The sequence below is a fragment of the Dromiciops gliroides genome, chromosome 2, assembly GCF_019393635.1.
Source record: "Dromiciops gliroides isolate mDroGli1 chromosome 2, mDroGli1.pri, whole genome shotgun sequence".
Classification (NCBI taxonomy): Eukaryota; Metazoa; Chordata; class Mammalia; order Microbiotheria; family Microbiotheriidae; genus Dromiciops; species Dromiciops gliroides.
Window position 1 is genome coordinate 611,297,425 of NC_057862.1, and position 72,089 is coordinate 611,369,513.

General features: G+C 41.5%; 1 protein-coding gene and 3 pseudogenes across 1 annotated transcript; 2 read left to right on the plus strand and 2 right to left on the minus strand.

Moving 5' to 3' along the window:
• The first annotated feature begins 16,442 nt into the window (after positions 1–16,442).
• Positions 16,443–28,717, plus strand: LOC122743910 (annotated as a pseudogene).
• A 1,436-nt stretch (positions 28,718–30,153) lies between these two features.
• Positions 30,154–38,581, minus strand: LOC122739370 (annotated as a pseudogene).
• Positions 38,582–55,044: 16,463 nt separating this feature from the next.
• LOC122740475 lies at positions 55,045–55,990 on the minus strand. The gene is made up of 2 exons (XM_043982727.1): positions 55,567–55,990; positions 55,045–55,535 (listed from the first exon to the last, which is right to left on the minus strand). The coding sequence occupies exons 1-2, from the start codon at positions 55,988–55,990 to the stop codon at positions 55,045–55,047; spliced, it is 915 nt and encodes a 304-aa protein (XP_043838662.1).
• An 11,671-nt stretch (positions 55,991–67,661) lies between these two features.
• Positions 67,662–68,311, plus strand: LOC122743396 (annotated as a pseudogene).
• The last annotated feature ends 3,778 nt before the right edge of the window (positions 68,312–72,089 follow it).

Here is a 72,089-nt window from a genome sequence, read left to right on the forward strand (position 1 = left end):
GTGGCCTCAGGGGCTGGTGGGGTAGAGGGTGTTTCACTCCTCCTATTCTAAATGACCCCTGACCAACTGCCACTTCTTTTTTCTGTCCCTGTGCCTGTCCTTAGAGCCTTCATATTCTTCTTTCCCTTCTAATTTGAGACTTCTAATATTATCATTCTTAAATATCTACTAATTAATGGAGAGTAATTAATTGGAAATTAATTGAATAAATAGGATTTAATGTCTAATATTCATGGGGATAGTCACTTTCCCTCCCTAGGTCTCCCTGGTGGCCTAGATGGTGTCCAAGACCCTGTCCAGTGCGAACCTTCTATCCTGTCTAATCTCTCATGGTGGTAGATTCTGAGGAAGCAGCAGCTGTGCATCAAAGAGGGTTCACAGCTGTCCAGAGTGATTGATTCCCCCTTGGTTTTAAAAGAGCACCAGGGGATAATGCTGGTAATTGGTGGAGTAGTTCTGTTAGGAAGCTGACCTCTGGGTGTTTATGCTGAAATGCAGAAAAGTTTTGAGACTTGGGGTGGATTTGAGTTATGAGTTTAGAACTGGAAGAGACCTTAAAGGTCAGCTCATCCAGCCCCCTTATTTTATAGAAGAGGAGACCGAGGCCTGGAGAGGCCATTTGTCTAAGGGCATGTGGGTGAGTAGGTGACAGAGTTGGGATTTGAACCAGGCTCTGCTGGCTCCAAGCATGGGGTTCATTTTCATTAAACCATGATCATTCGTATTGGGAGAGAATGGTTAATTGAGGTGACCGTGGGGAAGTTGGAGGAGTGTGACGTTCAAATTTGGGCATTTGCCACTGGAGCCCCCTTTAGGACCCTGGGAGACAGTTCTAGGTTCTGTGTGAGTCTTGAGTTGCTGGCGTAGGGGGCTTGTGGCCCCGAGGGTGAGGCTGAGGCATGTTTCCCTTGGGCTCTAGCATTGATTCTCACAGAGTGTTATCAGTATTTAGAGAGCAGTGATGACAAAGCCCAGGCAGACGCTATATCTGATTAGCTTAGTTCTAAGCCCTTAGAAGTGGCCACATGGGAAAAAGAGACTAACAGGGTTAGGAGAACAAACAGACCCCAAGCACTTGGGGTGCTTGAGAGCAATTAGACAGTTAGTGGGTCCATGCAATGCAGGCTGAGAAGCCAGATAGTGAAACTTATTAGAATCACAGTTTTTACCTCTCTGTTACATTTATGGTATCCTCATTTGTTCATGTAGGAGATCTGTCTGGTAGTCTAATAGACTGTAACCTCTATGAGGGCAAGGGCTTTGCTGAAAGGTGGCAGTAAATAAAAAACACTGGGTCCAGGGTCATGAAGACCTGAGTTTGAATTCAGTAAGTGACCATGGGCAAAACCCTTAATCTTTGCCTGCTTCAGTTTCCTCAACTATAAAATGGGGATAATAATAGTATCTAATTCCCAGGGTTGCTTATGAAGATCAAATGAGGTGATATTGGTAAAGTGCTTAGCAGAGTGCCTGACACTAAGTAGGTGTTTTTAAAATGCTTGTTTCCTTCTTTAAACTTTGTATCTTTCTCAGATATTTTAGGAGAAGGTATGGACTCCAAATACCTACTCTTCAATTAAGGAAAAAAAAATCTCCTAGGTGCTTTTTCAGCCCCATAATAAGAATCTGTCAATCCCCAGAGCATTGGCCAAAATAGATATTTGCTCTCTGAAAGGAGATTCCTCACCCCTCAGAGCCAAGGTCTTAGAACACAGAGCAGCCAGCTAAATAGGGCCTGTAGGCTCCAAATACTATTTTAAACATCTATTTCCTGCTCACTGAGGTTAATTTTCCTTAATAATCTTGTTGTTCAGTTGTTTTAGTTTGTGTCTGACTCCCACTTTTTTTTTTTTTTTTTTTTTTTTTTGGTAAAGACACTGGAGTGGTTTGCTGTATCCTTCTCCAGCTCATTTTACAGATGAGGAAACTGAAGCAAACAGGGTTAGGTGATTTACCCAGGGTCACATAGTGTCTCAGGACAGATTCAAACTCTGGAATATGTCTCAATGACTTCTTGCCCAACACTTTATCCACTGTGTCACCTAGCTGTCCTCCTTATTAATCCACTAGCAATTTAAAACGTCATGACTTGTGCTTTGTGCTAGGGATACAAAAAGAAAAAATCCACAAAAAACCAAAAGTGAGACAGATCCTGCCTTCAAGGGGCTTATTTCTAGCCTATGGCATTCTGTCAGAAGCCTCCAACTGACTTGGGCTTAGAAATTCTATGTTTCTGTTTAATGTCATTGCTACATTAGACCCATTCAGCATCATTTTAGAGGCTTTATTTGCTTTATTTTTAACAAACAACTAAGGGCTCGCTAGGTCTGTGGCCCCCCAGTTATTTCAAACCCCAGAGTCCTTTGGTCTCCTATACAAAAAGATATGGGAGGTAGAAAAACAGAAGGAAAAAAGCCAATAGGCAAAGCCCTTGGGAGGTGGCATTCTTTTTCAACCCTTTTCAACATTACTATTTAATATAGTTTTAGAAATGCTCACCATAGCAATAAAATGTGGAAAAGACATTAAAAGAATATGGTAGGGGGCAGTGGATAAAGCACCAGTCCTGGATTCAGGAGACCTGAGTTCAAATTCAGCCTCAGATATGTGACACTTACTAGTTGTGTGACCCTGGGCAGGTCACTTAACCCTCATTGCCCTGCGCGCACGCACGAGAGAGAGAGAGAGAGAGAGAGAGAGAGAGAGAGAGAGAGAGAGAGAGAGAGAGAGAATGAATAAGGTAAAATCTCTCAATATTGACTTAAATTTTTTTTTTTAATTTTAGTTTAGTTTAGTTTTGTTTTTTTTTTTCAATCTTAATCAATCATATGATGGAGTGATACTGCTGTTGAATTCTACCCTTAAGTTTAGCTAAGTTTAGAGAAGTTCTTTACTAAGGTAGATGGGCTGTGACAAGCTAAAAACCCCAAAACACAAAACCCCAACAAACCTGTTTACTAAACTAGTGAGGGGCTGTAATCTGCTTCGGTGGGAGGAGACATACCACTGAAATTACAGATCTCTGCAGTATTGACATTTAATGGTATATTTAGAAAACCCAAGAAACTCAACAATAACCAAAAAAAAAAAAATTGATCAAGATAATGAATAGTTTTAGCAAGATAGCTGGATATAAGGGAAACCCACAAAAATCATGAATATTACTAACTAAAAACAGAAACATGAGTAGAAAGGGAAATACCATTTATAATAAAAGCAGTTTATCAACTATCTAAGGTACTAAGACATATTAGGGAAGCTAGGGAGCTCAGAGAACACCTGGCCTGGAGTCCTCCTCCTGAGTTCAAATCTGACCTCAGACACTTACTAGCTGTGTGACCCTGGACCAGTCACTTAACCCTGTTTGCCTCAGTTTCCTCATCTGTAAAAGCTGGAGAAGGAAATGGCAAACCACTTTAGTATCTCTGTCAAGAAAACCCCAAATGGGATCATGAAGAGTCAGACATGACTGAAATAACTCAACAACAAACAGAATCGGAAACAGCAACAGAATCGGAAACAGCAACAGAATCGGAAACAGCAACAGAATCGGAAACAGCAACAGAAACAGAAACAACAGAATCAGAAACAGAAACAACAGAAACATTAAAGACCCATGTAAAGACAATTTTAAAGCAACTTTAATAGAAATAAAGGAAGTATTTATTTGGAGAGATACTTCATGGTCATGGCCAGGTCTAGACAATCTAGGAAAAATGCATTGCTACTTAAAATAATTTACAAATTGAATGTGATATCTATCAAAATGCTAATAGGCTGCAGATAAGAAAAATCCTGTTACCTCACCTCCTATTTTACTGAGAAAACATAAATGAACCAATGTGAGCTTCTTCTGTCCTATTCTATATAATGAACCCCTGTAATAGTCTTCCATTCTTTGTTGCAGTCTGAGAGGAAGCTGTGGCCCTTTTCTCTTCCAAGGCCAACCAACCCCTCTACTTGTGCTCTTAACCTTTCTCCCAGCTTTCTCCCTCATTCATTCTATTCTAATCTGTAGTTTCTCCCTTTCTAGTGACTATTCCTCTTCTATCCTTAAATATACCCAGCATTTCTCCATCCTTAAAAAAACCCTCAACCCCCCTTTATTTTACCCCATTATCCAACCCCTTAAGTTATTTGCCATATCATCAGCCAAATTCTTATAAAAAACCACCCATACTCTTGGCTTCCATTTCTTCTCACTTCTTAACTGAAGTTTCACTCTCCATAGTTATCAATGATCTCTTAATTGCTAAATCCTATGGGCTTGGGATATTTATATTCCACAGTCTCATTCATTGCTCTGTTGTGTTTGACTGTGTTGATTACTGCTTCCTCTTGGAGATGGGCTCTTCCCTCTGTTTTTGCCCTAACCTCTGTGTTGTACTGAGTCATCATTCTGACTCATTTCAGACATCAAACCTGTTTTCAAATTGTGATTTTTTTTTTACTTTTGCAAATTTCTTGTCCATATTTCCCCTTTTTGGGAAATTCATATACCTCCTACTCTAATTCGAACCCTCATTACCTCGTGCCTGGACTAATGCCTTTGATTTGGCCTCCCTCTCTACCTACCAGTTCATCTTTCAACTCAACTATCAAGGTAATTTTTCTAAAAGGAGGGTCTGACCATGTCACTTCCTACTCAGTGAGCACCAGTGATTCCCTTTAAACTCCAGGATCCAACATAAAATCCTTTGTTTGATATTTAGAGCTCTTTACAACTTTGCCCCTTCCTACCTTTCCAGTCTTCATAAATGACCACAGATGCAAAAGTTAGGGAGATGGGGAAACATATTAAGCTTCGACAGCTACTAATAACTTAGTATGGGTGAGTTTATAAAATCCTTCCAAATGTTTGGGAAGACCTGGCTTGAGGGTACCAGCAAGCCAGAGGTTAAGAAGCTCCAGTTACAAAGGTTATTGGGATAAATGCTAAAAGGAGTTGAATGGATCATCATCATTCTATTTATTGATGTACACTGGTTGTCTGGCCAAGTTTATCTCATGCTATAAAGAAATACATTGGCACTCTAGCCAAACACTCAAATCAATGAATTTAGTGTCTAATAAATACCTCTTTATTAGTATCTCTTTGGGAACTGATAACATTGAGTTTTTGTGCCTACAAGACCAAGGACTGTATTTTGGATCCCATCAAGGCATAGACACATCCCATGAGGCTTTTCAAGTGTCTTTCAGTTAATTCAAATTGGACTCTGTTCAAGCGGCTTGACCCTCCAAATTCTAGTCCCCCACTTCCTCCTATAGTTCATATCCCAACAAACAGCCTATAATGGAATACACAAAAAGAAAGAGTGTCTTTTTTTCTTCTTCAAGATCTGGCTGGCCAAGGGTTCAAGTTCAATGCTGTTCCTTCCTCTGAGGAAATGATGCACGTGTATATATCTCACTGAGTGTGTCAAGACAGCAAACATTTAATAAGTACCTACTATATGATAGGCACTCAAGTTTAGAAGAAAAACAACAGAGTTGAGGACACATATACCTGGGAAGCCTCCCCCTAGAATGAAGATATTTTTTTCCTTTTATCTCCCATTGGAGATTTCAGGGCCCCTGGTTTATCAGGAGCCCAGGCTCATACATGGTAAGTGAGGTGACAGCACCACCTGGTGGTCATATAACCATCCCAAAGGGGCTTAGATTTCCCCCTTCCTGAATACCTCTTGGGGATTCTCTTGAGCATTTCTCCCCCTCTACGTTCCATCCCACTCCCCACCCCAGTGCCACCTTCCCTCTTCAGGATCCTAATGTCTTCTGGCCTCTAGTTACCCAAGATCCCAAAGAGTGTCTTCACTCGGGTCTGTACTTCTTGGACAATGGCCCATACTTGGGAATTCTTTCATTTATTTCAACTAAACCCCCACTGTTTGGTGTTTCATTCAGAAATTGATCTCAGGAAGCTGTTCTATTGGAAATGATGTTATAAACTCAATCATACTAAGGTGCAATGGCTTAATGCATTTTCCTCCTTGGGAAGATTACATTTAAACAGGGCACAGTGCCTCCACCTGAAGGAATGAACATAGAAGGAATGTTTCAGTTACTTATGATTTCTGTTTTCTCATGCCCCCCACCCTTATGTGACTACATCTAGTCATAACACCAACTGGGTAGGCAGATCTGATATGGGAATAGCATCTGTTAAGGTAGAATTGTTCATGGGGAGAAAACTGGGTTGGGATTTCACAGAATTGAGTTTGGGTGCTTGTTCTACTACGTACTACTTGTAATATCTTGAGTAAATTAATCAACTTCTTTGTGATTGTTCCCCTACCCACAAAATTGGAACAAAATTGACCTTTAAAAAAGCAACATATTTTAAACCTAGTAACCATGCTATATCTGACACTAGCTAGGTGATTATGGGCAAGTCACTCATGAGTTAACCTCTCGTAAGTTACAGTTGCATTGTGATCCTTGGGAAGAACAAGGAAATCATAGATCTTCGACAATTCACATAGTCATCATCATATTTGAATAAACAAACATTTAGAAACATTATTTAAAAATCCATAAACTCTGCATTATTTAGTTTGTTAACATAATGAAATGTTGTAATTATAGTTCCAGAACAAGGGTAGATAATACAGCTCTCTTGTTAGTGTCTTTGGGGTGCCCCAGAAGAGTTGGGAGTATTTTTCTTTAATGCTATACCCCCCCATTCCAGAGTGATTTTTTTTATTGTTTACTGCTGGTTACTAACCCATCAGTCCATTTAACCAATTAACCTAAATTTGCTTTTGAAAAGAGAGATTTTCTTTGAAGATAAAAGTAAGAAAAAATGTATTGACATTTCCCCCTAACACCTGGGGATGTCCTCTTTTCTATACCACCCCAGTTCTTGGAGAGAGTGGGCTCAGGCTTAACAGAATTCCTAGATAACAATTAGTCTCACTGAGTTCTCATCCAAATGTGGCATGGCTGCTGGATGTAGTCTGTCTCCCAACTCCCAATGGGAACCCTCATGCTAGATTCTCTGGCTTTAAAATATGGGTTGGACTCTCTGCTCCCAGACCTTCTGGTGGCTCCCTTTAAACTTCTGAAGTCATCTTTACTCTCCTTCACCTAAAACAGGAAAGAATAAAGACAGAGAGGTAAAGAAGCAAGGGCTTTTTTTTCACTTGGATGGAGAGGGCCCAAGGCCTCTACCCTCACATCATTATCTCTCAGTGGAATGAATCAGACCAAAAGAAATTGGGGCTGGCTGACAAACGCCCTTCTGAATTAACCCTGTTCTGGCTATTTTGACAACCAAAAGAACTCTTCTTCATCATGTAGCTAGTAGACCAGCACCTGTGTGTCTATACATGCTCTTTATATCTCCTAGGCATTTCTGTTAGACATCATCATGGCACTTTGGAAAGCTGGCTCCCCAGCCTGATCCACTTAGGGGACTGTATCAAATGAGCACACTGATACATGTTCAGCAGCCAACCCCCCTGCCCCCGATTACAGAAGTCTACTTTAACTCTAAGGGTAAGATGGATGAGGAGAGTCTGTCAGATTGCAGAGTTCCCCAATCAACCTGGTGAGATAAGTCATGGGGCCACTGTTTTGAGGCAGTGATAGAACACAGGGATCTCCTAATGATAGGTTGACTGAGGATCAGTCTTTCCCCCTTTATAACCTATGAAAGAAAGTTTGCATTCTCTCACATGATCCCTCTCCAGGACTCTTTCTTTGTCTTTTCTCATACTTTCTTCTAGAGTGTGGCAAGGTGGTGGTTTGTGGTGGTGGTGGTGGTGGTGGTGGTGATGGGAGTGGTATAGTTGTTTTGGGGTCAATCTTGCCTCTACCAAAATCAGGAATGGTGACTGAATGGAAACACCAAGCAGTAGTAGACATATGCTTGCATGCAGTCTGAGCGGTCACTTTGAGGACCCTCTTCCTGAATTTCAACCTCCTGTATAAAGAATAGGAGAATTTTTGAATTACTTAGGATATATGATCCCAGAATTTAACTTTCTAGATAGAAAGGGATGGCTTTCTGAGCTTTAGTTATCTCCTGGGCAGACTCTAAGTTTGAGAGTGCCTGAGTTTGAGAATTTGGGTTCTTAACTTTTTTTGCATGTGTTCTAGGGACCTCATTGGCAATCTGGTGGTCAATGGATCCCTTCTTAGAATTATGTTTTTAAGTGGATAAAATAAAAAAAATAGTATTACAAAAGGAACTAGTTCTTTTGAAATGAAGTTTCTCTCACTCTCACACTTCCTCCTCATATCCTATCTTAAGAATCCTTGTTGAAAGAGAGATTTTTTGATGCAGCATACTCCTTGGAGAAAAAAAAATATGAGAGTTTACACAGTCCTTGTCCTGCTTGGAGAGCAAAGGCAGTGAGTTACTGGTATGGGCAGGTCTGATGAGGAGAGGTTTGTTTGTTCAATAATATACCAAATAGGCTTTCCTTCTGGGACAAGTTGTCTTGGGGGGGAAGACTACTGGGTTTTATGTGAGACTTGGGGAGACCACATATGACTCCTTATGAAGGAGGAACTCACTGGTATGACAAAGGTTGGTCTAACTGATGAGTATTTTATGTTTCTTTATGGGTTCATGGGCTCCTGTGAGTCCTTAGCACCTTGTATGGTTTCTATATTTATGTATCATATGCAATTCCCATATTGTATATTGAATGCTCGGGTATGAGTTGGGGATCCTGTTACCTGCATTTGGAGAAACCTAGGTACAAGCTATATGTCAAATTTATTTATTCCCTTGGGTCTCAAAACAAAACAAAACAAAACAAAACTTCTCTGTTCTCTCTAAAAACCCCCTTCCCCCTTCCCTAATTACCGAGAAATGTAGTAAAAATGAAGACGCCTGGGGTGGGAGAAGATCCATGCAATTTGGTTTTGATATTCCCTGACTGTATGGCTACAGGCTTTTTACACTTGTCACATACGAATCTGAGCCTGAGGGTTTGGTTTTTTTGGGGGTTTTTTGTTTTGTTTTGTTTTGTTTTTGCAGGGCAATGGGGGTTAAATGACTACACAGCTAGTAAGTCAAGTGTCTGAGGCCAGATTTGAACTCAGGTACTCCTGAATCCAGGGTTGGTGCTTTATCCACTGTGCCACCTAGCTGTCCTGAGCCCAAGTTTTTTAATCTCTAAAATGGAGATATAAAATTTGTACTGCCTGCTTTAACTGGGTTGTTGAAAACAAAACCCAAAGCAAATTTCAACATTTATTAGGCAAAGAGAGCATTATGCACTAGAAGAAACACAGTTTAGAGAATCTTGTTACCCTCAAGAAGCTTACAATCTATTAGGGGAATAAAAACCCAACAGCTTTAATATGTAAGAGTATATAATTTCTGTATTATAGAAGTACACAACAATGTCCTTTGCTGGGGGATTTTTCAGGGGGAGGGTTGTAAAGCTTGAAATGTAATGTAAATGTAGCAGGGGTTGATCAGGAGATTCCTGAATGAGTCCACCGGACTGCTTGATGAAATGACAGGATGTAATAGACAGGTAATAGAGACAATGAAGTGTGAGACTTCACCCCTTTCCAGTTTGTAATAGAATGCTGACTAGTAGGTGAAGGCAACTGATGACCCACTGAGTGGACAACCACACCCTCGCAGTTCAAAGAAAAGCAAACTACTCTGAAACAGTACAGAGCAGAGCTGACTGATGAGGGAGGAAGAATGCAGCTCTTCATTTTACCCTTGTGCTTCTTGGAGGGTGCTGCAATGGGTGGGGGAAAGCGGATGAGAGGGCACTACTCCCATTCAGTGCCAATGGTTTCTTGCAGCAGAATCACAAGGCATCATACATCGGATAGCCAAAGCCTAGTGGAAGTTGGGATTTCGAGGTTAACGTTAGTAGAACTAGGACATCAGTGGTCTTCTATTCCTGCAGCACCAAAGTCAAGGGCTTCTTCTTCTCACAGGCATGTCTTGGCTTTATGTTTCTTATATGTGTGCCTCTGCATATGTGAACTTGGTGTCCACTCTTCCCACTGACACAGTGGGAGGGTGGGCCACAGGTTGATGGGGGAGGTGCTTTGTTTCTACTTTTCTCTCTCTTAACCTCAGGGCTCCTGCAGGAGTAAGGGATGTGGTGTGGGGAGGGGAGAGTGGGAAGCTCTGTGGGTGAGATAGAACTCTAACATCTTTTTCCCTATCAACGAATTCAGGAATTTGTGTGTAGAACTAATGTCTTTTTAAAAAGTAATAAACATTTTTATTTATAGTTTTGGGTTCCAATTTTTATCCCTCCTTCCTTCCCTCCCTTCTCCCATCCCTAAGGTGGTAAGCAATCAGATATAAGGACCAATGTCTTAACTGTGGAAACACTCATCTATCAAGGCAACTCAGATTGTCAAATGAATGGAAAGTGCCAGTCTTTACTGGTAGGAGGAAGCTCTCCAATAGGTACTCTTTACACCAAGAAAATCACAGGAGCAGATAAAAATTGTAAAAATAAACCAAGGCCCTACTCCAATGCCCTGTTTAAGAGACCTTTCATGATCTCTTGGTCAGTGGTAATTTCTTTTGTTCTCTATATTTCTGAAACATTTTCTCTGAACTAATCATACAACATTTATCATGAACTACCAGGGGAACTGACTTCAGAGAAGAGTTTAGAGCTACTGGGATTGGAGGAAAGACTCCCCTGGGGTGACTCCTGCCTAGGGCAAGACTACTGGTCAATAGCTTCTAAGGAGAAGCTGCCACCAAGGGGTCATGAAACCCTTTTACTAAAGAGAGGAAAACTGCAGATTTAAATAAATTCTTTTGCATCAGGTGTTCTGAGAAGGGCTCAGGCCTGGGAGGTCTTTGATCTGCAGAAGCTTCTGTTCTACCAGCAGCTACCTCTCATCAATTTCAATGGATTCTGCACTTTTTTTTGCTGCAGTAATATTTTTCCTCATGTTTATTTTTAAAAGGTCTACATTTGTGGTGACCATCTCCCATTTGGGAAATTAACTGCATACAGATGTTGATGTGGCATAGTGTTCTCCCAGGACCAGAAACCACTGAGGTTTGGATATTGGTTCAAAAAGAAAAGGGGGGTTTGGGAAACCCAAGCCACCCTGCATCTCTCTGAAGCATGCGGCAAAAATTCTTAACCTTCCATAAAATGCTTAAATGAGATTTAATATTGGAAATTGAAGGGTGGACAGGTTTTTAAGGTTTTGTGCCCAAGTGTTAAAAGCTTCCATTGAAATTGTCATTTGTTAGACATTTATGGATGTGTCTGCAGGAAAAGGATCTGCTGTCTCAGCACAATTTTTAAGCCTCTTGGCTTTCAATCTGTGGGGACTTTGAAGTGCGTGCAAATGCTTAGCTCCCCATCCTGTCCAGCATCAGTCTTAGGCCCCACCTCTACCCAGGGCTAAATAGTACTGGGCTTAGTTTTCTCCCTAGCTTTGGACCCCTTGACCTCTCTGATGGGTTTTAGTGACCCACAAGTGTGAATTCTCCCAGGAAGTTCTGATGTGATATCCTAAGGGGAGACAGAAGATGATTTGCTCCAATTTGAATGGAATATCCAGAGCAGAAACCCAGGACTCATGATGGTTCTCATGGATCTTAGGAGAGTTCAGTAGGATCTCTGTCCCTGATAGCCCAATGGCACTTCATCTTAAATTCCTGTTCTTGGAGTTACAGGAGGTCCCCAGGCTTCTTGATATAAAAATTCTGACTCTCTACAAAATACAGGTTGCTTCTCTTCATCCTTTCTAAGCAGCGGAATCTTTAGAAATCTGGTCTCTTCCCTTACAGATGAGGGAAATGCAGCTCTTAGAGGGAAAAATTTACTTCCCTAAAGTCCCAAAGCATGTCGATGGCAAAGGTGGGACAAGAACTCAGCTCTCTTGATTCCTGATTGCTATCTTTCCACAGAACCATTTACCTCCAAGGATCTTTATTCTGAGATCTTGTTAGATGCTTTTCTTTTTTAATTTTTCAGAGTCATGAGTGAGATTTTCCCTATCCCTTAGTTATAAGAGATTTAATATAGTTATGTGATTTAATTATAATAATAATCAGCACATTAACTGAAAATTGTGATTTATTATATTTAGATATCTTATTTTAATTGTATTAGCAGATTGTCTCTCTTCTTACTACTTAGTAATGTCAGATGATAGTTTCCAATGTCAAGCATTAAGATACAATAGTCAGTCAGCAATACTATATTTTAGAAACCACAAGTGTTATTCTTGACTCAAGGGGGTCATGCAATTCACCAGTGATATATTTGACTCAAGAGAGTCATGCAGTTTACTAGTGGCATGCTTGACTCATAGAAGGGGGTCATGCAGCATGACTATGACCCACCCTGTTGTCATCATAAGACTGATAAGAGTATTGGGTGGGGCAGATGAGTGGTACACTGGATAAAGCACTGGCCTTGGATTCAGGAAGACCTGAGTTCAAATCCAACATCAGACACTTGACACTTACTAGCTGTGTGACCCTGGGCAAGTCACTTAACCCTCATTGCCCTGTTAAAAAAAAGAGTATTGGAAAATGCTGACATTATGGTCACATAGGCAGTTTCTATATTTCCTAAGAATATGCTCTACTAATTAAGATTAATACTATGTTATATAAGTGCAACTTTTGGAAGGGTATATAAACCCATGGATTTTGTAACCCGAGGTCTTTTGGCCTCACCCCTGTCGAAGGCTGGCTTTATTGTGAGATGAGACCTTCTCTCAATAAACCTATTTTCTATGGCTTGGAGTCGTTGTTGTTTCTATTCTTCCATTGGACTTAGAAATTTTCCCGACAGAGTACCTTGTTGTGTTTTATAGGCTGGGCATGAACTGCCCAAGAGATAGATGTAGAATAGTAGAAAGAGTATTGATTTAGAAATCAGGAAAGCTGTATTTCAGTGCTGACTCTTCCATTTGTCTTGGGGAAATTCTTCCGTTTGGGTCTCTTCTAGCTTGTGGGTCCTTGAAAACCTACCCCACTTACAAAGCACTTTGTGGGACAGTATCTATTCAAAACCAGAGCCCATAAATCCCTAGTTGAGAAACTCTCCCCTTCCCCCCATGTGGAATGTATTCTCTTATGGGTTCTAAAACCACTGGTGAGGGGGCGGCTCGGTGGCGCAGTGGATAAAGCACCAGCCCTGGAGTCAGGAGGACCTGAGTTCAAATCCGGCCTCAGACACTTGACACTTACTAGCTGTGTGACCCTGGGCAAGTCACTTAACCCCCATTGCCCCGCAAAAAAAAAAAAAAAAAAAAAAAAAAAAAAAAAAAAAAAAAAACACTGGTGAGAGAAGGAATGCACACAGGAAATGCATGTAATCAGGAAATTTGCCCCTCTAAAGCTACAGATTTGCTGATGTGCCCTGGTAATATCCTCATACTGTTCTGTGTTGTATGACACGTCTCTATTTTCCATTGGCCAATTGTCTTTGCCAGGTGTTTTTCTCCTGGTCTCATGACTGCTTCAATATATTTCTGTTGGTTTTGTGGTCTTTGAGCTTCTTGCTGCTACCAGTTTATAGATTTTATCAATGTAGCATCATTTGCTGCCATCTTGACTCTTTTATGGTATGATGCAATGACTAGAAAGCCTCTACTTGATAATGGCTGGTTTATGACTCTTTTCTCCATGGTCTAGGCTATGAGGTAGACAAATAAAATCCAGTTAGTGTGCCCTAGCCCTAGGATAAGATTAAGTCCATTCTTTTGGCTGTGTCTGGCACTGATTCCAAGTCCAAGGTACCAGAAAACTATCTGATTTAGGGATAGTAAATTCTTTATTCCTCATGTTTAATTTCTCATGGTGATCCTGTGCCCACCAAAACCCTTTTCAAAGACTCTGTCAAAACATTCCTGTAGGAGTATGCAGAGGAAGTTCAGCAAGAACAAAAGCAAAGAGAAGGCAGTTTCATTGTCTGCACCTTTCTGGTCCACATTTCTGTCTTTATTATGAGTATTTGTAAACAACAATAACGACCAACACCTTGACGTTTTTGCACTGGATTCTGGCTGAGTCCTACTTTGTCTTCAAAGGTTATTGTGGGGATTAAATAAAGTGATATATAGGAAAATACTTTGAAAATGCATCCATGTAAAGCAAAATCGTGATGTTTGCTCTGCTTTGACACACTGTCTCATCTCCAAGTCTACAGTTCAGATCTCCTTGGCTTTTTTCCCTGTATCATCATTCAACTTCCTGAGGCATAGCAAAAAACAAAAAAAGAAACAAACACACAAACAAAACAAAACAAAACAAAACCCCAATGATTTAAGGGGAAAAATAATTTCCTAAGTGTTGAAGGGAAATGGAACCACTTCCAAGTCCCTCCTGCTAGTGACTGTCTGCTGCCCTCTGCTGGATGAACATATCTCCTCTTGAAACTATTTTTGGTTAGAAAAATTTTATCCTGTTTCATGACATTTTTCTCTCCCATTTATTAAAATAGGTAGTTTGAGTTTAGATGTTAGAGCTGGGGGCTCTGGGACCTTGGCCTTTGGGGAAACTGCAGCTTTCTTGTCTCTGTACCTTCCCTGGAGTCGGCCATACCCCATTCTTGAGTACTTGATTTCCAAAGCTTTTTGGGAGGAGAAGCAGGGTGTGGTGGTATTAACTAGGGAGATCCTCTGCATGTGGTCTTGTTTCATCATGACCCCTGTTCATGTCTTGACCTTTGGCCCCTCCTGAGGCCTTAAATTCCTAGGAAAAAAGCAAGGAGGTGGGGAAGGGACTTACAGTAGAAAGTAAGAATTCTGGTGTCTCTAGAGTTGGGAGGAGAGGGGGAGAGTTGTGTCTTTGTATTGTTAGGGGTGTTACCTAAGTTAATGCATACCCTGCTTATTGGAAAGGTAGAACTCTCTTCCTACGCAAAACAGGGCTTGTGAACCCAAGGCCCTGTCTTCGGGAAGTTACCTAACTTTCTTCAGAAATTCTAGCTTTGGCCATTGGGCAAGTTGTGTGGTAGCAATAGTGACTCTGTGCCCCTTCTCTTGAGGGGTGAAGCACCACCCTATGATTTAAAGGAGGCACAAGGCTATCATGCCTCTCCAGCAGCTATCTAACGCTGATAAGTACTTTTTTTTCTAGGAAAAACTGGCTTCACATTAGGCAGTGCAGTATACGAAATAAAAATCCTTCTGCCCTCTGTTACCCCCCCCTTTTTTGTGGGGCAATGAGAGTTAAGTGACTTGCCCAAGGTCACACAGCTCGTAAATGTCAAGTGTCTGAGGCCGGATTTGAACTCAGGTCCTCCTGAATCCAGGGCCAGTGCTTTATCCACTGCACCACCTAGCTGCCCCTCCCCTCTGTTACCCCTTATTCAGACTTGTAAGTACCTGGACAGGTGTGGTGGTTGCTGGGAGGCCTGAGTCATCTGGGAAGAAGAGGGGCTCCCTTTTGGCAGTGGAAAGGTTTCCCACATTTTCTCCCTAGGGGAAACCCTCTCTCCCTCACTTTCCTGTCTTGGAACCTGGGCTGAAGGGAGCAAATTGGAGAAGGTTCTCAGTATATGATACAGACATCCTAGAGACTTGGAGGGAGCAGGGATGAACACAGAATCTTTTACCCTTAATCTTTCTTACCCCAGGCATCTAGCACTTTAAGGGTGACCTCAGACAAGTCACTTACCCTTGCTTAGGTCCAATTTCCTCATCTGTAAAACAAAGAGGTTTAATTAGATGATCTCTAAAGCTCCTTACAGCTCTATGCCCTATAACCTACAGCATATCCTATAAACTCATAGCTTCCCTTCTCCTTGCCCTTCCCTTCTAGGCTAGTTTGCTCTCTCCATTTCTTAGTCACAAGCCACAAGCGACGTTCTGGAGACAGAACATTACCCGGAGAACATTCCCAGAACTAGAATGTCAGGGAGCTATGTATTTGGGAGACAGAGAGCCAAGGATAAAAAAAGATATTTTATTAAATCCGAATGCATCATGGAGCTTAAAAAGGCATATGATTCAGGCAGAATTTCAGAAACAGTCTTGGCGGTTTTGTGTTTCCTGTTTGCTGATATCTTAACGGTTATTTTCTCATTTGTTCTAGGGACCAGGGTTCATTGCTGCTTTTTTCCCCTCACTTAATCACATGGAAGAGTCAGCCAATCCACATCTAGATGAATTTCCCTGAAGCACTCCCTCGGTTCTTGATCTCAAGAACCAGGATTGCACTAAGGTCGGGGCAGGGTTTAGCAGTATGAACACCACTGGGACCACCAACTCCATCCATTGGAAGGCCCAGGGGCTGTCTGTGAAGGGGCTGGGCAGGTGTTGATTTCTGTGACCTCTTGGCAGATAGAAACTGCATAGGCACATCTGTGCTCAGTACTTTTCAGAACCAGTGATCCTAGACTGTGCACATAGCTTCTGCCAGGTGTGCGTTGCTCTGCGTCAGGGGAAGGCAGGACCCACATTCTGTCTGCAGGGCCAAGACACCTTCCTGCAGAGAAACCTATGACCCAAATGCCAGCTTGAGATTTTGGTAGAATCACTGGTCTGCCAGCTCCTGCTCCAGACAGCTATGGATTCTCCAGCTCAGTTATGTGCCAAACACAGGGAGGCCCTGAAGCTTCTTTGTCAGGAGGGTCAGAGGCCTATTTGCATGGTGTGTCACGCCATCCGGGGCCATGCCACTCATAAGCCCATTGATGAAGCTATCCAGGACTGTCTTGTGAGTATTATGTCCGAGGAGGGTTTGACTTCTTTGGACAGTCATGAACTTGGGGGGATGGACAGGTTGATAGAGCATTTATTACGTGCTTAATATATGCTGGGCATAGTACTGAGTGCTTGAGATATAAATACAAGTGATCTCAAAGATCTTATATTCTAATGAGGGAAGACTATATATATATATATATATATATATATGGGGTTCATTAGGATCTTTATTCCAAAAGCTAAGTTTCTGAAATATTCAGGAAATCATATTCCCTTTCCAATTTATATGGCATGTCAAATTTAAAATTTAGAGGTAGCTAGGTTGTATAGTAGACACAGTGTTAGCCCTGGAGTCAGGAAAACCTGAGTTCAAATCCAGCCTCAGACACTTACTAGCTGGGTGACCTTGACAAGTGACTTAACCTCTATCTACCTCAGTTTCCTCATGTGTAAAATAAGGATAATAATAATGCCTATCCTCCCTCCTCTGTGGCTTTTCTCAAGTGGCTTTTGTTTTTGGATTTTAAGAGAAATTAAACTTATGGGGAATAATAGCAACTTTTCCTTGGAAACAGACAACACTATCTTGTAGATCTTGTAACCACATTTGTGTTTGACCACATACTCCTTTGATTAGTTCTTGGCCCTTCCATGCAACCAACCCCTTGATCTCTTCCATGCTTCATCTTGAGACTTTCTTCCACTGGGGAAGGGGGAGGGGGAGAGAATGAGAATGAATGTGTGCTTTGGTTGATGAAAAATTATTTTACTCATCAGATGTCTTCATATCTTTATACTCTTTTTTTTTCCTTGGTGGGGCAATGAAGGTTAAGTGACTTGTCCAGGGTCACACAGCTAGTAAGTGTCAAGTGTCTGAGGAAAGCTTTGAACTTGGGTCTTCCTGAATCCAGGGCTGGTGCTTTATCTACTGTGCCACCTAGCTGCCCCCATATTTATACTCTTAAAAGTGGAAGTCAGGGTAGGGGTTGTCAGCTTTTGTATTTTTTTATATTTTCATGTCAGACAGCTAGGTGGCACAGTAATGCATAAAGTGCCAGGCCTGGAGTCAGGAAGACTCATCTTCTTGAATTTGAATCTGGCCTCACTTGCTGTATAACCCTGGGTAAGTCACTTAACCCTGTTTGCCTCACTTTCTTCATCTGTAAAATGAGCTGGAGAAGGAAATGGCAAATCACTCCAGTATCTTTGCTGAGAAAACCCCAAATGGGGTCATGGAGATTTGGACACAACTGAAAACAATCAGCAACAAATCTTACAGGGTTGCTGTGAGGCTCAAATGAGATAATATTTGTAAAGCATTTAGCACAGTGACTGGAACATAGTAGGTGCTTAAGAAATATTTATTCCCTTCCTCCTTTCCTCTTTTTTAAAATTTATTTTTATTTTTGCAAGGCAATGAGGGTTAAATGACTTGCCCAGGGTCACACAGCTAGTAAGTGTCATGTGTCTGATGCTGGATTTGAACTCAGGTCTTCCTGAATCCAGGGCTGGCGCTTTATCCACTTCGCCATCTAGCTACCCCCCTCCTTTCCTCTTAAAAGGCATGTGATTGGATGCACTGGATTTAGAGCACTGGATTTGGACTTGGGAAGAGTTGAATTCAAATTCCACCTCACACAATTACTGGTCATGTAACTGTAGGCAAAGGCATTCAGCCTTTGTTGGCCTCAGTTTCCTCATCTGTAAAAGAGGGAAAATAATAGCACCTACCCTCCCCACTTCTTATGGGGTGAAATGAGGTGACCTAGGTAAAGTCCTTTGCAAACCTTAATGTCATGTAAATGTTAGTTATTCCTTCTCATTCTAACCCCTGCTTCTCTGTAGGCTGAAAAAGAAAGTTATCATGTTGCGGGGGGGGGGGGGGGGGCAATGAGGGTTAAGTGACTTGCCCAGGGTCACACAACTAGTAAGTGTCAAATGTCTGATGTTAGATTTGATCCAGGTCCTCCTGAATCCAGGGCTGGTGCTTTAACCACTGTGCCACCTAGCTGCCCTGGAAAGTTATCATTTTTAAAGTTGTTGCTTAGACCTGAACAAAACTTCTCATAGGAGTAATCCTTCCACCCCTGCACCCATGCAGCTGGGCATAGTGTCTATAACTGACATCTCAGAGAGACATCTGGCATTGAGAGGGTTAGTGAGGACACCCTGGCCACAAAGAACGTAGTGAACCAAAGTGGCAAAGAGGTACCACAGAGTCAGTAATGGCTGTGGAAACAGAGAAGTCCGAGGACATCTGCCCCTGACTGCCCTGGCAAATAACTTGACCTTTTCTGGGACCTTAGTTCTTTCTGCACAAAATGAGCCCTTAAACATCCTCTCTGTGTCACTTCCCTGACTTTAGGGGCTTTCTCTACCACCCCGCTTCTGCTAGTAACTTTATCTCTCCCCCTTCCAACTTTTCAGGTTCCTCAATTAGAATGTCAGCTTTTTGAGGGCATGGACGTTCTTGCTTTGTTCTTGTATTTGTATTCCCGGGGCTTAGCACAGTGCCTGGCATACCATAAACACTTAATAGGTGCTTTTTGATTTGAAATAGAGAGGATACTGTAAGAGCATGGTCCTTATATTAAGACAAGTCAAGCTGGATTCAGTGAGTAAACTCTGTCTCTAGAAGTTACCTTCTGTCCAGTGTGTACAGTGATCTCTTCCCACTGTAGTACAGTCAGCTTGTAGCTTAATTGGGCACTCCAAGTTTCAACTCAATTCTTGTGACTCCCCATTGATGCTTTTCCTGCTTTATCAGGCTGAAAGATCTAGTGGCAAATGAGAATGGAACAGCAGGTTAGGGGATAGACGACTATGCTGGGAGGTCTGAGTTTGTCTTGTGGCAGAGAAAGAACATGGTCTCAGGAGGAGACCCTCCCTCTGTGGAGGGAGATAATTTTTGAATAATGGGAGAAATATGTGTATACCTACATAGGGGAATGCGTATACATTTATGAGTGTGTGTGTGTGTGTGTGTGTGTGTGTGTGTGTGTGAAAACAACTAGATGTCGTAGTAGAGTGCTGGCCCTGGCGTCAGGAGGAACTGAGTTCTGTAAAGATTGGAATGACACCACCTGCTGGAGACTTACTGTAGAAGAGTTCCGCCCATGAAGCGAAGATCTTTGAGGGCAAGACCAGGAGTCTTTTCTTTGGCATCAGGAAGTGACGTTGGGTAGTGGGAGGAAGAAGGAAGAGAGTAGCGCTCTGTCTGACGCTCTTTCCTCTGGACTCTGATGGAGAGCGGAGCTAGAAATGTGCTCTCCCTTTAATAGATAGGAATCTAGGTCTTTCTCTCTCTCTTTACCAAATTCTTATTCTCCTTAATAAATGCTTAAAAGTCTAACTCTTGCTAAAGCTTATAATTTATTGGCGACCACTCATTGGATATTTTAGACAGACTAGCTAGAATTTTAGCCCTTAACAGTTCAAATAGGACACTTGCTAACTTTGTGACTCTTGGCAAGTCACTCAATCCTGTTTGCCTCAGTTTTCTCATTTATAAAATAAGTCCAAGAAGGAAATGGGAAAGCAATCCTGTATCTTTGCCAAGAAAACCCCAAAAGGGGTCAAGGAGAGTCAGACATGACTGAAAAACTCAATTAAAACAACAAACAGACCTACATTTTGTCTATATCCTCTTTCTCCCCCCCCCCTCTCTCTCTCTCTCCCTACCTCCCTACCTCCCTCCCTTCTTCCCTTCCACTCTTTCTTTTTTTTCTTTCTACTTATTTACTTCCTTATTTCTATAGGGAGCTCCTTACTCTGTTTCATCACATTCAGGTCGGATTGTCAAGTCTCCCACAGGGCCCCAGCCTTCTTTCTAGTAGGACTTTTGTGGGCTAAACCACCTTTGCCTAGTCCCTCTGTCTCAGGGAACTACTAATGCTACAGAGTTTATCTGAAGTGCAGACTGGGTATTGTGAAAAAAAAAAAAACAACAAGCTACCAGATAAACTTAAGTGTATTCCTTAGGATAAACTGTCAACTCATCTGGCATTTCTGAAGACAGAGAAGGAAGAGGCCCTGGAGACCAAGCTGAGTGGGGAACAGGAGATCCAGGGGATGCTGGTAGGTGGACAACCTGGATATCTGCACACAAGTAGGAAGGAAACTTAGTGTTGTTAAGGAAGAGAAGGAACAAGTTGGCCCTTTAACATTCTTTTACCAGGTCTTTAAGTCTCTCAGGACAAATCAGGCAGCAATCTTTCCTGGTCCTGTCCCATTGCCACTGGCTGCGGATAGGGCAGAGTAGCTTTTACAAACTCAAAGGACAGTGATTACTGTAAGGTTATATTCTGAATACCCCAACTTGTTCTAGTGCCCTCCTCACTTAGACTCATAGAAGCCTGATTAGAGGGATCTTAGAAAGTATTGGATCCAACTTTTCATTTTGCAGAGGACTAGAATTTTATTGGATTTAATTGATTTGAATGAGGAAACTGCAATCTTTGGTTTTCAGCAAATACCAGATCGTTGCTTGCTCAAGGTAAAGCCTTGGAGAAATAGGGAGAAACCATCTATTCCATGAGCTACACTTGTACATGCACACATACATACCCATGCATATATACGCACATTTTCTAGGACATATGTCAGAGGGTCTTGCCAGTAAGCCTCTGTTTTATGGGTTTGATTCTAAGTCCTTGTCTTCTAGAGTTGGATAAATCTAGTATGCCTTGGGTTTGTGGTGGCCATCCTTGATGGAAGGTGTTATTGGAACACTAGGACCCTTCATGACCCCATAATCTCCAGAATCTAGGCAGGACAGTCCTAAAGGATCCTGGAAAGGATTCTTGATTTACAGGAGTCTGGTCTTCTCTCCACTTTTCCCCAGAACCTAGTCAATGTGGAGATGCAAAAGGTAGCAAGCAACTTCAGCAAAATACAAGAGTTTCTGAAAGACCAGGAGAAATCCCTGTTGCTCCAGATGGAAGAGCTTAATAGGGACATTGCCGAATGGAAGGAACAATTCACCACCCAGCTTTCCAACAAGGTGTCACACCTCAGCAACCTCATGGCTGAACTGGAAGAGCAGCAACAGCGTCCAGTACTGGAATTGCCAGAGGTGAGTGGGAAGAAAGAGGCATAGGCTCTGGTGGGGAGGCCTTTGGGAGCATGACTCAGTGAAAGGAAAGAGGCTCTAGATCTAGGATGAAAGGAGAATGCTCCAAGTGGGGAAAGAAGCAGGAATAAAAGGAGCTTCAGCAAGAGTCTTTCTTCTGTGTCCTGGCCTTCTGTCCCGTCTTCCTTTTCCCTCCCTTTGTTCATCATTGTCTTTTCATGACCCATAACCAGTTTTATTGTACATTTTACCTTTACTGTGGAAGAAAGGAATTTTAGATGCAGACTAGATACGACTGAGGTTAGTTCATCAGCTACCATTTCTAGTCTACTGTAATTTATTTCAGCAAAGATTTATCAAATGTCTTCTATAGATAGGGCACTGCCTTAGACCACAAAAAAAGACTTAGGATGCACCCTGCCTTCATAGAGCTTACTTTCTCCTGGAAGAGATACAAAATTCATACAAATAAGTTAATATAAGTGATTTCAGGTGGGAGAATTTGCCAACAAGAGAATCGGAGTTTAGATCCCACCTAACTAACTAGCTGTATGACTCTTGGCAAGTTCCTTAACCTCTCTGTGCCTCAGTTTCCTCATTTGTAAAATAAGAAGGTTGGACTTGAAGGTCTCTAGGTGTCCTTTGAGCTCTAAATTTATGGAGCTATGAATGGGGATGGGATGGGCATCAGGAAAGACCTTTCCTAGAAGGCTAACATCTAAGCTGACCTTAAAAGCTCCAGGTGACTAAGACAGGAGATAGATCAAGATGAAACAAAATAAAACAAAGAATCTCTTCAGGTACTTTATTCAACCTTTCATCCATGCCCTATTTGCCTCAGAAAAGGCAGGTTTTTGCCCATTTGATCCCACTTTCATTTATCTGAGTTCTGGCAAAAAAAAAGGGCATTTCCCTTAAAGCTATCCCTCCTTCATTCAAGTGGTGTCCTTGCATTTGTGACCTGAGGATTCCTCCTCTCTTCCTACTATATTTTCTCTACTGTCTTCCACACAGTCAGCTCTCTCCCTTCAAGAAGCCCGAGTGCTGGGGGCAGCTAGGTGGCACAGTGGATAAAGCACCGGCTCTGGATTCAGGAGGACCTGAGTTCAAATTCTGCCTCAGATACTTGACACTTACTAGCTGTGTGACCCTGGGCAAGTCACTTAATCTTCATTGCCCTGAAAAAAAAAGAATCCTGAATACTTGTTTTATTCTTTGTCCCATCAATCTTTCTGCCTTGGGTTACTCCATCAGTTCTGACCTCTACTTCTGTTCTGCAGATTGGCTACCTTGCATTGCTCCCCTGATGTCTTCTTTCAAACATTTCATTACCACTCCCCATGCCATGCTACCTACCCTCTGGGGCATCATGCCCAAACCTGGCCCAGATGGATCCTGTGTACCATATCTTTTTATATGAAAACAACAAAAAACCAAAAAGTAGTTAAGAACCCTTCTTTTACAATTTTCTTTCCTCCATTCTGCATTTTAACATAGACAACTCCTGTGCTCCATTTGAGATGTGTCTCCTATTTTTCTAGTAAACTTTCTGTAATACCAAAATCCTAATGCAGTCATTTAATGGGTATTCTGTATTCCCACAGCATTTTGTTCCCTGCTGAATCCCTGGATCCATTTTTCAGGGTTGAGGAGGTGGCATGGTCTGTCTTAAGACTTGCTGTAGAAGAGATATTGGGCTTTATTTCCTCTGTCCCTCCCTTTACTCCAGAAGGAAATGGAAGGGTCCATTAACTTGGGGAGGGTTGGTGGCAATAAAGGAAGGAATTAATCCATTCCCTGTCCTCTATAACAAGCTATGGGAAAAATAGTATCTAGGATTCAGGCCCCTTTGACACTCCCTCCCAATCCCCCAAAGGTTCTAAAGGTAGGGTACCCCTGGTTTGTCCTTGCACACAAGCATCACTCTCTGTAGGCACCTCAAAGTCAACATGTCCAAATAGAACATATCTTCCCCCTCTCCTTTTTACCATCTGGGGCATCACCATCTTCCCAACCCCTTAGACTCACAACCTTGACGTCATCCTTGACTCCTCAATCCCACTCACCCTCATGTATCTCGTATGTTGTCCAATCTTGCTCTTTCTCTCTGCACAGCATATTTCAGATGTAGCATATGGCCAGTAGCCCAGTACTGCACTACCTCATGCTTCTCCCCTGCACCCTTGCAATCAGACATGATAGTAACTATTTGCTGCCTCAAGGTACTTCCAAGTCCAGTTCATTTTCCATTCAGCTGCCAAAATAATTTTCCTAAAGTGCAGGTCTGACCGTATCACCCTCTGTTCAATAAACAGTAGTGGCTCCCTATTATCTTCAGGAACCAATATAAAGCTCTCTGTCTGGCCTCTGTAAACTTCACAGCCCGGCTCCTTCCTACCTTTACACTTGCCTTGTACTTTATACCCCTCCATCTCTTCTGTGATAGCCACTTGGCCTCCTTTCTCTCTGAAGGCTCTTCCTCCTTTCCTCTTAGTTGTCTGCTCTTCCTTAAAGTCTTAGCTTAAATCTCACCTGCTGAAGGAGGCCCTTCCAGATTCCCCGGCTGCTAGTACTTTCCCCTCTAAGATTACCTTCCATCTACTCTGTGTGCATGTGTGTGTTCCTTGAGGATAGGGGATAGTTATGTCCTTCTTTATACCCCCAGCAATTAATACAGTGCTGTCATATAGTAAACAATAAATGCTTGTTGCTGGCTGACTATGGAGTCAGTTGTTTTCAGTCTCCAAGCATGGCCTAGAGATACTGTTCTGAGCACACTTCAGAAATAGCACAGTGGGTACATTGGATGGTGGGGTGTGTGGGAGAAGGGTGTCTGTTTCTCACCACAGATATTGAGTTATCTTCTTCCTTCTCTTTCCTAGGACATTGGAAACATACTACGCAGGTAGGAGCCCCTTTCTTTGACCTATCACCTTCATCTCTCATGCCAACCATGAGCTGGAGGCCCTAGTCTATAACTCTACTCTTTCCCATCACCACACAGTAACTTCCCCATCCTCGGTGCCATAACTAGAATGGAGCAAATGGGACTCTGCCTCAGGATGAGGAATTTAGAGGATGCTCATGACACTTTTACTGGGCAGGGGTTTTACTGGGGAGGAGTTTCTCTAATCCTTCTGGCTCTGGTGGTGGTTGGAGACTTCTTCCATGGCTGATCTGCCATCAACCTTGCCCTCTTCATCCCCTGCCCAGCTTTCTCCTTAGACTGGGAAGCATTTATCAGGGTAGAAAACTCCCAAGGTGTCCCTTCTCCTACCAGTGACCTCATTCCTGGATGCTTCTTGGAGATCATTTTCTCTTCCCCCGTTAGCCCCCTGAACACCACAAGTCCCCCCTTACTTTCTACCCTAAGCAAAAAAAAAAAATGAATTAATAAAAAAGGCTTTTAAATGTTTACCATATGTCAAATAGTTGTAAGCTAATGACATCTGTGCTCATACCTAGATAGGTCATGGGCTATCACTGAGCATTAGTTTTGAAATCCTCTCTGTTCTGGAATTTGGGGTGGTCGTAGTATGAAACCCCACTTTCCCTGAGTTGGTTAGATCTAGTAAGAGGATAATGTGGTCAAACACAATCTCTTGTTGGGAAGAGGGAATAGGAAGGCCTTTGTTTCCAAGGGTGTAGAAACAACTTCAGTTAAATATTGCCATTGGTGACATCCTATTTAGTCACCACGCCCCCTTCCCCTATGGGTGCAACCCAAACCTCCCTTACTTTGTGTCTCCACTTCCCTCGAACCACTTGCACCCTTTTCTTGAACCTATCTAGACCCTTGGTAGATTATTAACCGAGGAAGGGAATATCTATTTCTTTCAGAGGATTTTATTTCTTTTATTGGCTTTTATTGCCCAGGAGGAGCAAAATAATTAACTTTCTATGGTGCCTAATGTAGGACAGGAGACTTAGGGGCTGTTTATTTGCTACCACTCTTGTGTGGTGTAGAGGCTTTGGCCCCAGAGCAATTCTGGCACCATCTGTTTTCCAGGGCTGAGATGCCAATGGCCACACACTCCAAGGCTGTGCTCCAAAAGCTGAGAGACAGAATCCAGCACCTCTCTGGGAAGAGCTGGGTCCTGCAGAGGACTATGAGGCAATTCACAGGTCAGAAGGAAGACTGGAATAGTGTATGACCCAGGCCTATGAAGTGTGTGTGTGTGTGTGTGTGTGTGTGTGTGTGTGTGAGAGACAGACAGACAGACAGAGAGAGACAGACAGACAGAGAGAGACAGACAGACAGAGAGAGACAGACAGACAGAGAGAGACAGACAGACAGAGAGAGACAGACAGACAGAGAGAGACAGACAGACAGAGAGAGAGACAGACAGAGAGAGAGACAGACAGAGAGAGAGACAGAGACAGAGACAGAGACAGAGACAGAGACAGAGACAGAGATAGAGAGAGATGTAAAGGGACAAAGAGAAGGAGGAAGAGAAGAAGGGGGGAGAGAAGGGAGAACACAGAAGAGAGACGTGTGTGCATATTTGTGTTGAAATACTAGATCATACTTGTGTGATATTTTGATTGTATGTACATATGTAGACAACTCTCTAAGACTAGAAAGTTAAATCTAAATTGATAGAGGACAATTCTCACCAGGAGCTCCCTTTGCTGGTAAAACCATAGATCTAGACTCTGCCTCTATCCATTAACACTCTCATCTTAACAGATAAAAGAAAAACTGAACAAGGTCTAGGAGGTTAAGTGACTTACCCAAAGTCACATAGAGAATAAGCATCAGAGATAGCATTTGAACCCAGAGCTGGTGCTTTTCCCACTGTACCGTATATGTACATATATACATGTAGGTATATACACAAATATATATGCACATGTAGTTCCTCCACATGATATATATGCATATGGATATTTGGTCCTATATATATACATATATAAACATATGTATGTATACTGTATATAGGTATACAACAACAGGTATATATATATAATATAAAGGTATATCATGTATATACATATAGGCATGTATTTAGGCACCACATATATAGCACACATATCTTCATGGTACACCATGCATGTACATATATGTTCATACACACATGCATACATGCATGTGTATATATACATACACACACGCACATATATATGAGGGGGTTTGGTTAGCTTCAGAAGGCCCTTCCTACTCAAGATCTATGATTCTATGACTACTAGCACTTTTATTTCATAATTGAGAGCTTCTGATTTAACCATGAAAAGGTTTGCTCACCTCTGGAGAGAACTGAGCTTGTAATTCAGGCGCACTATCACCAGGTGGCATCACACCTCATTCACTGCCAAAATCACAGATGACTCAAGGCACCGTTTCAGGTTTAAGCTAAAGGAGCTTTGGATCCAGCCTGTGATTTCTCTGGCATTGGGAGCTCCCGATAAGGAAATACCTCAACTAACATCAGTATGTGGCACAGGCAGGGCTTAAATCCAACTGAGAGACAAGCTTTCCATCCACTGTGCCATGATGATGTTAGCCTACAGTCAAACTTATGTTTGATTGAAATAGAGACAAATTATGCTTTACTCATTTTGAGGTTAAAAGTTCATACTCATGATTGTAACTGCATTTGTAAGGAATGCTGCGTATGTGGTGGGCTGTGAATGTCATTGTATATGACTGGCTGTGTGTGGTTAAATGTGGCTGAGTGATAGCGACTGGTTGTATGTGATTGGTTATATGTGACTGTAATTTTATATTTGTATATAGGTTTTTTTTTAATAACCTGAATCTAAAACCATGAATGAGGGGAGATGTCTCCATAGAAAAGACAATATGGTAGATGATCATTTCTCTCTTTTTTCCCCCCTTTTAGTGTGTCTTCAATCAGAATTGGAGAAAAGAAAAGGTGGGTGAAAGGCAATGGCAATGTTCTTAGTCAAGAGATTATGTTGCAGGCCTCCAGTATATTCCAGTTCTAGCATCAGAATTGGTGTGTTCATCATTGAGGGTTGACTGGGGAGGAAAATGATCAAGGAAGATGCTCTTCCTTTGGAGGTCGCGAACTATCTAAATCCATGACAGACTAGCTCCCACTATTGTTTCTTTCTCCTTCTTTCTTAATTTCTTTCTTTCTTTTGTTCTTTTTCTTTCTTTCTTTCTTTCTTTCTTTCTTTCTTTCTTTCTTTCTTTCTTTCTTTCTTTCTTTCTTTCTTTCTTTCTTTCTTTCTTTCTTTCTTTCTTTCTTTCTTTCTTTCTTTCTTTCTTTCTTTCTTTCTTTCTTTCTTTCTCTATTTCCTTCCTTCCTTCCTTCCTTTCTTTCTCCATTTATTTAGCTATCATCTATCTATTCATTTATTAGCTCCCACTCTTCTAACAGCACCTTTTTTTTTCCTTCCCACTTTTCCTAATCCCTCCCCACCTTCTCCTTTTGCCCACTTCCTCCCTCCCTTGATGGTGGTCTCCCTACCTCTTTCTTCCACATCCTCTTTCCTCACCTTTCCGCCCCCCCCCCCATTATTCTCAAGCAGTGGTGCTGACTCTCAACCCAGACACAGCCAACCCTCATCTGTTTATCTCCCCGGATCAGAAGACTGTGTACTTCAGGGAAATGCCGCAGAAGTTACCCTACAGCGCTGAGAGATATGACTCCCATTTCTGTGTGCTGGGCCAGGAAGCCTTCAGCTCAGGGAAGCCTTACTGGGAGGTGTGTGTGGGAGTGGGCCCAATGGAAGGCTAGGCTGTTGGGGTCTCCAGAGCCTCTGGGAGAAGGAAGGGGGAAATTAGCTTTGTCCCATCAGGAGGGATCTGGGCTATCCAGATGCTGAAGGGGTTTTACGAAGCTCTCACAACTCCAGAGACTCCACTGACCCTGAGCAGCGCCCCTGAGAGGCTGGAAGTCTGCTGGATTATGAAGGGGGAAGCCTCACCTTTTCAGATGCAGAAACAGGAACTCTCATCTTCATTTTTCAGTGGATTTCTGTGGGGAGATCCTCCCCTTCTTTTGGCTCTGGGGCCAAGGGGCTCAGCTCACTGTGAATCCATGAGTCCTAGGGGGTCCTCCCACTGGGCCCCAGTTTCCTCATCTGTAAAATAAAGAATATGTGTACGGGAGGGCAGAGACTGACCCGTTCTCATCCAACCAGTCCAAGCCTGCCCTCTATGGAGGAAGCAGGTACTTGTCAACTGCATCTATAAAATACCAACCACTTACTAACTCTGTGTGACCCTGGGCAAGTCACTTAACCCTCATTGTCATAAAAAAATTACCAACCAGAGGGGTCCCCTCTACATTCTCCCATTCATCCTGAACCCTTCCTTCCTCCATCTGTTCTGATATTATTCACCTTCACTTAATGCCCATTCTTGATCATTTTATGTGCTCCTCATTTTCTCACATTTACAGATCCCTTTTTCTCTTGTTATTCTCTCACATACACAGAGACCCCATTCTCCTGTTTTGTATGTCTTTCATCATCTTTCCCATTATAGACTTGCCCACCTCTCATCCCCATTTCACACCCTGGACTGGGAACTCCTGGTCATCACTTAGCATTTTTAATGGGGACAGGGGAGAATGCATCATTAAGTCCCAGGGATTTTGGACTGGAAGTAACCTTAGAGGTTATCTAGAACAGGGGCTCTTAACCTTTTTTTGGTCTCATGTTCCCTTTTGGTAGCCTGGGAAAGCCCTTAAACCCCTTCTCAAAATGCTGTTTTTAAATGCATAAGACATAATACATAGGATTATGAAATTATATTGAAATAAAGATGTAATTGTTTCCCTGTGCAAGTTCACAGGCACCCTGAAATCTATTCCACAGACCCCCCCCAGGTTAAGATCTCCTAAATCTAGACTAACCTATCATGCTTCAGATGGGGAAACTGAGACATAAAGAGTTTGTGCCTTACACAAGGACAAATGGGTAACAGGTGGCAGAGCCAGGATTCACACCCACATCCTCTGACTACAAATTAAGGCTTCTTTTCCACTGAAAGAAGATGTTAAGATACAAAATAATTTTGAGAAATGAACATCCAGATAGGTAGGATCTTTGGGGACTGACCTGTGCTCTAGCGGGTAATAAACCACTTGGCAGAAAGCAGCGGTAAAGGAGAAACTAGGTACTCACCATCGTGTGTGTGTGTGTGTGTGTGTGTGTGTGTGTGTGTGTGTGTGTGTGTGTGTGTGTGTGTGTGTGTGTGTATTTCCCTCTGATTTGGGGAGAGCCAGGTTCACCGTTTCCTGAACTGCATGGAGAGTTTTGGTTGTTGTAAAGGCTTATTCCTTTTCTAGGAACTGGGCTGAAAACCCTTTGCTTCTCTGGTGTTTTCTTCCTGGACACTATCTCTAGTTCTTAGCCATAGGGAGGGGCCTGGTCAGTCAAGTCGTGGCCCTGGGTTTTAGTTTCCCAGCTCTGGGAGAAGAGTGGGGAAGTAAAAGCTCTTGGCTGCTAGCATTTTCATTTCCCTGGACACTCCTTCACGTGATCTGAGTTTCTGAACCTGGAGGAAGTCCATATCTTGAGTGATCCAAGCCTGTGGCCCAAAAAGAGCTCCCCGGGAATTTGGCTTCCACATCCCGCTTCCAGACTCCATGCTGTGGAGTTAGCTGGTGTCAGGTGGTAGCATCATGGGCTGTGAGTCCATCTTGGATTCTGTTGCCACCTGGTGAGCAAACGTACACATAACATATTTGTCAGCTATCAGCCAAGCCAGGGTAGAAGGATTATAGGGACATATCTAGATCTAGAGCCTGGAAGGGATTTTAGAGGCCATCTAGTCTAACGCCCTTATTTTACATAGGGGGAAACCAAGGTCTAGAAAGGGTCACTCGTCAAAGGACCCAGGAGAAACCTAGGAATTGCGAAAGCAGGAAAGGAAAACTAACCTACTCTATTGATTAAAAAAAAGCTAAAGGATGAGCCAGTACATAGGAAAGGAGGCAGGAGAAGGGGTGCTATAATCTGTAATCATTAATATTAGTGGTTGAGAGTAGTAGCTGCCCCCTGACTAACCTTGAAGTTCAGAGGTAGGAGACAAATCCCTAGCCACTGGGAGTATGGTCTTTAATTGGCTTTGTTAGTTGCGATACCTATAGCTATCTATAAATAGCCCCCACATCCTTATGTACACCTGGGTGCTTTCTTGCCACTAGCTCTGAAACTCCAGAGTTTATTGCTACCCCCGACCCACCCAATAGGAAGTCTTTGTCTTTTCTCATGCATTTTCAATTTTCTCCTCTCTAGTCTTATCCTCTATATCTCTGTCCCTTCCTAGACTCCTTCTGTTCTTCCTTCAAGTATAGTGCCTTGAACTTGTTAGGCATTTGCTTAATGTGCTTGTTTGTTAAATTGAAGTTTTCACAAGTCTTTCCTATTTGGTAAAAAAACAAAAAATCTAAACCCCAACCTTTTTTTTCTTTTTAAGGCTAGTCTATTTCTCTCTCTTCTTTCCTTGTTGAACCCCCTTTTAAAGGCTACTCTATTAGAATATATCGGGGCAGCTAGGTGGCACAGTGGATAAAGCACCAGCCCTGGATTCAGGAGGATCTGAGTTCAAATCCAGCCTCAGACACTTGACACTTACTAGCTGTGATCCTGGGCAAGTCACTTAACTCTCATTGCCCTGAAAAAAAAGAATATATCTAGATATATAATGTAAATTTTCTACATTATTAATTTAGATATGTCATATATGTATCTGTATATATTATATCTATGTTTGATATATGTATAAGATATAATTATGTATCACCAATAAAAATAATTTAAAAAGCTATTCTATTTATCTCTTTATTTTCATTGTTGAACTTCCTGAAAGAGGCATTTATGCCTTTGCCCATCTCTATTCCCTCACTCTTAAACCACTGGCAGTCTGGATTCTATCCTCCTTGGGGAGGTGGGGTAGAGCCAAGATGGCAGAGGAAAGGCAGTGACTTGCCTGAGCTCTCCCCAACACCCCTCCAAATACCTACAAATAATGCCATAAGATAATTCCTGGAGCAGCAGAACCCACAAAATGACGAGGTGAAATAATTTTCCAGTCAAAGACAACTTAGAACATCTGTTGCACAGGGGTGACAGTGGAGCGCAGCCCAGTGCAGGCCGAACCAAGCACAGACCCAGCCCCAGCAAACCAGGAGCATACCTTGGAAGCTACTGAATCAGTAGTAGCAGAAACTGCTTCTGGAACTCAGCCCACAGAGAGTAAGGGGTCAAAAAATTGTCCAGAAGAAGATTACAGGGGGTCTTTTTGCTAGCATTGAGGCAGGACTTTGTTGTTTTGCCCATACTCAGACCCAGGTTGCAGTCTTGGGTGACTGTCCCAGTTCTGAGAGGAGTACTAGTACACCATATCTTGTGGCCACAGTAGAGCAGATGCCCTTCTCACAGTACCAGAGCAGAAAATCAGGCTTGTGGTTGCTTGCAGATTAGACCACAGGCCAGGAGAGTAGTAAACATACCTCTCCTTAAATCATACCACCTTGGAAGAACTGAAAACTTACAAATCCCTAGAAGTATCTTGAAAACAGTTGCACAAATCTCCTGAAGCTTGGGACAGTCCATCCTGTACCCTGGAAGCAGTGCCCCACTTTAACAAAGTGTTAAAAGTCAAGAAATAGGCTGGGAAAATGTGCAAACAAAAAGTTTTTACCATAGAAAGTGACAAGATCAAAATACACCCTCAGATGAAGATAATGAAGTCAAAGTTCCTACATTCAAAGCTACATGAAGAAAAAAGATGAATTGGTCTCAGGCCATAGAAGGGCTCCAAAAGGACTTTGAAAATTAAATAAGAGACATAGAGGAAAAAATGGAGAAATAAGAGTGATGCAAGAAAATCATGGGAAAAAGTCAACATCTTGGAAAAGGAGACACAAAAAATACTGAAGAAACTAACACCTTAAAAAACAGACCAGGCCATGTGATAAAAGAGGTACAAAAATTCAACATGGGAAAGAATGCCTTGAAAAGCTGAATTGGCCAAATGTAAAAGGTGGTACAAAAGTTCACTGAAGAAAATAACTCCTTCAAAATGAGGATTGAGCAAATAGAAGTTAATGACTTTATGAGAAATCAAGAAACAATAAAGCAAAACCAAAAGAATGAAAAAATAGAAGGCAATGTGAAATATCTCATCAGAAAAACAACTGACCTAGAAAATAGATTCAGGGCAAGTCACTTAACCCTTATTTCCCTGTAAAAAAAAAAAAAAAAGAAACATTTGGGGCAGCCAGGTGGCGCAGTGGATAGAGCACCAGCCCTGGATTCGGGAGGACCTGAGTTAAAATCCAAACTATCACTTAAATAATTCTTTAATTTCTCATTTCCTCTACTTATATAATATACTTGCATCTCTTTCTCAATGTAATTCTTTTTTTTTTTTTTTTGCGGGGCAATGGGGGTTAAGTGACTTGCCCAGGGTCACATGTCTAGTAAGTGTCAAGTGTCTGAGGCTGGATTTGAACTCAGATACTCCTGAATCCAGGGCTGGTGCTCTATCCACTGTGCCACCTAGCCGCCCCTCAATGTAATTCTTAAAAATGTTTTGGAGTGTGAATGTATTCCCAATAATTCTCATAGTTTTCTTCCTTAGAGAGACGAGAATGTATTTTTTCAGGTTGGATCATTTTCTATGGAAGGTGAGACAATTGGTCCTAATCTCCCCAGTGAGGTCAAGGGCTATCTTTTTCCAGATGGCTATAGGTGGGAAAGCAGTGAGCTTGCTCCACAGGAAGTCAATAAATGCCATGATAGAGGTTGTACACTGGCAGGAAATTATAAAGAAATCTTCTCTCTTGTTTTCTAGATATGACAGGATCATGTGCTATCTTGAATACTATGTGTATATCCCTAAAATTAGCTGCTGCTCTGTGGCATAAACATAAAGACAAATCTATTTTCTATTCATTTGTAAATGTATACTGTGCCTCATGGGATGCAGAATCATTGTTATTGTCTATCAATCTCAGAATTTCATGGAAATAATTTATATTCCCTTCCCATTCTCAATTTAGATTCAATAGTATTGGTAATCAATGAGATAATGTTTTGGGTAGTTTGGATTATGGTCTTATTACTCTCTGTTATGGAGGATATGTAAATCTTGTATTTCATCTTCATCGTGACATGTTTTTCATAATCAATGGAAAATATTTTCCTTCTGGAATGATCTAGAAGTTTGCTTACCACATTACACTCCTGTTTAAAATGGTCCAGAAAGACATTTATCAAATCTAGATCAATATTTGGATCTTCCGCAGGAGGAGAATTTGAGGATACTTCACATACCCACTTGTCCAAAGTAGACTGAATGTCTCTGTCAGCTCTTCTTCACTTTACCCATTAATGACAGAGCCACATCTTTGCTTCTTTTAAGTTTTTTGTTTTGTTTTGTTTTTGCGGGGCAATGAGGGTTAAGTGACTTGCCTAGGGTCACACAGCTAGTAAGTATCAAGTGTCTAAGGCCGGATTTGAACTCAGATCCTCCTGAATCCAAGGCTGGTACTTTATCCACTGGGCCACCTAGCTGCCCAGCCAACATGTTTGCTTCTTAACAACAACTCTTTTTCATATTCTGATTTCTTTTTATCCAGTTTATCTTGACTTTTTCTTGAACTAAGGAAACCATTGGATTTTCTAATACTTTCTGAAGCAAGTACCTCTTTAAGATTTCTGTTCTCAAAGTTTGCCTTCCATTGGATCAGGATTTCATTCTCTTGCCTTCATCAAAATAAATTTGAAACTATTGCCTGATGGCTTCACATTTTTCTGCAACATTATCTTCAGTAGAACTACTTGGGAGATCCTGAATTTCCCCATTCTAAATCTGATTGGTCAGTTGGTTCTGCAAACCCAACATGTTACTTCTTAGATTCGCAATCCAGTTGTTACATATTGTCTCAAGTTTGATAATGGCCATGATCTGGGTATTTGTAAAGCTGAAGATAAGGCTTTTATTCCTTGAGGCTCTCCACCAATACCAGATGAGGACTTTCACCTCAGACATCTTCAGGATGCTGCCTTTGGGTTCTTTTTTTTTTTTTTTTTTTGGCAGTCAAGAAAATTCCATATGATAAAAGTTAGAGGAGCACCAAAATGGACCAGGACTGTGGAAGTCACCAAAACCTTTGGTTTATTTGATAACAAAGACAAGACTGTGAGCAATGATTCTGGCCAGAAAAGTGAGGGTTGGGATCAGGAATAGAAATGAGGCCTCATTTATCAGAAGCAGACACAAGGATTATTGGGATTGAAGCAATTTCCTGCAGAAATCTGAGCTGTGGCTCATAATCTTTGGCATCTCCACAGAGATTGGTGAATGCAGCACAGCTTTCAAATCTGTCTGCATCTCTCCCTCCTGGAAAGAACCAGGAGATTTCTACTACACTTTCCATCAAGAGGTAGGATTTGCTGCTGCCTTGGCCATGATGGTGGGGGGAAAAAGCATCATGTTTTTGCTTACTCAGCAAAGAGTTCAAGGTATGAGATTTGGAAGAATGCACAACTCTTATAAAGGACACAATAGGGATGGGTGCCTGGGAGATAGACTGGTTATTGAAATTAATGTCTGAACCTTCTCCCTCCGATTTCTCTACCTGTCTCTAGCTTCTCTTGATTTGGTTGAGAGACCAGAGTAGGGATTCTATTACAGCAGTATAGGGATTGAACATAATAAGGGGAAGAGCAAGTAGACAAATAGAAAGTTTGTTTGAAATATATTGTCTCATGAAATCATCTGCACAGTGAAAAATCACCATCTGAGTGTCCAGTGGGTGGATGTGGGGCTGGCCTGTGGACAAGAGGAGAGAGGGGGTGTCACTATCATCAAACAAATCATCATAAGGATCTGAAGTATCATCCTCAAGATTTGTCAGAGTCGGTGTCCCACTAGCCACTGTGTCGCCATCATCTTTACAGACCAAGTATCTCAGTGATCCAGCATCAATCACTTCTTCGGGAAATAAAATGCCAGTTGTTTGTGTCTGGCTGAGTGTCATGCACAGTGGCCTTGTGAATCAGAAGGAAATCTGCTCGGCCCATCTTCTTGGATAGTTATGCTTAAGACCAAGCTTCTTGGCTATGTCTAAAAAGTTGGAACTTTTTTTATATCCCTTCATGCCGTTTGGTGGTACTTGATTCAGGTTCATGTGTCTTTTTCTTTCTCCGAGAGATACTTACCAGTTCTTTTTTCACCTGGTCCATGTATGTGTGTATGTGTGTGTGTATACATACATACACATACATGTATATATACATGCACACATGTGTATATACACAAACATACACATATATGTATGTGTGTATATATATATTTCCCTGTAGCTTCTCTCCACTGATAAGAAAATGCAGGTCTTTCTCCAGAGTTCCCCAATCATAATGAGCCCTGGGTTTCAAGAAGACATGAAGTACTTCTTTGGACCCCGATTGTCCCATATGAGATTGCATAAGCTCCAAACATTGCTTCTTTTCTTCTGCAGACACTGCAGTAGGTCCGGGAGTTACTGTGAGCCCTGTGAACAGTAGGAATGCTTGAGCCCTATAGCCACATTATTTATTAAGGTACGGGTATGTTTTATGGGCTTCTTTCATTTAACAGGAAATTTAATTCTTCACATCCTAGGAGACAGAGGAAGGTTTGGTTTTCCTCCCTCTACCCTGCACCAGCTGCAATGGAAAGTCGCAGTAGGCGTGTGCCTGCCACCTCTGTCTGCTTCAAGACCTTCAGAAAGGAGCTGAGGGATGAACTGAATTTATAAGTAGCCTTTCTTTGAGCTTCTTCCATCTTTCCTAAGAACCCTGAGTTGTGATTTATTTCAAGGTCATTCTTTGCCTTTTCTCAGAACTGAATGAAATCAACAAACTCCGTGACACACATGTTTTGTTGCTGTTTTGCCGAGTGGAAAGCCCACTGCATAATTGTTTGACCCTGTGCAAAGTCTTTCACTTGATAGACATGAGGATGCCAAAGTCTACATAACTGGCATTTCATGATTTTAGTTTCATGAACTGGAAAGTCCTTGCAAAAATTGACAATGCCCATGAAGAACTGCTGTAGAGTCAGGGTTTCAGACAGAAATTAATCCAGGTGTTCTAGTACCTACTTTTCTCACACAGCTTTTGCATGAAGTCCATCAATTTCATCAGTTTCTCCTGAGGCTCAATGATTTTCCTAGGTTTTCACTTCTTCTACAAAAGCCCTGGTATTCCCCACTGTACTCAGTAACACCTCTCCATGTTGGGTCTGTGTATATCAGCCAATCAGGGTTGTGTAAGTGTTTGTAAGGCATCGAGTCACTTGAAGAGGCTCCTGAAAATCTTGTCTATGGTTAGACAGAATTATGCCCCAAACAGGCACTAGGGGATGACCTCGGTCAATGACACACCAGGTCTGGTTACTGGCCACAAGACCAGCTTTCCACTGTGGGAGAGAATCCACCTCTGGAGGGGGGGGGGGCTCCTGTTTGGTATACACACATTTGGAATCTTGCTTGCAAAGTAGTGGAGCTTGTATTGTGAAAATCTATTGGGGACAGAGAGTTTGATGCCTTTACCATGGCTGCAGCTGTCACCCCAAAACCACTGTAGCTGCCTCAAATGCACACATTGAATGCCTCTGAGGCTTGTCGCTTCACGTCATGCAGCTCCTTTGGCCCGAAGCCCTCGCTATAACTTTCTGCCAGAATACTCCTCCCAAGTGCAATGGGCCATGGTTCACATGAGAGCCAAGTCTTTGGAAAAATGCCTTACATCTATGCCTCAGTATTTGAAGGGATTCTGAACCACTTGAGAGGCTTGGAAGTTCTTCCAGTTGCTTTAACTCTTGCAGGACTGACTTGGCAAGGTAGAGCCGATCCCATGCAAAGTGGCAGGAGGCTAGTGGGATATAGCTGACCTTGGTGGTATGGCTGTAAGTGTACTCAGAGCATGACTTACGGACCTCTTTAGAATAGAAAGATCTGATGTCATTGGTGCTGCTCTCTAGATTAAATCTCCGACCTCCAAGAAACTAACACTGATGCCCGATTTCTCCATGCTTTGGGTGAACATGGACTCTTCATGAGAAGACAAAAACTCCTTTGTTTCCATTCTTGTTCCCTGTTCTGGGCCGGGCAGGAAGAAGTTCTCTGGGAGGCTGAGCAGTTCTTCTCTCCTCCAAAAGAACCTCAGGGTAGTTGGTTTGGTAAATCCCCTGCAAGGATTTTTGAGGAGCTCCCTATCAAGAACATTCTCCCTCTGGGAGAGTGTGTCCTCCATGAGACTGACGTCTCTCTTCGTGTTTTCTTTGACTTCCATTAGGGGTTTCTCAGAGAGGAGCCAGTATTTGGGTAGGATCTCCATGGCCAACCTCAGCTCCTCTTCTTTCTTCCTCACAATCTCCTCTTGGAAGCTTTTGCCTGGATCTCCCTCAGTTCCTTCAATGCTGACTGTGCCCACTCTTTTTTAAAAAAAAAATTTTTTTTTTGGTGAGGCAATTGGGGTTAAGTGACTTGCCCAGGGTCACACAGCTAGTAAGTGTTAAGTGTCTGAGGCCGGATTTGAACTTAGGTCCTCCTGAATTCAGGGCCAGTGCTTTATCCACTGCACCATCTAGCTGCCCCAACTGTGCCCACTCTTGTCTCTCCTTCACTGTCACACAGCATTTCTTTTATATTTATTCTGAGTCCTGGCTCTCAATAACTGAAGAAGTTTCTCCAATGCCTGTCTCTCCCAAGGATGTTTTGCCTGGGATTTCAGTGTCAGGATTTTCATTTGTTTTAAGTGCTGGGGAGAGGTCACATACAAGTATTCCTGCAGTTTAGGCACCCAGTACTGAGCATCCAGTACCAATTCTCTCCACTTCTCCAAGTCTCTTATTCCTGGGTCTCCATGATGTAATTCATCAGCATTATCCTCTGGTGTTGACATGGCCAGATAAAATTAACTTCCTCATTAAAAAAAGTATGAATCAGATCACAGCCAGAATCCTAACAGAAAATTCTTCTTGTGAAGAAATTCTCCATGTGAGCCCAATTAAGCTCCTTGTTAAGAATCTGCAGTGGAACGACTTTGCTCTCTTTGTGGTTTACCATAAGTGTGACAATTAAAAAACATGAGACCTAGTTTCTGGGTAATTTACTATTTTATTAATAGGCTGGCAGGTTATTAATAAAAGGATGGTCAATGGAGGTCTCTTTCAGACCAAAGACTCTTAGGTGTATTTGTTACCCTGTCTCTAGCTTATAATTCTTTCCTCCTTGAGTTTCTTTTTTTTACCTCACTACATTATCTTAGTTCTCCAACCTTTCTTCTTTTCTGTCCATTTTATTCAGTTATTCATCCTTCTTCCCTTTAACTATCCATAGTCCTCAAGGTTTAGTTCTTGACCCATTGTTTTTTGCTATATATACCCTTTTGTATTTGAATATCTCATTCACTTATAGATGACTTCAGCTGTCTTCTCTATACAAATGATTTCCAAATAGACACCTGTAGTTCTGACCTCCCTTTTGAATTCCAGGAGTGTTTCTCCAGCTATCTATTGGCTATCCCCACTTAAAGATCTTGTCACTTCAAACTCAGCATGTTTAAAATTGACCTCAACATCTTCACTTCAAAACTAGCTCTCTATTTTCACTTCCTTTATTTTCTTTTTTACATTTTTACTTATATCTTTGTTTTTATATTACCCTTATTTCTGAATATATTTCTCTCCCTCCCCTACTTAATTAGACATTCCTTGTAAAAGAGGGAAAAAGCAGGAAGAAAACATCTCAAAAAAACTAGCCAACCCATCAACAGAGTCTGATGGAATATACAATATTGCATACTTATCATCCCACACCTTGTCAAAGAAGGAAGGGAAATGCATTTTTCTCATTTCTTTTCGGGGACTCCCTATTTCTTTAAAAGTTATCATCATTTTCCTAGGCACTCAGGCTGGAAATTCTTTTGATGTTTTCCTCACTATCTCCCAAAGTATATAATTCATTTTTCACTAGCCCTGACTATTTTCATTCTACCATATCTTTTGTATCCATTTTTTTCTTTTTATGTAAACTCTCCTTAGGCCTTCTTTGACTAATTGGAAATGATCATTTCCTCTTTGAATCTCCTCTTGTCCTTGTATATTGGACTCATTTAGTAGTCCTTTATCATATCCTCCCTTGAATTTTTAGTTATTTTTATTACTTACTGGATATTTTGTCTCCCTAGATAGATTATAAACTTTGATGCAATTGTCCCAAATGTTTCTTGTAATTACCTCCTCTTCAATGATGTGCTGGTAAATCTTTAACAACTGTCTTCCTCCATCCTCTGCTGCAAATGTATACATGACACACTTTCAAGTTAAATCTGCATTATCAAAAGTTTATTACTTTCTTAAGTCTAGGCATTTGTCAATATCTGAAACACAAATGATCACATTAAAAAATCTAGCAATTGTGAGCCTGGCATCAGCATATTCCTATCTGTATCCTTTGCATTTACATTCACAGAAATATCAAGGAGATCTGGAGTCAGAGGGTCTGGGTTCACATCTTAGCTTTTCTACATTCTTATGATTTTAGGTAAGTTCCATAATCTCTCTGGACCTGTTCCCTCCTCTGTAATATAAGTGAGTTGCACTAGATGATTTCTGAGGTCCTTTTTCATCCTAAATTTTACAATCCATAATTTATTTCTGATATAATAAAAGTAGATAGATTAAAGGGTGAGGACACTAAAAAGAACATTAAAAACATTTCAGGAAGGAAGATCATTAATACAAAGGAAAACATTTCATGTAATCAGATGCTGATGAAAGTAGGGGGGAAAGAGTTCTGGAGGAAAATGGCATGGGGGAGTAGGATAGACTCAGGAAGTCAGCAACCAAAGATTAGACATATTAGACATATCTGCTCTACCCCGCCTGCCTCCCTTCTTCCCCTTATGTTGTACAAGATGCAATCTCTTCCAGTTTCTTCCTGCAAGTTTAGAAAAAAAAATCACCAAGCTGGTAAATTTGGAGACAGAGTGTATTCAGCCATTTTCAGGCTTGAATCTCTATGGCAATGCTCTTTGGGCAGAAGCCTGATTGCTTCTAGTCTTAGCATTAGGTGCCTGCTTTCTTGAGTAAGCTCTTCCTCAGTTCTTCAGGAGTTAGTGATCTCTTCTTCCTCAAATGACCATGTATTTTGCCTATCCCTTTATATGTTTCAGTGCCTGCCTAGTAGAATGTAAATTCCTTGAGGACAATTGGTGAAGGAATAAATTAATAAGTGCTTACAGTAAGTTAAGAACTGCAGTAAGTTCTGGGGATGCATAGTTAAATAAGACAGTCTCTGTTCTCCATGAGCTTACATTCTAATGAGGAGACAAAATGTGGACAACTATGCTTCATTTTTGTCTCTGTACAGTGCTCGGCACCAAACAGTTGCATAATAAATGTTTGTTGGGTCAAGTGCCACTTCCTTAGAGCCTCAATACCAAAGGGAATCAAGAGTAAGGGAAGGGGCAGCTAGGTGACACAGTGGATAAAGCATCGGCCCTGGATTCAGGAGGACCTGAGTTCAAATCTGGCCTCAGACACTTGACACTTACCAGGTGTGTGACCCTGGGCAAGTCACTTAACCCTCATTGCCCTGCAAAAAAAAAAAAAAAGAGTAAGGGAAACATGTTCCAGGGAATATGACTTTATTTTTTGTCAATTATTTTGATATGTGTATTTCAATATAATTATATTAAATATATATAAATATAAATATATATGGATTCTTTTGATATTCTATATATTTTATTTATTTACAAACATTATCTTGAAAGGATCCATAGACTTTACCAAATTTTACTCATAGGGCTCCATGATAAAAAACAAAGTACCCTCCCCCCCAAAAACCCAAAACAACCCAACCCATAAGTACCCCTGATAGAGACAAATATCCATTATGTACATCCTCAGGAGATGGTAGATTCATGTTCTTGATAGTAATAAAAAATAAGATAACAGAAGCTAATCTTTTACTGTGCTTCATGCAATCTATTCTAGGTTCAGTAACAATACTATTTGAGTTTCTTTCTCTCTCTCTCTCTCTCTCTCTCTCTCTCTCTATCTCTCTCTCTCTCTCTCTCTCTCTCTCTATTTTGTTCCTAAAATGTGGTAAAAGCCTATATGAGAGGATTCTTTGTAAGGCTGCTTCTGCCTGGAAAGAATTTCCTTTGTGTGTGTTTAGTAGGTATATAGAAAACTTCAAGGTCTCTGGGCTTAGGGCTTTTTAAAAAAATTTTAAGCAGTTGTTAGAAGATTAGATGACTATATAAGAACACTTAGCTCTTTTGGTGCTGGGTCTAGCTGTCTCCTGTTGACCTTGATAATCTGACCTGACTGGAAACTGATGAATTTCTCAGCCCTCAGGGACTGTAGGAACTTTGATTAACCTGTGGCTGGCCTCCCCTTTGCTGACTATCAAGATTCTAATTATGAACATAAGAACTGAATCTAATATCTGGTCCTTCTCTCTGTACTGAACACTATGTCCACCTAAGCATGTGTAAGGCATTATGTTGAGCCTTGGGGTTACAAAGAAAGTGAAAACATGAGTAGCTCACAATCATGTTCCTAAATGGGCACATGCAAAATATATACAGTATAAATGGAAGGTAATCTTGGAGAGAAGGTACAAGCAGTAGGGGAGACCAGGAAAGACCTACAGAAGATGGGCTTTGAGCTGAATCTTGAAAGAAGACAAAGAAACCAAGACTTGGATGTGAGAAATTCTGGGCATGGCAAAGATATGGAAGATGAAATTCTCTGTGGGAAGAACAAGAAGTAAGCTGTTGCTTTTTTAAAAGTAATAAATATTTTTATTTACAGTTTTGGGTCACAATTTTTAGCCCTCCTTCCCTCCCTCCCCTCTCTTCTCCTTGAGGTGGTAAGCAATCAGATATAGGTTATACATGTACAATTTTGTAAAACATTACCATATAAGTCATTTTGTACAAGAAAACTTGAATAAAAGAAAAGAAACATGAAAGAAAGGGAAAAATAGCATGCTTCTGTCTGTGTTCCATCAATATCAGTTCTTTCTTTGGAGGTGGTTAATATGTTTCATCAATAGTCCTTTGGGATCGTTTTGGATCAATGTATTGTATTGTTCTCCATCAATAAATTCTGCTGTCTCTGTGCACAACATTCTCTTGGTTCTGCTCACTTCACTATACATCAGTTCATACAAGTCTTTCCAGGCCTTTCTGAAATGATCCTGCTTGTCATTTCTTACAGCACAATAATATTCCATCACCATTATATAGCACATGTACGCCATTGTTAATGGATCATAGAGTTCATAGAGAGGAGTAAAATGTGAGAAGACTGGAAAGCTAGGAAGGATCCAGTTATAAAATGTTTTAAATGCCAAATAGAAGGTTTGTAGTTGATTCTGGACATAATTGGAAAGTGCTAGGGTTTGAGTAGGAGGGTGACATGGGCAGGCCTGCCTTTTAGAACCTCAATAACTGGCTGCTGGACTTCTCTGCCACAAGCATTTCAAACTGTGAAAATGGATACCTTGATTTGCTTGAGCCCTCCAATTATCCAGGCAACCAGAACAACAATATGAGGACAGGCTTCATTGGCTAACACACCAACAATCCTTTGCCTGATGGAGAGTAAACTTAGCTGAATGTGCAGGGGATCTATAACCCTGATGCCAATCAAAGACTTATCTGACTGCAGTATGTGCAGCCTATTGCTGGATAGGACAACATACAACAGCTACAATAAAATAGTCTACAGATAGTTCACATTTTTGTTCTTTTTTTTGCGGGGCGGGGGTTAAGTGACTTGCCCAGGGTCACACAGCTATTAAGTATCAAGCGTCTGAGGTCGGATTTGAACTCAGGTACTCCTGAATCCAGGGCCGGTGTTTTATCCACTGCACCACCTAGCCACCCCTCACATTATTCTTCTTGCACATTCTACTTCAAGAGGATAGAGGAATAGACCCAAAGTCAAGAAGATCTGAGTTCAAATCTGGTCTCAGAAAATTACTAGCTGTCTGACCCTGGAGAAGTCATTTAATCTCTGTCTGTTTTACTTCCCTTAATTGTAAAATGGGGAAAACAATAACATCTTTCTCCCAGGGTTGTCATGGGGATCAAATGAGATACTTGTAAAGAACTTAGTATAGTACCTGGCCCCTAATATCAATTTAATAAAATCTTGAAGGTGCAAATATCCCAGTATTGAAGAAAGCTGAGACCACCAAAGACTGTAGTACAGGGATGAGACTATTGCTTTCTGGGGTCAGAACACATGAATTAAAACTTCACTATCTGACTCTTGCTTCTGAATGTTGGACTTGGTGTCAGCAAGACCTGAGTGTGAATCTTGCCTCAGACATTGACTAGCTATGTGACCCTGGTCAAGTCACTTAACTACCTCTCTTAAGGTCATCTGTAAAATGAGGATGATAGTAATGGTACCTATCTCAAAGGATTGTCCTGAGGACCAAATGAATTAATATTTGTAGAGTGTTTGCTGAAGAAATTCTATTATTACTCACTATCATGGACAAATCTCTTAATTTCTCTGAGCATCAGTCTTCTTAACTATAAAATGAGTAAGTCAGAGTATATGGTGTCTGAGATCCATTCCATGATATCTTGAAACTTGTCCCTCTTTTTTTTTGTGGGTCAATGAGGGTTAAGTGACTTGCCCAGGATCACACAACTAATAATTGTCAAGTGTCTGAGGCTGGATTTGAACTCAGGTCCTTCTGAATCCAGGGCAGTACTTTATCTACTGTCCCACCTAGCTTCTCCCAAATGGGATAATATTTGTAAAGACCTTTGCAAGCCATAAAATGCTATATAAATTCTAGCTGCCATTATTTATTGTTATTCTTACCAATCCTTATACCTTGGCATAACCTCAGGACCCTCAGGACCAGTGTTAAGTGTGATATGACTTAAAATAATAAAAAAACCCAGAATTTATTCAGTGCTTACTGTGTCAGTCAACAAACATTTATTAAACACCTAGTATGTGCTAGGTACTGTGCTATGTGCCACCTCTGACACATATTGACTATATAACCCTGGTCAAGTCATTTCAACTCTAAATACTTTAATAATTCTCCCAGACTATAAGTGGTAGCATTGATGAATCAAATGCCTTTAATTTCTAGTCCCTGATGCCAATGAAAGCAGCCTCAATTTTTCCACCTATAAAATGGGTGATCAAGGAGATCAAGAGGAATTTAATCTGTCACTAAAGAAAATGGTTTTGCTAGAATAAATAAGCTTCCTCCCATCTCTACTTTTGATTTCAGCCTTCAAAGGCAATTGCTGTTTGGTAGGATTTCAATTTCAGTTGTAAGCACTGATTTATATTCAAACGACTACAGATAATTCATTTTATTTCAATGACTAGCTATTGATTTTCTCTGAATTTATTACTCAAAATTAAGGGCAATGCTTATGGAGCAGGATTGTATGTACAAATGTGTTATCATTTATCATTCATTTCAATTTGTCATCTACTGGGAGTCAGACCTTTTGTATGAATTAAGATGTCTACAACCCTCAAAACTTCATCACCAATTCCAAGTCAGATATATATCTTTAGGTCTTTGAAATTATTAGGTTTAGAGTCATTGGATTGGAAAAGGTTTCCATTTTGCCATGAATTAAAAAAAAAAACCTCCCTCAAACTAAAGAAAAATATCAGAAGTAGAAAAACTTTCCCCTGTTTTTTTCTGGTAAGCTAGTTATGAAGTCCTGATTATAACAAATATGGATCATCAAAGTTGGAAGGGGTCTTAGAGGTGAGTCCAAGAACTCCTCTCCCTCTTATTACACATGAGAAAATAGTTTGAGAGACATTAAAGTGACTTACCTAGGGTCACATAGCTAGTAATTATCTTAAGCAGAATTTAAACTTAGGTTTTCCTGTCTCTTAACCCAAAACCATATCTATTGCATCACCTAACTGTCCATTTTGTCCCCACTCCCTCTAGGCTATGTCTATATGTCTGTCTGTCTGTCTGTTTGTTTTGTGTGTGTGTGTGTGTGTGTGTGTGTGTGTGTGTGTGTGTGTATGTTTTTCCCCAATTAGGGTTAAGCAATTTGTCCAGGGTCACACAGCTAGTAAATGTCTGAGACTAGATTTGAACTCCCATCTTCCTGACTACAGGGCTGGTGTTCTATCTACTCTACCACCTAGCTACCTCTCTAGGGTTTTAGTAATATATAAGAATCTTTTACATATAACATTTCACAAGTCTATCATGACTATCATAACTGAGACATAAAACCAGCTTTGGAGTCAAGAAGACCTGGATTCGAATCTTCAAGTTCAAGTTCAAGACAAGAGTTCAAGCCCTATCTTTGCTGCATATTGCCTGTGTTACTTTAGGTAAGTCATATGACCTGCTCACTGCTCCAGGGAACTATTCAAAAATATAACCAAAAGTTGCTGGGTTGATTTTCCTTGGAATTTATACATGAGAATTATCTTACCCTGATGAAATGACAGGTTCACAACAAATGTTTTTTTTTTTTTAAAGATCCTGAAAATGAAATCAGTCATTTTTTTCTTAGACTAGTAATAATAATACTTAACAAAACTGAATATACTTTGCTTCCAAATATGTTTTAGTTGATTTTAATCCTGTTTCCTGGCCTAGGAACAATATTTAGTGTGGTAGATATAATTTCAAGTATAAGATTTTAATGTCCTGGGTTCTTCAACTTTTTTTTTTAAATAGAGACAAACTGTGTTACAGAACTGTTTTGCTTTTGTGTGGCTCCTGTGTTTTCTAGCAAGGATATGCTTTAAACTAGAAAGTATGGAACTAGAAAAGGATAATGCTATTTCTTTATAGATGTAGAAAAAGCCCAATCTAATCCTAATGTATAAAAAGGTATTGGTAATTTGGTATAGGTGAAAATATAGTACAGGAGTCCATGGCTGCTTCAAACAAGTTCAACTCATTCAAGAAAAGGGGAAAATGACAAATGTTACATGAGCTGCGGGAAAACAGGCATACCAGTGCATAGCTGGTAAAGCTGTGAATTGGTCCATCCATTCTGCAAAGTAATTTGGAAGTATCCTAGAATGTATCCAAATTATGTATACTCTATGACCCAACTATTCAATTACTAGGCCTATACCCTAAAGAAATTAACTAACAATTTTTTTTTCTTTCCTTCCCACCCCATCCCTAATTTAAGAGAGAAAAAAAGAAAAACAAAGCCATTATAACAAGTGTGCATAGTTAAACAAAACAAATCCCCACATTGACCATGTAAAAGTTATAGCTGTTCTTTTCATGCTAACAAAAGAAAGGAAGGAAGGAAGGAAGGAAGGAAGGAAGGAAGGAAGGAAGGAAGGAAGGAAGGAAGGAAGGAAGGAAGGAAGGAAGGAAGGAAGGAAGGAAGGAGGGAAGGAAGGGAGAAAGAGAGAAAGGGAGAAAGAGAGAAAGGGAGAAAGAAAGAAAGAAAGAAAGAAAGAAAGAAAGAAAGAAAGAAAGAAAGAAAGAAAGAAAGAAAGAAAGAAAGAAAGAAAGAAAGAAAGAAAGAGGCAGCTAACGGATGTTTTATTGAAGAATAACCCAATGAATTGTGGAATAAAATATCGTGGAATATTATTGTGCCATAAGAAATGAAACAGTTTTAGAGGAAACTAGGAAGACTTCTATGCGCTGATGCAGAGTGAAATGAGCAGAAGGAGAACAGTTTATACAATGTTAACAACATGATAGAGGAAAACAACTTAAAACAACTTAGAACTCTGCTTAACACAATGATAAATTATGAGTCCAAATGAATTAAGATAAAACACAATATTCACCTCCGACAAAGAGGTGATGAACTTAAAATTTAGAAAAATACATAACTTCTTCAGACACAGCTAATGTGGGAATTTGTCTGAATTATATAGCTATATATTGAAGGATTCATGTTTTAGGTTTATTCATTTAATTTTTTTCAAGGGGAGGGGAATGGGAGAGACACCTATTAATAAAAATGCTCCAAAACCAAACCAAACAAAAAATACTTAATTAAAAAACAAAAATAATAAACTTTAAAAAATGGGTTTGGTTCTCTAGGTTCAGAGAAATTACATTCCAGATATTGAAGATGTGACCTCAGAGCCACTGTTGATAATTCTGAAAAATTATGGAGATGGGAAAAGCAGGCAGAAAACCAGAGATGAGAGACACCTCTAGAAACTTTGTAAATTTAAATTATTTTAAGTTTCAAGCATTATATTAAGGCTATATTCCCATACCTTAATGTGGAATACAGATAAATCTGGACTTTAATGTTATGCCACAATTACTGGTCTTAACAAGCTGGAAAGGCTTAAGACTCTATTTTCCTAGAACCAACTTATGTATGTAAAAGGTCATTACCAGTGTACAAGGTGATGATTTTCCCCCATAGAAACCTATAAATGCATAAATAAAAGGATTGTGATTTGTATCAGCACTGATTTTTCAAAGTATAAAAATATTAGAACCTTAACACAAATAGATAATCCAGGCTTTGTCTCAGGGTACAGAGATTTAGAGAGTGCTGAAAGCATTTATGCTTCCTCAGCAGGTAGAAATAATTAACTTTATCATTTGGTTAGCTGATGACCTTCATTAAAAGAGAAGGCTATTCACTAAACAGTAAGCCAGCAACACCATTACAAGTCATATGTTCCAGAGAGATCAAAGAAGAAAAGGACCCATACCCCATATACCCCAAAGTATAAAAATATTTATAGCAGCTCATTTTGTGATGACGAAGAACCAGAAATTAAGGAAGGGGCTTCCCATAAATTAGGAATTTGTTGAACAAATGGGAATATATATATATATATATATATATATATATATATATATATATGTAATGGAATACTCTTGTACCATAAAGCAATGATGAAAGGGATGGGTTCAAAGAGACCTGGGAAAACTTGTATGTTCTGATACAAAGTGAGGTCAGCAGAACCAGGATAACAATGTATACAATAACAACCACTTTATAAAGACAAACAAGTCTGAAAGACTGATACTCTATCAATGCAATGACTAACTATGATTTCAGAAGACTGATGGTGAACTATACCACTTTCCTCTTGATTGAGAGCTTGATGGTTTCAAGATGCAGAGTTAGATGTACATTTTTGGATATGACCAACATGGGGATTTTGTTTTGTTTAACTATGCTTAACTTGTTAAAATGGCTTTGTTTTTCTTTTTTCTTTTCTCTTTTCTCTTAAATGGGGTGGAATGGAGCAAAAAAAATTGTTAGTTAATTAAAAAAAGAAAAGAAAACAAAATAAAATAAAATAGGAGCTTACCAGAATGTAAAGATGGTGGAGGTGGGTGAGCAGGCATTTGAAACACAGAATGCTTTTATGATTTGGAATGATTCTAACCTTCCCTGTTCTTTGGTTACTATGGAGATTATCCCTTGTTCATACATTAATAGGGTCAGAGATAATTTAGCATTCCTTCCATATGAGAAATGAAACACCTTCTGTACTTGAGGAGTTTCTTTACCATTTGGAAATGCTCCGCAGGGGAACACTGATATCCCACCCAGATTGATCAGGTGCCGGACTGGGGGAAGTAGAGCTTTGTGCTGTTTTGCTCTGGTTGCCCAGAAGTCAAACAGCCCTTTTGCCTATCAGCCAAGAGCTTTCCCCTCCACTTCTAAAGGCCCGACTGGCCAAACTTTACTTAAGGCAGTTTGAAGTGTTTTCAAGAGCTAAGATTGCACTTCCCAGAGCTTTGATTAGAGTTGGGTCTATCTCATCCTGGCAAGTCTTGAAATTCTTAACAGTGGAAAGGACTGATTAATTGCAGGCTGCAGTTCAAGTGGCAAGTGTTTTCTGGTTGGCTAGGAAATCTGTTTTCTTTCAGGAAACGAAATCTTGAAATGTCTTTGTCCTTGCAGTGTAATGTCTCGGACTGTCTGATAAATGGTTAACTCTATCCCAGATGAAGCCTGTGATCATGGATTGACAAGACACTCCAAAGTGTTCCTATCAATAGTATCACAACCAGTAACAACTATGTACTTAGAGACCAGTAACAACTATGTACTTAGCACAATGCCTGGCACAGAGCATGTGCTTAATCAATTCTGGTTGACTTGCATTTCAAATATATTCCTGTAGATCAGGGGTTCATCACCTTTTTTTTCTTCCGAGCAATGAGGGTTGAGTGACTTGCCCAGGGTCACACAGCTAGTAAGTGTCAAGTGTCTTAGTCTAGATTTGAACTCAGGTCCCCCTGAATCCAGGGCTAGTGCTTTATCCACTGAGCCACCTAGTTACCCCATGTCACCGTTTTTGTGTGTCATGGACCTCTTTAGTAGGCTGATGGATCTCTTCTCAGAATAATGTTCTTAAACAAAAACAATAAAATATGTAGGATTACAAAGGAAACCAATTATGTTGAAATGCAATTATCAAAGTATTAAAATAAGTTTATAGATATAGTTGGGGTACTACAGTGGAAAAAGCCTTGAACTTGGAGTCAGAGCAACCTCCTTTGGATCCTGCCTCTGATATTTATTAACTGTTTCAATATGGCTAAAATACTTAACCTTGCTTGGCTTCAGTTTCTTCACCTGGAAAATAGGGATAAATATATCCATATTATACCTACCTATCTCGCAAAGTTGTTGTAAGGATCAAATGAGGTAATACATATAACATGCTTTGAAAATCTAAAATATTATGTAAATAGTAGTTATGTATGCACACAAAAGGAAATATATTGTAGATGAAACATATTAATGGCATATAGAATATGAAATATACAAGTGTATATAAAATGTAAATGTATATAAAATGTGTTTTATATAACACTGATTTCATCTAAAAATACCTAACATTTATATAACTTAGTATGTGCCAGACAGTGTGCTAAGCACTTTATGATTATCTCATTTGGTCCTCATAACAACCCTGGGAGGGAGGTGCTATTGTTACTCTTAATTTTACAGTTGAGGAAACAGATAGACAGAGATTGGGAGATACCATTTGTAGTTTGTAACTAGCACCAGTTTGTGGCAGAGGTGGGATGGGGAGTGAAGTATAAATTCTGTTGGCAAGGCAACTAGAACACCTCTGTAGGGAATTTAGGGCTTACTCATTAAGCTTACAGAAGGCAGAAATGTGGCCTGTGGCAACTGTGTCCTGGACAAAATTGTGAAGTCAGCAAAGTTTGACTTCCGGAAGCCCTGCCCTCCCTTTGCTGTGGGTCTATTTCCTTTGCAGTGGTGCCTGTGTTACTACCAAAGCTGCTGTCGAGGAGAGATTGTTTAGTAGTAACACATAAATGCAGATAGCCTTGTAGGGCCACAACAGGCTTTTTTTGTTTGTTTGTTTGGTGAGACAATTGGGGTTAAGTGACTTGCCCAGGGTCACACAGCTAGTAAATGTTAAGTGTCTGAGGCCAGATTTGAACTCAGGTCCTCCTGAATGCAGGGCCAGTGCTTTATCCACTGCACCACCTAGCTGCCCCCACAATAGCCTTTTTGCGCATAGCACATTGGCAATGTGAGATAGGTACTGCATTATTACTGTCCCCATTTTCCAGATGAAGAAGGTTTAAGAGAGAATTTAGTGATTTGTCCAAGTTAAATGATTAAGGGATGGTGTTCCAACCCAGAGCTTCTGACTCCAAATGCACTACTTTCCCCTACTACACCAAGGCCAAATGACTGATGGGTTGAATTAAGGAGCATTTGCATATGGAGAATGGATAAAGCATATAGTGGTCAAGAGAATGAAGCTCTGATTACTGTTTGAGGAGTCATGGATGGGGCAAGTAGGTTTTTAGTGTTCATTGTTTTTTGTTTTGGAGAAGGAAGGAATACTTGCCCTGATCTTTCTACAACCACATTGTATGGGTGACATTAGCATCTAAACATTCAATTTAAATATTAAATATCAGCCAATCAGTCAGATGCTTATCTTGTCTACAACCCAACATTAAAATGCAGCCCCTAAGGAACATCTGGATAACTGATTGAATTTTTAAATTTTCATTTGACATAAGCCATGGTTACAGTCAGAGTCTATATCAGATTACTTTTTCTCTTAAAATTTAGAGCTAGGGAGCTTAAAACAGTGGAAAGAGAGCTGCACTTAGGAGCCAGACAGCTAAAGGTCAAAAACTGGCTATGCCATTTCCCATCTGGATTATGTTAGGCATATTGCTTCTCTTGACCTCAGTTTACTCATCTTAAAATGCAAAAGTTCAACTAGATGACCTCTTAAAAGTCCCTTCTTATCCCAAATCTAGGAATTAATTTCATTTCCCTCATTTTATAGGTGAGAAAATTGAGGCTCAGAAAAGGGAAATGGTTTTCTGGAATTGAAATCTAGTATTCTTTTCTTTTCTTTTTTTTCTTTTCTTTTCTTTTTTAATGAGGCAATTGGGGGGTTAAGTGACTTGCCCAGGGTCACACAGCTAGTAAGTGTTAAGTGTCTGAGGCCGGATTTGAACTCAGGTACTCCTGACTCCAAGGCAGGTGCTCTATCCATTGTGCCACCTAGCTGCCCCTAGTGTTCTTTTCAATGTGCCATTGAAAGATCCTGATTGGACCCTTCCTTCAGGAGAGACCCCGGGACCCAAAGACCGAGCCGAGACCACCAATCTGATGCAAACAACACGAGGTTTATTGAACACAGGTACCTGCGGGAGACCAGGCCGCTTGGGGAACTGGCGCGCCGGGGTTCCTGTGCGATTCCTTTTTATGGGGTTGGTGAGGCAGAAGCCCGTGTACAGAAGCAGAAGCATAGTTACAGGATTTTCATTGGCTCGTCCAAATGAAGCCATCCGTTTGGGTGTGGGCTTCATCAAGTGAGGCCATCTGTTTGGGTGTGGGCTTCAGTCCTGACACCGGGCCTAACCGCAAGCCTCGTGACCCTATTTATCAGTATCTCTTGTACTCTGTATTTTTCCACTGGGGAGCGGGCCGGGGGAAAAGGGTCTTTTCACTCCCCCATTTTCTTTTGGCTAAAGTAAAATCATTTACTTTGTAGGTTATTCCTCTTGCTGCTTTAAGGCGTGATATTGTTGTGCTAGCACTAGAGCCTGAACCACAGAAATCCTATCTTTCACGAATTGGGTCAGCCTATTAATGATGCAGGGTCCAAAGGTTAAGATCAGGAAAAGAAGTATAAGGGGTCCAGCCAAGGATGAGACAAGAGTGGTGAACCACGGGGATCGCTTCCAGACACCCTCATACCACGACTGCTGCGATTCAAGGTCCCTCTTACGTTTATCTAGCCTCTCCTTAAGTCTGTCCAATGTTTCAGTGACCACCCCCGTCCGATCGGCGTAGAAGCAGCATTCCTCCCTCAGAGCTGCGCATAGCCCACCTTCCTTCAAAAACAACAAGTCTAGCCCCCTCCTGTTTTGCAGCACTACCTCCGACAACGAGGTCAAGGACTCTTTCAAGGCTCTCACTGATTGCTCTAATGCCCTGAGGTCCTCGTTCATGGCATTATGCAGGAGTAGAAACTGGTCTGTTCTAATGAGAGCCGTTGCTCCAGTACCTGCCCCAGCTGCAATGCCCCCCACCCCCAGCAGCATGGCCAGAGTGATTAGGGAGACAGGTCCCCGGGCGACCCGGTGGAGGCCACTTCTTTCATGATAGCTTAGGACCAGCTCATCTGAGTGGTAGGTTATTCGGGGCCACAGCTGTACTAGCACACAGTAGTCAGCCTTCGCATTCAGTACTGTTGCAGACATGCATGGGGCCAGGCCGGTGTTACATGCCCAGAAGGTCCCATTAGGTGGGATTAGATAAAAGGAACCAGTCCCCACTTGCATGGTCGAGTTGCAGAGGGCGTCCCGAATGTGCTGAGGGGGGTTACCTATGCAAAGCCCTGATCCTGAGACCTGTGAAAGAGTTAAATCGTGACCCTGGGTGAGGCAGGCAGCACTAGGAGTGGTGGAGTTAGTGAAGTTGGTAGAGAGGGCAAGGCCCTCATAATAAGGGGGGCTAGGGTTCAGACACAACCAGCAGCTTTCCGCCCTCTCGGGGCTGGAGAAATTGAGGGCCTGATATGCCCCCTTCACCAGGTTCATGAGCCTATCCCCCGTTCTTCCAAGCGGAATTGGCGAAGGGGAGGGCAGAGGCAAGGGGGCCGCCGTAGAGAGTATAGGGGCCCTGGTGCCTGTTACCGGTATGGGGGGCCTCGGCTGGGGGCGGCTAGGGTCCCTCTGGTTGGAGAGCACTGGGTTAGGGCCGACTGGGAGAGGGGGAAGATCGCTTATCCGCAATTGTAGCTTGAAAATGACCCCTCTATCTTTCCCCGGTGAATACCAGCGGAGCCCCCAGGTTAGGCCCGAGATCCATTGATCAGGAGTTTTCTTTTTCCCATGGTCAGTAAAGGAAATCTTAAGTGGTAGGGATAACCCGGGAGTAAAGGGGGTATTTCCCGGAGGTCAATAGCAGGCGTTAGCTTCGGCATCAGGCCGCTTGTAGCTCCTTTTAACAACAATTAAGTCCCAGGAGGAGGAGGGTTCCCAGTAAGCATCTCCGGTGGTCTCACAGCCCCATGCGGCACAGAAGTACTCGTTGTAGCCCCCGCATTGCTCCGCCAGGCCTCGGTTCCTACCATCTTTAGAGCAAACGTAAAAGTCTTGCTGCCCTAGGCGGCACCTAGCAGTGGGGCTACTGCATCCAGGGGCGGTCATCTGTTGCGCCGGGTGCCATGAAGGCTGGTGTTCAGCCGGGCTAGATCAACCCCCGGTATGTCCCAGGTGTCCAATCCTGCTGCTAGCTGGCAGAAGTCTGGGGTGAGGACGGGCCACCAAGTGCCAACGGCATGGGTTCCGCCCACTTCCCAGACAACTTCCCCGGTTTGGGATAACACCTGCCACTTAAGTTGCCTTATCTGGTGGGGGAAACCCTCCCCGGCCCCTAACAGCACTATTATTAGGAAGAGGATACAAGTCTTATTTTTAGTGGGTTCGGAGTGCGTTGGACTTTCCATTCTTTGGGGTCAGGTCCTGCTGGGTCGTCCAGGTCTGAAGAGGCTGGTTTCACGTGGGAGGCGTGGATCCAAGCAGCAATACCGTCAACCTTGAGCGCTGTCGGGGTGGTCAGGAGGACGGTGTAGGGTCCCTTCCACCGGGGCTCGAGGCTCTTGACTTGGTGCCTACGAACCCAGACGGAGTCGCCAACCTGGAACGGATGTGGCACAGTAGGTTGTCTCAACTGCTCCTGGTAAGCCGCTGCCAGTGGCTTCCACACTTCTTTCTGGACAATCTGGAGCGCCTGGAGGTGGGCTAGTAGGGTAGCACGGTCAGCAAAAGAGGAGATATCAGAATCAAGAAAGTTTATGACAGGGGGTGGCGCCCCATAAAGTATTTCAAAGGGAGTTAAGCCTAATCCCAGTGGGGTCGAGTCAAGGGAAAAGCCTCCTCTATCTCATTGGGCAATTGGGTTGGTCGCCCATCTTCGCCCGGTACATTCTTCCGGGCTTCCATTCTCTGCTTCTCTTCCGAGGTCAACAGGGTCTGCAAAAGCTGCTGACAGTCATCCCAGGTGGGCTGGTGAGTGACTAAAATGGACTCAATTAGGTTAGTTAGGACAGCGGGATCCTTAGAGAAGGAAGGGTTATGTTGCTTCCAGTTGTAAAGGTCGGAAGCAGTGAAGGGCCAGTATTGTGGCCGGCCGTTAGGGCCCTCTCTCAAGGGAAAGGCCTGGGAGGTTTGACTTAGCGGCAGCTCATGACGGTCCCTAAGCCTCCCTGCAATGGGGGAAATTGGAGAGTCAGGCTCCTCCTGTCCTGCCGGTGCCGCCTCAGGATACGGTGGCGGCTCCTCTGTCAACAGGTCAATGAGGGGGGACGCTGCGTCAGGGGGCAAAAACGGGGGTAGCCTTGGGAGGCTTTTGAACAGCCCTATCCTGAAGTGGGGTAAGGGCAGGGTAAAGGGAAGAAGAGGTAGGGGTGAGGAGGGGAAGGGATAGTGCTTGGTAGGGTGGGGCACTTGGGGTAGTGAGAGGAGAACGGAATTTGGGTGGGGGAATAAAAGGCTGGACCCACTGAGGTGGGTCTGAGGCCAGAGCCCGCCAGGTCACGATGTAGGGGACCTGGTCGGGGTGTCCGTGAGGTCCAGGGTTGAAGACTTTGGCCTCTACCTGTGAAATAATATCAGTGTTAAAGGTGCCCTCCCGTGGCCATCCAACATTAAACGCGGGCCACTCTGAGGAACAGATAGTAACCCATTTCTTTCTCTTAACTTCTACTGACTGATTATGTGCCCAAACCTGAACTTCACTCCAGTGGTCCAGAGTCAGGCTCAGAGGAGTGGTCACTTTTTGTCCCATATTTGCAAGAACAGTGAAGGCGGTTAGGACAGAGAGAGGGACGAGACTCAGACACAAGAGAAATAGACGCGCAGCGCGGTGGAGAGCCGAAAACAAAAGTTCAGACGGAGATTTTTGAGAGTCCGGATTCTCTCTCTCCGATTAGAACCACGTATCCCTCCGATACGGGTCGGGCTCCAAAAAAACGAGCTCCTTTAAATGGCCCTCGACCTGAGGGCCCAGATGTCCCGGAGGACCCAGGTACAGATGCCTCTGGAACGTCTTCCAGGGCTGCGAGGGAGAAGTCCCAGCCCGTCAGCTCCTTCTGGCCCTCGCCAGATACAGATGAATCCGATCGGACCCCAGTCCAGACGGGAGCGCAGACAGTGAAACAGACACAATTTACAAACAGTGTGCTGGCCAGCTTACCTCCGGACAGTGGGTCGGTGGTCCTTGGGTGGGGGGTCTCCGATCCCGGACGAGCCCCCAAATGAAAGATCCTGATTGGACCCTTCCTTCAGGAGAGACCCCGGGACCCAAAGACCGAGCCGAGACCACCAATCTGATGCAAACAACACGAGGTTTATTGAACACAGGTACCTGCGGGAGACCAGGCCGCTTGGGGAACTGGCGCGCCGGGGTTCCTGTGCGATTCCTTTTTATGGGGTTGGTGAGGCAGAAGCCCACGTACAGAAGCAGAAGCATAGTTACAGGATTTTCATTGGCTCGTCCAAATGAAGCCATCCGTTTGGGTGTGGGCTTCATCAAGTGAGGCCATCTGTTTGGGTGTGGGCTTCAGTCCTGACACCGGGCCTAACCGCAAGCCTCGTGACCCTATTTATCAGTATCTCTTGTACTCTGTATTTTTCCACTGGGGAGCGGGCCGGGGGGAAAAGGGTCTTTTCACCATAATGTGTCTTTCCTAAGGAGGAACAAAGATAGTTGAAATAGAAATGAATTTCTTAAAAAGCTGATTAGTTCTTATCAAGTTTTATTTTTAGTTTAGTTTGTTTCATTAATTCAAGGATGACTATTTTAAGTATTATATATTATATAGAATTTTACTGTTAAAGAGATGACTAAGTCTTTAAAGTGTTCTATAAAATTTAAGTCCTAGACTAGTAAAAATCATTTTTTTTTCCCTGAGAGGCATAGCATAAATTCTGGGGGACTTTCCCTCATATTCTTCTAGCTTTCAAATGAAATAACTGACACACTGTTACTCAAACAGATTGCAACCAACTCCCATTGCTTTTCTTTCTTTCTTTCTTTCTTTCTTTCTTTCTTTCTTTCTTTCTTTCTTTTGTGAGGCAATTGGGGTTAAATGACTTGCTCAGGGTCACACAGCTGGTACATGTCAAGTGTCTGAGACCAGATTTGAACTCAGTTCCTCCTGAATCCAGGGCTGGTGCTTTATCCACTGCGCCTCCTAGCTGCCCCTCCTAATGCTTTTCATTGGGAATCCTGAGAAAGAAAGATAATCTTAGTTTTTTCAGATTACTTCCTGAAGTGAACAGCTGTGCTTCATTTCTCCATCTTTAAGAATAGACAGAAAGAAATAAAGAAGGAAGGAAGGAAGGAAGGAAGGAAGGAAGGAAGGAAGGAAGGAAGGAAGGAAGGAAGGAAGGAAGGAAGGAAGGAAATAAATGGAGAACAAATCTTTTTTTTCTTTTTTTGAGAACCAATCTTTAAAGGTTTGATTCACTGGGTTAGGTCAAGGTCACATCAACAAAGAGGGAGGGACAGTATAATGATGCATGAGAGAATATTGGACAGTCAGTCTATAAGCATTTATTAAGTACTTTGTGTCTATTATGTGCCAGGATACAAAAAGAGGCAAAAGACAATCTTTGCCCTCAAGGATCTCACAATTTAATGGGGAGACAACAACAACAAAAAAGAAATTATGTACAAACTAGCTATGTAAATAGGAAATAATTATTTAATAGAGGCATTAGAATTGAGAGATTATAAAAGACTGCTTATAGAAGCCTTTGGGATCTGGGGACTTGAAGAAACCAGGAGATGAGAAGAGAGCATTCTAGGATCCCAGGATCTGAAATGTAAAGATGGAAGATACCTCAGAGGAGATATAGTCCAACCTCTACCATCTCATTTTAAAGATGAGGAAATTGAGACCCAGAAAGGTTAAGTGAATTGCCCAAGGTCCCATGTCAGAGTTAGGATTTGAACTGAGATCTTTGGATTTCTAAGCCAACAATCTTTCCGCTCTAATATTCCATGGTCATAAGCATGTACAGAACATTTCATTAGTGTATACACCAGAGTAATTTTATCTTTTATTTTTAAGGCAAACACAGAATCCAAAAGGACATTATTTTTATTTAACAAACCAAAGAAACTAAAACAACTTATTTTTTTAATTCAGCAACTAAACTTTACTTTAAAATACTATTTTAAAAAATGATACACAAAATGTTAAAATTTTTTTTAAGACATTGGGTTGTCTATGAGACAATGAATCTGAAGCTCCAAAGGTAGCCATTAAACAAAATCTAAAGATGACTGGAAATTTAGGAATGACATTTTTAGCAATTCTAAGGAGGCCACAAGAAAGAACTTTAGCAGCCACCAAAGATCTGACCATTTCAGATAATTGTACTGCCGCAACTGGTGGCAGTCATAATTAGAACTTCGAACCATCAGCCAGCTGGGCACAGACACAGAAGTTATATGACTTCACATCAACAGAACCATATCTGTTTTATTTGTAGAATTATAGGCTGTTTCTCTTTAATTAATTTATGCCTCTATTTGCTTTTTAGTAGTAAAAGATCCATGCTACTTTGATAGAATGACATTTAATCACATCACAAACCTAACCTTGACTCAAGCCATGAGATGCTTATAAATATGAATGTAAGAAGCTATTATTTTATTTTAAATAGTTTCATTTATAGTATGCTGTATTCAGCAAAAATACAAATCCAGTTAGTAATAGTAAAGTTCTCTTCTTTGTAACTGTGCAGATGATAGAGGCTTAGTTTTTTTCCCCTGGTGTTTAAAATATTCTGATCTTTGCTAAATACAATCCTGACTCAGTCCAATGAATTTATTATTCTTTGTATAAAAATAAAACTTAATCCCAGGGTGGCTCTGCAATTTTCCTGGCTCTATTAAATAGTAGTATAATAAATAGGTTTCTAGTCTTAGAATCAAGACCTGGGTGCCTCAGATTAATTGCTTGAGAAAGTCACTTAACTTCTCTGGCCCATCAGTGGGTACTGATTTTCAACGTCCTATAACACCAAAATTTTTGTTTTTCTTCTCTCCATCTCCTTATCATATTGTGAAATCTATGTCTGCAAATGGGGATTCTTTCTCAATATATCAAAGGAAACCATGTATACAATTTCACAGATAGAGGCTATAAGACAAGAAAGAAAAATCCCTCAGAACTCTAGAGTCCTCCACATCATAGGACAGTGTTGGACATTTATTTGACATGGTACTCATATAATGGGATAAGTGAAGAAGTACAGAATGCATTTGGTTCAAAAGAGATAATGAATGTATGTAAAGAGCTTTGCAAATTTTAAAGCCCTGGATGCATGCCAGTTATTATTAGTTTGGGGCATAGCAATGAACTCTGATGAGGACACCAATAAAAAGACCTCAAAGACTGTTGTGGAGACTGATGGGATGAAGAGTACCCAAATAAGGTGTGCAGGAAGGAGAATGGTGTGAATACTATCCTTGTTAGTTTTAAGAGATAGTAATGCCTTGCAAATTTCCTAATGAGTTGCTATGGAAAGAGGGTACATGGAAAGTGATCATAAAATCTCCTACGTCAGATACTGAGTTCTGGGAGAGACTGAGTCTCCTAGGGAGGGAATTCAATTCCACAGACTTATTATATACCTACTCTTGGGGTATTTATTACATGTTATTTTATTAAAGGACCTGGAGATACAGAGATAACAATGAAAAAGTGTCTGCCTTCAAGGTGTTTACATTCTACTGGAAGGATACAACATCTTCAGAAATAAGTAAATACAAGGTAATCTGAGGAGGGAGAGAACCCAAATGGGAGGGCTTAGAACAGGAACCCTTTCAGGAGGAGGTTTCTCTTGAGCTCAGCCTTAAAGGAAACTAGGGATTCTGAGATGTGAAGACGCAAAAGGGAGTAGTTCCAAGCATGCAAGATAATCCTGAGCAGAAAGAGGAGAGATGGAATGTTGAGTTTGGGGAAAGCTAGTAGGCCAGTTTGGATTGAAAAAAGAATATAAGGTGGAAAGTAAAATGAAAAAAAGGTTGGAAATGCAGGCTGGAGTCAGATTGTGAAAAGCTGTATATTATAAGATGAAAAGTTTGTATTTTATCCTTGAGATAGTGAGGAGTCACTGAAGATTCTTGAGGCTGGAAGTGACATGGTCAGACTTGTGTTTCAGGAAGATCATTTCTACATGTCTACATTTCTATTCAGGGAGCTAGATGGTTCAGTAGATAGAACACTGGGCCTGGAAGACTTCAAGTTCAAATCCAACCATAGACACTTAACTAGCTGTGTGACCCTGGACAAGCAACTTGTCTTGTCACTACCTCTATTTGCCTCAGTTTCATCATCTGTAAAATGGGGAAAATAATAATCCCTAATACCCAGAATTGTTGTGAGGGTCAAATGGGATAATATTTGTAAAGACATTTGCAAGCCATAAAGCACTATATAAATGCTAGCTGACATTATTTATTCTTATTCTTACCAATCCTTAGGCCTTTGCACTAACCATTCTCCATGGCTGAAATATCTCCTCCCTTCTCTTTCTTGTAGAATTTCTCAAATCCTTTAAGATTCAGGTCAAGCACAATTTTTTTCCTATATGGAGCCTTTCCCAATTCTCTGAACTACTAGCCATCACTCTTCCTACAATAGCTTGTATTTCTTTTCTTTTTATTCTGTATATCCTTACATACTTACATGCCTCCTCTGGTGGACAATAAGTTCCCTGAAGGCAAGGATTGGATTCATTTTGGTCATTCTAACTCCAGGATCCAGCACCATGCCTGGGGTCTAGCAGATGTTTAATGAATGCTTGTTGGTGGATTGATTCAGGGTTACACACTGCTGGTCTGTATCTAATGATAAGTGCCAGTGTTGCTGAGCATTTGCTAAATACAGATTGAAATTTTTTTTTTTTTAGTGAGGCAATTGGGGTTAAGTGACTTGCCCAGGGTCACACAGCTAGTAAGTGTTAAGTGTCTGAGCTGGATTTGAACTCAGGTACTCCTGACTCCAGGGACGGTGCTCTATCCACTGTGCCACCTAGCTGCCCCCCAGATTAAATATTTTTGATGGGCATCAAACACTATTTTGAGAAGGTTATTCTAATACCTGCCCACATCCAAAGACATGTAATGAGCTGCTGACATTTTTCAGGTCTGGTGCTTTTTAGAGATTTGTGGAAGAATTGTTCCACCATTGCAAATCCTCTTACAATCTTGCTACAGTGGATATGTTGTTATAAGTAATTTCAAGCAGCTGAATAAAGTTTAGCAAAGGCATTCTTATGCAAGGGAGCAGTATGGATTATATAAATTAGCACCCTTTGGAGACTGTTGGAATGAGAAATGAGGCCAAACCTCCATGACCTAGTTGACTGTTTTACACACACACACACACACACACACACACACACACACACAAACACACCCCACATGCACACACACCCCACACATGCACACACATTCGGGGATGCACACTCAGCCATATTCACATTCACAAAAGCAAACATACATAGGCTTTTGCCAATCTGATAAGCCCTTTGTATTGCACAGAGATGTGGGCCTGGATGGCTTGTGTATAGCTCTGCACCAGAGAAATGATTATTAGACATCTATTGCATTTGCCAGTCAGCAGTCTATTATTCTATTCATAAACTGGAATTTCAGGGTCTGAAGTAGGCTGTCAACTTGAGGTTTTGAAAATCTGTTGTTACAGTGCCTCCCTACCTACTACCACACATTTCAAGCCTGGTTTTGGTTTAATCTACTCAAGTTAATGCTCACAAACCCATAGTCCCTCTGAATTTCTTCCTTAAAAGATCAAGCTGCTTTACTTTCAATTATATGACCTCACAGATGGTGCTGAAAATGGGTAATTTATGAACAATAGAAAAGGGAGAAAAGTAATCAGGAATAAAATGCAGATCTCATACCCTCTTCTCACCCATTTTCAAAGTATAGCCTTCCTATACCACGGTTCAAGGAGATAGGGATGATGTGAGTTGACATAGGTCTGTTTTTCCAAGCTGTTTCTTGGCATGTTGCAAGTAAGGAACTAGAGACATTGTCAGGCCTTGCCCAGTAGACAGATGCTCAAATCTCTCTACTCACAACTGGCAGTGAAGTTGGCCCAGTAATCTGGGCATCTCAGTATATATCATTCGTGATAATGGGAACCTTGGCTGCTCCACAGGGCTGGCTTTAACGACTGTGCTCCCTAAAGGCAGGGGACTTCATCTCTACACTAGAAATGTTTCTGCTTCTTCTGGTCACACTGTTCCTGAATTGACTAGAGCCAGTAACTATAATTCTGTTTTTCCCCATAGTTTAGCTTCATCTTTTTAAAAGCTCTGTACTCAGAGAGATATCCTTACCTATACTATGGTGTGCTCCATGCATTCCATCCTTGAATTTTCCATTCAAGATTATCTTCCAATAAATGCTCCTCTCTGTCCCCAAGATCTTGGGGAAGACATGGTCTAATAAGATAAAAAATGGGTTATCTCCAAAGTTGTGTGGAGGACACACGTCTCTAACAAAGCACAGTCTATAGATAGATTCTCAATCAAATCCCAACAAATAGTGAGAAAATACTGTGCCATCATTTCTGATGGGATAAGTATGCATTTTCAGGGGACAGTGACAGCAACTAGGAAGAAGGTATGTAGACTCTGGAGGTGTCTGCCATCTTGCATGGGAAAGATGGCACAGCAAAATCAGAGGTGTATTCACTGAGAAACTGGGGAACCATCTGTCAGTCTCTTTTCAGAGAAGTGGCTGTGGAATTATTGATAAGAGGGCAGCTAGGTGGCACAGTGGATAGAGCACCGGCCCTGGAGTCAGGAGTACCTGAGTTCAAATCCGGCCTCAGACACTTAACACTTACTAGCTGTGTGACCCTGGGTAAGTCACTTAACCCCAATTGCCTCACTAAAAAAAGAAGAAGGAAAAGGAGGAGGAGGAGGAGGAGGAGGAGAAGAAGAAGAAGAAGAAGAAGGAGAAGAAGAAGAAGGAGAAGGAGAAGGAGAAGGAGAAGGAGGAGAAGGAGAAGGAGAAGGAGAAGGAGAAGGAGAAGGAGAAGGAGAAGGAGAAGAAGAAGGAGAAGGAGAAGAAGAAGAAGAAGAAGAAGAAGAAGAAGAAGAAGAAGAAGAAGAAGAAGAAGAAGAAGAAGAAGAAGAAGTAGTAGTATTGGTAAGAGGTTAATGTCCTTAATTCTCCCTCTGCCCTTCACCACTCTTCAACCACAGCCACAGAGACCTCTGAACCAAGGCAGAGCTTGTTGCAGAGGGAGAATACTGCACACTAGAGACTTGAGTGACTGTCTAATGCACCTCAACCCCCTCATTTGCCAAAGGAAGAAAATGAGACTCAGCTAGTAAGAGGCCAATGATTACACAGCCAGTTAATAGTGTGAATGGGAAACCAGGTCTTTTCACTCCAAATCCAGTTCTCTTTGCACTGTAACAGATAGATAGCCGGTCACATTTCATAGCACTACACAACTTTCAGGGGCATTTAACTAGACCTACCCTTCAATTTAATAGTTAAATGAAACTTCCCCAGGCGATGTACTTTGTAAAATATGTTAGGAATTTATAAGGATGGGTTGTTTTTTTGGGCATCTCCTAGATCTTGGCTCAGTTTCCTTTTGAGATTATCATTTCACTGTAGGACAATCCTTTTTTCTGCTGATTGCCAGGTTGAGTTGGAGGACACGAGCCTCTTTTGCAAGATGAAGATGGGGCCAGGCAGGGGGTTGTACCAAAGGGGTTGATTGTTAAATCTTCAGTATGAGCATTTACACTTCAGAAATCAGCAAATGCTAGGAATCAGGGCTTGATTTATTGTTTAATTGCTTGCCTAGACTTAATAAAGTAACGGACAACATGTTAAAAATTAAACTTAAAAGTGTGTCAGTATGCATTTTTCATCTTCTTTTGGATTGTTAAACATTTACCAGCACACTTCGGGAGGCAGAGAGGTAGCACTCACCAGGGAAAGCTGATTCCAGAGAGCCAGAGCTGCTCAAGTAAGTGAGGACTGATAACAGAATGCTTGGAACTCCATGTTGAGCTAACTTATAAAGAACAGAGCTTTCATTGCTTATCAGATGAGGAAGCGAGGGCCCCATTGGTGCATTGGCTGCATCTTTAGGCTGAGAAGGTGTTATTGTTTTACTCCACCATACTCTTCATCTCCACTTCATCTGTGGTATATGCCCAGCAAGACCCATTTCCTTACATTTCATGTAGGGAATTAATTAATTAATTAGTCACTTAATGATAAAATAATTATTCATATTTAAATAGAATGTTAAGATTTGTAAAGAATGTTCTTTATAGCTATTATCTCAGTTAATCCTCAAAACAACCCTGTCAGGTAGATGTTATTATCCCTCTTTACAGGTGAGCAAACTGAGGCTCAGAGAGGTTAAGTCATTTGCCCAAAGTCTCATGGCTAGAACCTCATACAACACTCCTGGGAGTGGGTAAGACAGGCATCATTATTCCCATATCATTGAAGAGATAAGTGAGGCCCAGAACAGTTAAGTGACTTAGATAAATCCTAGAGTTTTCAGGGACACTTAACTCATGTCCACTGATTCCATATCCAATGCTCTTTCCATCACAGTACTTCCATGGAAATAAATGACATTGGCCAGAATTGTGGTTTAATGGTTGAATAATATTAATATTGTTTAATGAATTTGGTCCAACATGTTGGCTGTCCTCCATAGGCTGTCACTTGGTCTCTGTGGCTAAAATGGATCATTATAGTTTCACATTTCCCTAACTTTGTGGTTGTTTTATAGAATTAAATGATTTTTAAAAATAAAAATAAAAGAAATAATTTCTTTTGGGAAAGGAAAAGTGGGAAGTGTTTAGAATGAGTCCATTTCTCAAAGGAACCACTAGATGTCCCTAAGGCTCCACTCATATGGAAAACTTATCTCTATCAGGCACTTAAGAGTTATCAAAAATGGTAGGAATAGTCCTAGATTTTAATTTAGCTTAGAGTCTTTGAAGAACAGGAAGCAGGGAAACTGCTCATTTGTAAATGTTATTGTTAGGTAAAAAGGACTGAGAGAACATCATTTGGCTGCTGGTATGACCTTGAGCAAGTCATAACAATTCTCTGATCAGTCTGTCAGTCCCATTCAATATGTTGCCAAGTCCTGCTGATTTTGCCTTCTTCAAATCTTTTACATGCTCCCCCTTCTTTTGTCTTACACTATAAACACTCTGGTATAGGCCCTCATCGCCTCTTGCTTGGACCATTACAATAGCCTGCTGGTTGATCTCCCTTCATGAGTCTCTCTCCCCACCCCAATTCATCCTCTCCTCAATTGTCAAACTGATCTTAAAGCACAGGTCTGACCACATCACCTTTTCCCTCCATTCAATAAACTCCTCAGGCTCCCTAAACCCCTTCAGGAAAAAAAAAGAATTAAATCCTGTGTTTTGTTTTTCTATTGTTTTCCTTTTTCCTTTTTCAGGGCAATGGGGGTTCAGTGACTTGCCCAGGATCACATGGCTAGTAAGTGTCAAGTGTCTGGGGCTGGATTTGAACTCAGGTCCTCCTGAATCCAGGGCCGGTGCTTTATCCACTGTGCCACCTAGCTGTTCCCCATTGTGTTTTGTTTTTAAAGTTATTCACAATCTGGCCCTCTCCATGAATTTTAATATCCAGCTATACTGCCCTTCTAATTGTTCACATGATGCTCTGTATCCTAGCTTTGGGTTTTTTCACTGGGTGTTCTTCATGCCTGGAATGCTATCCTCCTCACCTGCTTCCTTTAGCAAGGTGCCAGTCATGTAGTAAGTGCTTAATAAATGCTTGTTAACAGACTGACATTTCTTTGACACTTTCCTCATTTGTTAAATAAGGGCTTGGAATAAACAGCCCGTAAGGTACTTTCCAGCTTTAAGATTCTATATGGATTCTCTAGTTCTATTGCTTTGTCACTAATTGATAAATTGCTAGAGTTAGTTGGAGATCAAGAAATGCATCTTCATCATCTTATGTGTTTCCCTTTAAGTGCTTCTTGAAGGCATCTATCTGCCACCCAGTGACCATGCAGGAGACCTCATCCTCACCTTAGCAGACCCTGTCACTCTAAACCTCTTAACTTTCCCATTTTCTTCTCCATTTACACTTGTTGCCCCCACTTTCTTGTCACTCACAACCATTTGCAATCTGGTTTCTGTACCTACCATTCAAACTGAGAATACTCCCTCAGCTATGGCCATCAGTAACTTTATTACCAAATTCTTATCTTCCTTGACCTATCTGTAGCACTTAACCTTATTGAACATCCTGAATTTGTGGGTAATCTGTTCTTTCTTGGCTTTCATGAAACATTCTTCCAGACATCCATCTATCTGTTTCAAGTTTATTTTTAAACGCCCTTTGCTAGTTTTTTTTCCTCTTCCTACCCTCTACAGGTAGGCACCCTCTAAAGCTCTGTACTGTTCCATTCCTTCTCTCATTATTTTCTTTTGTTGATGATATAATTTACTCTCAAGGCTTCACTTCTCACCTTTATGACAATGACTTCTAATTCTGTACATCCAGTTCTAATCTCTCTCCTGATTTCCAATCTATTATTATCTTAACTTGTATGTTCTCCTGGTAACTCAAAGTCAACACATCCAAAGTTAAACTCATCATCTCTGCATTTTCTCCCAAGCCTAACTTTCTTTGAAAGTTTCCCATTTCTGTTATGGTCATACTTCCAGTCACCCAGGATTGGGATCTTCAAGTCATGTTTTATACTTTCTTTTCCTTTACTCTCTCTACCATCCTAGAAGTTGCAAACATCTTGATTCTACCTCCACCATAATTTGTAACTGTCCCCTCTTCTCCATTCACATGGAAACTATCAGAATCTTCTCACATTTTACCTAGACTATTATAGTAACATCCTATCTGGGGTTCTTGCTTCTAGTCTTTTCTCTATATTATATTTCATAATTGCAATATGAAGTTCATGATCTGAGTCACAGTGTTCTTCAGGTCTTGACTATATAGAGCTTCTCAATCTTGGATTGCAAAAGCATACAATTAATCTGATTTCTATGTTGACCATCTAGTGAGGTCTATCTGTAGAGTTGCCTTTTGAATTGTTGAGTGTTTGCTATGACCAGGGATTTATCTTTACAATACTCTATTAGTCTTTGCTGCTCTTCATTTTTTTTACTCACAGGCCAAACTTGCCTGTTATTACAATTATCCTTTCATTTTGTACTTTAGCATTCCAATCCCCTATGAAGAATGTGACATTTTCGAGGGATGTTATTGATAGAAGATATTGTAGGTCTTCACAGAATTGAGCAGCTTTAGAGTCAGCTCCGGGCAGTGGTGGCAAAGGAGCGACTCCCTCCTCTCATGTGGCCCTCGTTTTCTCCCTCCCCCACCCTCGCTCACTTTCTCACTCCTTTCCAGAACCATGGCCTCTGGGATGGCTGTCTCAGATGGGGTGATTAAGGTGTTCAACGACATGAAGGTTCGCAAGTCCATGACACCTGAGGAGGTGAAGAAGTGCAAGAAGGCCATGCTGTTCTGCCTGAGGAGGGCAAGGAGATCCTGGTGGGTGACATGGGGCAGACTGTGGATGATCCCTATACTACCTTTGTCAAGATGCTGCCAGATAAGGACTGCTGCTATGCCCTCTACAATGCCACCTATGAGAACAAGGAGAGAAAGAAGGAGGACCTGGTATTCATCTTCTGGGCCCCCGAGTATGCCCCTCTCAAGAGCAAAATGATCTATGTGACCTCCAAGGATGCCATCAAGAAGAAACTGACAGGAATCAAACATGAATTACGGGGGCAGCTAGGTGGCACATTGGATAAAGCACCGGCCCTGGATTCAGGAGGACCTGAGTTCAAATCCGGCCTCAGACACAAGACACTTACTAGCTGTGTGACCCTGGGCAAGTCACTTAACCCCAATTGCCTCACCAAAAAAAACCAAAAAAAGAAAAGAAGAAAAAAAAAATACAAGCCAATTGTTATGAGGAAGTGAAGGACTGCTGTACCCTAGCTGAGAAACTGTGGGGGGAATGCCGTGATTTTCCTGGAGGGGAAGCCCTTGTGAGTCTCCCTGCTCCAGCTCCCTTGCTGGGGCCACCCAAGCCCAGCTGGGGAGCAGGCTGCCCCGTTCCTGCCAGACCTGAGGGGCTGGGGGGATCCTAGCAGGGGCAGGGTGATCCCTTCATCTGTTTGCCAAACCGCCCCCGACCCCTCACCTCTCTCACTTCAACCCAATGGCTCTGGCCTTCACCAACCGCCTTTGATATTCTCATTTATCTTGAGTTGTTGTAGACAAAGCTCCCCACCCCCCCCAACCCCCGCCCCGGATGCCCAGATGGGGAGGAGGCCAGTATTTGCCAGTTTTTTTTAACTGACACCCCTAGTTTTCCCCCTTCCGTGGTGCTGCCAACTTCTAACCATGATAGTGGCTTTGTGCTTGTTGTTTAGTTTTGTGTATAAATGGAATGTTGTGGAGACCCCTCCCCCACACAACCAGCCCCCCTTTCTCCCCCCTCCAGTTACTCACATGGCCAGTGTAAAGGAAAGTTACAGCGCCAGTAAAAGGAAAGTTCAACTTAAAAAAAAAGACAAATAAATAAAAGGTGAGCTAAAAATTAAAAAAAAAAACAATTAAAAAAAAAAGATTTGAGCAGCTTTAGCCTGTTCAGCATCAGTGGTTGGAGCATATCTGGGATATTGAACGGTTTGCCTTGGATTCGAATAGATATCATTCTGTCTTTGAAATTACACCCCAGTACTGCTTTTTGCACCCTTTTATTGACTCTGAGGGCTACTCCATTTCTTCTAAGGGATTCTAGTCCACAGTAGTATATATAGTAATCACCTGAATTAAATTCACCTATTACCATCCAATTAAGTTCACTAACACCCAAGATGTGTATGTTTATCTTTCTATCTCCTGTTTGACCAAATCCAACTTACGTTGATGCATAGATCTTACATTCTGGATTCCTGTGTAATATTGATATTTATATCATTTGACTTTTTTGCCATCAGACACATCTGCAGTTGAGTTTCCTTTTGGCTTTGGCCCAGCTCCTTCATTCTTTGTGGACCTACTTCTTTTTGTCCTTCACTCTTCCCCATAATGTGTTAGACATCTTCTGAACTGAGGGACTCTTCTTCTGGTATCATATCTTTTATCATTTCAATACTGTCCATGGAGTTTTCTTGGCAAAGATACTGGAGTGGTTTGCCATTACCTTCTCCAGCAGATCACCTTTTGTCAGAACTCTCCACTACAACCAGTTCATCTTGAATAAACCTGTACAGAACAGCTTTTCAGTGACTTTTTAACCTTCTTTCTCATTTGCCATTTCTGCTTTTGAAGGAGTTTTTTTCTTCAGTGAAATTTTGTTCCTCTTTTACTATTAGGTCAATATTGTTTTTTTAAGGTGTTATTTTCTTTAGTATTTTTTGTGCTTCTTTTATAATGCTGTTAATTATTTTTTCATAATTTTCTTGTATCATTCTCATTTCTTTTTCCAATTTTTCCTCTATCACTCTTATTTCTTTAACTCTTACATGAGTTCTCATTGAGCTTGAGTCCAATTAGCATTTTTCTTTGGTACCTTATTTGTAGCTATTTTCACAGTTTTTTCCTTTTTCTGAGTTTGTCTTTGTCTTCCTTGCCACCATAGTAAATTTTAATGGTTATTTGTTGTTGTTTTTGTTCATTTTCCAGCCTATTTCTTAACTTTTAACTTTATGTGTAAGTTGGGTTCTATTCACCCAGGGGTGGGGAGGCACTGTCCCAAGGTTCAATCTTTTTTGTGCTGCTGTTTTCAGAGCTATTTCTATGGATCTGCAAAGTTTTCATACTTCCAAGGTGATATAATATAGGAAGAGGTATGGTCACTTCTCCCCTGCTCTGCACTCTGATTTTTTTTGGGGGGGGGCAGGGCATTGAGGGTTAAGTGACTTTCCCCGGGTCACACAGCTAGTCAATGTCAAGTGTCTGAGGTTGTATTTGAACTCAGGTCCTCCTGAATCCAAGGCCAGTGCTTTATTCACTGAGCCACCTATCTGCCCCCTACACTCTGATCTTTAACCAGGAACAGTCCCTGTTCCCCTGTAGCCACAAGCACTAGTACTTTTCTTTGCCTTAGAAGAACTGTGACGAGGGCCCATACTCCCTGGTGACCAATTCCCAGCATTCCTCTGTGCTCTGAAACTATGACACAGAACTGCATGGACAATAGAGTTGCCAGTCAGTGACAGATATACCAAGCTATACCAGTTGTCTGACATTCTTACTGTCTCTGGGATGAGAGCTTCTAAAGTTGTTACTGCTGTGGTAGCTATTGCTAACCCAGTGTATGCAGCTGTAGAAAGGCCTCCACCTTGGTGTCACAGACTTTTCCTGGTGACCTCTTAAGTTTTCTCAGGCTAGAAAAATATCTCACCCTGACCTTTTCTTGGCTTTGCTGCTCTAAAATTTGATTTGAGGCATTATTTCAAAGTTGTTTGGAGGGGAATGTTGAGAGTTCAGTTGGTTACCTCTAATCCACCATCTTGGCTCTGTCTGTGAGGGCCAAGTTTCCAAAACATGTACAATATTCTCTGCTCAATTTTAATCCAACTGAGAGAGGCATAATGAACTTGTTTTTAATCATGAGTGGCTGAGGAGCTAGAACTGCGATGACAGTCTTCTAACTGGGTGAGAGGCTGGAACTGAATGTATATACAAGGTTGGGGAATATGTCTTTCTCTCTTTTTCTGGTGGCTTTTAAGTAAGAAGATGGAAGTGAATCACCAAGTGGAGCTGCATTCTTCCATTTGGCACCCATGTATCTGAATGCAAGATGACAGTTTATTCTCAATTTTTTCTTTCCTGATTTTAAGGGGATGATTATATGGACATGAAATGAACAGACTACAACCTGGTGAGCTTTTAAAAGTTATAAGAGGTGCTGGGGACCCCCTCGCTGACTAAATCAGTAGTAGAGATCACTGGAGCCAAAGCAGCAACTGAGAAATCTGCTTGACTCAACTCTAAGATTGACTTATCAGCTGAGTCACCATATCTGGAAGGAACCGGTTCAGGTGAAGAAGGGAGTGACTCATCTTGTGATACTGTTCCACAAAATGAATTTGGTGGAGACTTCACAAAGAGAGAAAAGGACTTCCAGGGCCAGAACTTACAAGATACTCCTTTGATCCATATGCTTCCTATATGTGTCCCTCAATACCTGTGTACTTTATTATGTTTGGGCCAACTCTCTTTAGGGACTGTGTGTAGAGGGAAGAATGCATCCCTGGTTGGTGTGTGTGTGTGTGTGTGTGTGTGTGTGTGTTTATAACATCTTTTGCTTACTATTCTGTCTCAGTAAATATTTCTTTATAAAAGCTAATTTATTTCAACCAACTCTCAGATTGATATTGGCAAAACACAGCAAATGCGGGCTTGTAAGTGTTGGTATCAGAAACCACAATACCTCAGTCTATTCTGGAACCTGAGGGGAGGAGTAGTCAGTTGCCCTTTAAGGACCCAGGCCTCCAGTGCAAATGGGGTTTGGGATAGTGAGCCCAGAGGGGGTACAACATATGTATTGATTTTCTTTCAGGGAATAGGTGCCAGTAGCTCTGTGCCTACTTTTGGTTGAGGACCTCAGAGCCAAGACAGGCAAGAGACCCAGCTGTCCTTGTTTTCTGTTTAAATGCCTTTGAATTAGCTGAAAGCTACAGCTGCTCATCAAAAAGAAACTGTTTATAGGAAAGACAAGTTACTTCTTTCTCCCTTAGGGAGAGATCCAAGAGAAGCTGATTAGGTGAGGAATCAGCTGGAAATGTAAAAGGGAACAGCAAGAAGAGTCATTATC

Coding starts and splice junctions, on each gene's coding strand:
- LOC122740475 (XM_043982727.1), bottom strand. CDS start 55,990: ATGGGACAAAAAGTGACCACTCCTCTGAGCCTGACTCTGGACCACTGG. Junction 55,536..55,566: donor TGCCCTTACCCCACTTCAGG/ATAGGGCTGTTC, acceptor TCCCAAGGCTAC/CCCCGTTTTTGCCCCCTGAC.